We start from the raw sequence: 63950 nt of genomic DNA, 5'->3' as shown, positions 1-63950 counted from the left end.
CTAAAATGAACAAATATTAATACATAGTGTAATAAATGCATTGTTCATTGTTTGTTCATGTTAGTTAATACATTAACTCACGTTAACAAATGACACCTTATTGTAAAGTGTTACCGATATTTCATGATATAGTTAATGCGTTTGGGAATGTTTGAATATGTTTGAATAAAAGGAAAAAGAATATATATATATATATATATATATATATATATATATATACAGTGGGTACGGAAAGTATTCAGACCCCTTAAATTTTTCACTCTTTGTTATATTGCAGCCATTTGCTAAAATCATTTAAGTTCATTTTTTCCTCATTAATGTACACACAGCACCCCATATTGACAGAAAAACACAGAATTGTTGACATTTTGCAGATTTATTAAAAAGAAAAACTGAAATATCACATGGTCCTAAGTATTCAGACCCTTTGCTCAGTATTTAGTAGAAGCACCCTTTTGATCTAATACAGCCATGAGTCTTTTTGGGAAAGATGCAACAAGTTTTTCACACCTGGATTTGGGGATCCTCTGCCTCCTTGCAGATCCTCTCCAGTTCTGTCAGGTTGGATGGTAAACGTTGGTGGACAGCCATTTTAGGTCTCTCAGAGATGCTCAATTGGGTTTAAGTCAGGGCTCTGGCTGGGCCATTCAAGAACAGTCACGGAGTTGTTGTGAAGCCACTCCTTCATTATTTTAGCTGTGTGCTTAGGGTCATTGTCTTGTTGGAAGGTAAACCTTCGCCCAGTCTGAGGTCCTGAGCACTCTGGAGAAGGTTTTCGTCCAGGATATCCCTGTACTTGGCCGCATTCATCTTTCCCTCGATTGCAACCAGTCGTCCTGTCCCTGCAGCTGAAAAACACCCCACAGCATGATGCTGCCACCACCATGCTTCACTGTTGGGACTGTATTGGACAGGTGATGAGCAGTGCCTGGTTTCTCCACACATACCGCTTAGAATTAAGGCCAAAAGTTCTATCTTGGTTTCATTATTGTAAAGTGTTACCGATATTTCATGATATAGTTAATGCGTTTGGGAATGTTTGAATATGTTTGAATAAAAGGAAAAAGAATATATATATATATATATATATACAGTGGGTACGGAAAGTATTCAGACCCCTTAAATTTTTCACTCTTTGTTATATTGCAGACATTTGCTAAAATCATTTAAGTTCATTTTTTCCTCATTAATGTACACACAGCACCCCATATTGACAGAAAAACACAGAATTGTTGACATTTTGCAGATTTATTAAAAGGAAAAACTGAAATATCACATGGTCCTAAGTATTCAGACCCTTTGCTCAGTATTTAGTAGAAGCACCCTTTTGATCTAATACAGCCATGAGTCTTTTTGGGAAAGATGCAACAAGTTTTTCACACCTGGATTTGGGGATCCTCTGCCTCCTTGCAGATCCTCTCCAGTTCTGTCAGGTTGGATGGTAAACGTTGGTGGACAGCCATTTTAGGTCTCTCCAGAGATGCTCAATTGGGTTTAAGTCAGGGCTCTGGCTGGGCCATTCAAGAACAGTCACGGAGTTGTTGTGAAGCCACTCCTTCATTATTTTAGCTGTGTGCTTAGGGTCATTGTCTTGTTGGAAGGTAAACCTTCGCCCAGTCTGAGGTCCTGAGCACTCTGGAGAAGGTTTTCGTCCAGGATATCCCTGTACTTGGCCGCATTCATCTTTCCCTCGATTGCAACCAGTCGTCCTGTCCCTGCAGCTGAAAAACACCCCCACAGCGTGATGCTGCCACCACCATGCTTCACTGTTGGGACTGTATTGGACAGGTGATGAGCAGTGCCTGGTTTTCTCCACACATACCGCTTAGAATTAAGGCCAAAAAGTTCTATCTTGGTTTCATTATTGTAAAGTGTTACCGATATTTCATGATATAGTTAATGCGTTTGGGAATGTTTCGAATATGTTTTGAATAAAAAGGAAAAAGAATATATATATATATATATATATATACAGTGGGTACGGAAAGTATTCAGACCCCCTTAAATTTTTCACTCTTTGTTATATTGCAGACATTTGCTAAAATCATTTAAGTTCATTTTTTTCCTCATTAATGTACACACAGCACCCCATATTGACAGAAAAACACAGAATTGTTGACATTTTTGCAGATTTATTAAAAAGGAAAAACTGAAATATCACATGGTCCTAAGTATTCAGACCCTTTGCTCAGTATTTAGTAGAAGCACCCTTTTGATCTAATACAGCCATGAGTCTTTTTGGGAAAGATGCAACAAGTTTTTCACACCTGGATTTGGGGATCCTCTGCCTCCTTGCAGATCCTCTCCAGTTCTGTCAGGTGGGATGGTAAACGAGGGAATCGAGGGAAAGATGAATGCGGCCAAGTACAGGGATATCCTGGACGAAAACCTTCTCCAGAGTGCTCAGGACCTCAGACTGGGCCGAAGGTTTACCTTCCAACAAGACAATGACCCTAAGCACACAGCTAAAATAATGAAGGAGTGGCTTCACAACAACTTCGTGACTGTTCTTGAATGGCCCAGCCAGAGCCCTGACTTAAACCCAATTGAGCATCTCTGGAGAGACCTAAAAATGGCTGTCCACCAACGTTTACCATCCCACCTGACAGAACTGGAGAGGATCTGCAAGGAGGCAGAGGATCCCCAAATCCAGGTGTGAAAAACTTGTTGCATCTTTCCCAAAAAGACTCATGGCTGTATTAGATCAAAAGGGTGCTTCTACTAAATACTGAGCAAAGGGTCTGAATACTTAGGACCATGTGATATTTCAGTTTTTCCTTTTTAATAAATCTGCAAAAATGTCAACAATTCTGTGTTTTTCTGTCAATATGGGGTGCTGTGTGTACATTAATGAGGAAAAAAATGAACTTAAATGATTTTAGCAAATGGCTGCAATATAACAAAGAGTGAAAAATTTAAGGGGGTCTGAATACTTTCCGTACCCACTGTATATATATATATATATATATATATATATATATATATATATATAAGTGCTATTGTGGCTGCTGTGTGTCACATGCAATGTCGTGGTCAGTTAAGTCATGAAGTTACCAAAGAGGCGATTAAAGCTGCCTTAAAACTGTGCGTGCATGTAATATATTTTATATGAGTCACATGTCTCTGAAATGGTTTTCAAAACTGTCCTGGAGCAGCCCAGCACTGTCTCCCTCATCTAACACACCTGATTCAACTGGTCAGCTCATTAATAGACTTTAAGACCTGAAGTGTGTCAGAAATGGTAAAAATAGTTGAGAGAAAATACAATGCGTGCCAGATCCGCGTCACATTCAGCAGCGGCAGCTTTGTAAGAAATAACAGTCAAAATAACAATAACCAGCTGCTGTGACTTCTATTAATCAAATGACAAAAAGGCAAAAATAACTTTTATATCTTTAAGGATTCATCTATATTTAATTTAGTGTTTGATAACGTCAATTTTAATTTCTGTATATTTCTGCTGAAGGGCACAGGTAAATATGACCTTTATTATAATGGGTTTATGTGAAGATTGTTTTAAGTTCACTTAAATTAGAAGTTATTTTTCAAAAGTCTAATAAATGTTGAATGGCTATAGTCAATAGTTAAATATTGGGGGAATTTTTTTTTTTTTTTGCAATTTTATAGAGAAATCAGTAGTATTGGTATCAGTGATACTGGCGTTCAGTCATAAAAATGATGCAATTAAACAAATGTTAAAAAATATACTGTCTTTGTTGTTTGTACATTAATTTGAAGATTGAATGTGAAATTATTGCAATATAAAAGTATATTTAAAAACTTTAATGTTAGGTGGGATTAATCGCATTATTTTTTTTAATCGATTGACAGCACTAATATATATATGCACATACAGTTTTGCTCTTTTATTTATGTTTTAATAGCTTAGTGCAGTTTTTAAAGATGTGCCTGAAGGAAAGGTATTTGTTTATATGAGTTCATTCGCAAAAACAGATAACTCCATTTTTAACAATTCTCAAAAATCATGTTTTTTTGATTGTGCATTCCAATTAATCTCAATGAAACTGCAGTTGGTTTTTTGACTAGGTTAAAAAAACAAAACAAAAAAACAACAAACAACAGATAACAAACACAATAAAAACATGATTTTTGAAAATTCTAAAAAACGGAGGTATCCGTCTTTGCAAATAAACTCTTCATATATATATATATATATATATATATACACACAGTTTCACTCTTTTATTTGTGTTTAAATAGCTTAGTGCAGTCAGTCAGTGCTTCCCTATATTTTCGTTCTTAAAACTCAATTTTAAATGATTAAAAATAATTTCTGGTATAAATAAGCTTAAAGGGACAATCCTCTCAAATTAAAATCTTGTCATCCATAAAGTAATAAAATAAAATAAAAATGTTTAAATATGAAATATTTATTTTAATATTTAATATTAAATAAAAAAAACACTTAAAATGAGAAATATTGCTTTAAAAAAAACTTCATTTAACTAAAAAAGACGAAATCCACAAAATTACTAAAACTTAAAAAAAAAAAACCTAATTAAAATATTAATTAACAGTTATTGTACATAAATACCACCAAAATAATACTGTCCTGTGTAGTTTTTTGGGAAGAAAAAAAACATGGAAAGACATGGAAATTACCCATTACGCTAGCAGTGATTATTTATCAAAGTAGTTTCATTTTTGACTTAAAAATCAAATGTTAAATTCAATGTAAACAAAAATGAAATATTTAGCATGAAAAAAATAATAATAAAAAAAAACTTTAATATTTGTACTGTTATTGGTTAATGGAATAAACACTTAAAAAAAAAAAAAAAAAAAAAAACCTAAATAGGAATAAAAAAAAAAAAGACAAAAAGCACATAAAATTACTAAAACCTAAATAAAAAAAATGAAATTAATAAACACATTAACAGTATATAAATAATACAAAGAAATAATACTGCCTTAGGTATTTTGCAATTTTTGCAAATCAAAACAAACAAACAAAAAAAATGGAAATTACCCATTACTGCACCAGTGAATATTTCTCACAGTAGTTTCATTTTTTAAGTTAACGTTTGATTTTAAAGTCAGTGTAGACAAGATTAGAAACAAAAAAGGATTACATTAATCCTGTTATTGTCAATAGAAAAAAAAAATGATATATATATATATATATATATATATATATATATATATATATATATATATATATATATATATTTGAGGAACGCAAACATGCAAATAGAGATGCATTTTCATTACTGGTTGCTACGGTGGGAACAACAAGCCTGACCACAATCTGTCTGCCCATGTGAGTCTGCGTCACACTCCCAAATTAAACATCCCAGACGACAGGAAACCAGCTGTATTTACAAACATGAGAAACACAAAATTGCCATGTAAAGCAACCCAATTCTTTGAAAACAAGAAGCACTTTGACGTTGCTTAACAGACAGGAAGACGTTTTCCATGTGTTATTAGTGCAGATTTATGATACATCATAATTAAAAACCTTTCTCGATTTAACTGTTACTAACAAGAGACTTTTCACATTTGTGTAATTTAAATTCCATTTTACCATTCTGATTATTTTCATTGTTAATAGGTCATGAATAATAGATACATTAGTGCTTTAATGTACAATATTTTACAGCTATTTAAGACTCATTTATCGTCTTTTACCATGTGCTAATCAGAAAAAAAAAACATGAAACACTATTACTGAACAAATGAAATTTATATGAAAATAAGACATTATTTAAACATTTCTTCGCATGCATGCACAAACATGAAGGAAATGACAGCAAGACTTCACTTCCAGGTGCTCCTTTTATGGGATACAGAAGACAAATGCACATCAAGATATTCCGTGGCATGAAATTAAACCGGGTCTAACATTGTTGGGTTACTTGGCTTCTTGTATTTTTTTGGCACTTTGTTTTTCCTTTGCCTGAAGAAACAGAGGGGGAAAAAAACAATTTCATATTCATCCCTTTTGAAGTGAATTCAGATTTGGAATTCCTAGAATTTTACATTTAAATACTAGAATATTTCCAACACTGCACCCTGCATGAATAAACACAAATGTACTAGGATATAACATGGATGCTGTTACTGCATGACTATTTTATTTTATTTATTTATTTATTTTTTTGTCATTTTAGCATAATACCATTCAAAGTTCATTGCCTTATTATCTGTAAGGTTTCATGCAAATCTAATTACAAGAGAACAAAAGACTGCAAGCTCAACATCAAAATCAAGATTACGTAACAGCACTGCCCTCTAGTGGTGTGATGAGACTGGCTTTCAAACACACTGGTGACTGTGACTGGACTTACCTTTTCCACCAGTGGTATCAGCTGCTGATATTCGGCCAACGTCTTCAGTAACTCCATTATAAAGGGTAGGTAGTTGTGCTTCCTTCTAATGTTCTCAATCTAAAAAACAAAACAAAACAAAAAACAAAACAAAAACAATTGTCCCATATTCTATAAGAGGCATTGCGCCACCACCACCACCCACAATAATAAAAATTAATTAATTAATTAAATGTTATTGTAATATTATAATAATGTTATTGTTTTCCCTCACAGGTCCTTTAAGTTTTCTTTAACTTAAAAAAAAAATAATAATAATAATAATTATTATTATTATAATAATTATCATTACGTGATATTTTATAAAAACATTACTATTAATATTACATAAGTGACATTTACAACTATAGTTTTTGTATTTTTAATAATAATAAGTTATAATTATAATATAATAAAATTATTATTATTATTACACGAATGATTTTATAACTTAAAAATAAATAATTATTATTATTATAAAGTAAAGTTACATTTTAAAAACTTATAGTTTTAAAGGGTCAATGAAACAACAGTATTGGGATATTTGATATTTTATACTTTATACAATATTATATTACTTATTAATATAAAGAACTATTCAAAACCGATTAGGAAAATAATATTATAAAATCATTTATAACGTAGATAAGTATAACTTATCTTTTAAAAGATCAATGAGGAAAACAAATATTAATATTGATAATGTTATACTGTACTAATATTAATTAATACATAATTAATAATAATAATTTTCATGTTATATATTTTTAATAATAATAATTTATTAATATAATTTTTTTTATAATTCATTATATTAATTTGTAATATAACCTTTTAAAAGACAAATTAATAATGAAAATTAAATTAATATGAATGAATAAATACATACATATTTAATATAAATAATGATGTTATAATTCATTATACCAGTTTGTAATAACCTTTTAAAAGACATAATTCATATGAACAAATACATATTTAATATAATGTCATATTTTATATGCTTCATACTAATTTGTAATATATCCTTTTAAAATACATATTAATAGTAATATTTATTATTATTATTATAGGGATAGTACAGCCAAAAATGAGAATTCTGACATTAATTACTCACCCTCATGTCGTTCCAAACCTGTAAAAGAGAGTATCACATACGTAAACAATGTATGCTGTTATGTGTCAGCAGCACCGCGCGGATACGTTGTTTACGCTTTGATCTGAACAAACAACGTATACGTTGTTTAAGCATGTGATACTCTCCAAAATGGCGCTATAGGGTGACGCGGCGGAGACGAATTGTTGAATAAAGTCGTTATTTTTGTTTTCTTTGCACACAAAAAGTATTCTCGTAGCTTCATAAAATTACGGTTGAACCACTGATGTCACATGGATTATTTTAACGATGTCCTTGATACGTTTCTGAGCCTTGATCGCGTTAGGATGCTTGCTGTCTATGGGAGGGTCAGTGAGCTCTCGGAATTCATCAAAACTATCTTAATTTGTGTTCCGAAGATGATCGAAGATCATCGAACGACATGAGGGCGAGTAATTAATGACAGAATTTTCATTTTTGGGTGAACTATCCGTTTAAGTGGTATTTTATAACAGGCATAACTTAAAACATTATTATTTTTAAAGGTTCAACAAAGAACATATGGTCACACTTTATATTAAGTGGCCTTAACTACTATGTACTACTTACATCAAAAAAATAAGTACAATTATTTCATATTGTACTTATTGTGTTCATATTGTATTGCAAAACACTTTTGCGGCTATTGAGGTGGGATACGGGTAAGGTTTGGTGGTGTGGGTTGGTTAAGGTATAAGGGATTGGGTCAACAGTGTAATCATAAATTTAATTGCAGAAATTAATTACAGATGTAATTACATACATGTATTTTTAAAAATACAAGTACAATGTAAAACATGTGTTCTCACAATAAGTGCATTGTACCAAATGATTCATTTAAATGTAAGTACACAGTAGTTAAGGCCAACTAATATAAAGTGGGACCGAAAATATTAACATCAATAATAAAGATAAGTTGAGTTGTTAATATTACTAATATTCCTAATAATCCACTATTAATAAGTTACTTTTTAAATGATCACTGACGGAAAAGTACATACTTTGTATCTTTTAAGTTTTTGGTTCTCTTCTTCAATCAGGAGCTGATACTTGGCGATCTCTGACTGGATAGAGCTCAGATGATTTCCACTCTGGTCTGTGTCCATCGGCTCTTCCTGTGAACAGCAGAAACCTCTTTAAACAACCTTCATCATTCTGTCGTTCCAGCATTTGACACAGTCAGAAATCTCACCTCTGTGAGCTGCGCCTGCAGTTCAACAATCTTCTTTTCATAAATCATCTTGCGGTCTGAAACGATGGCCATCAAGTTAAATCGAATCTCACCCTCGCTGTATCTGGATGGGTTCAAAAGCAGAAACGCTTGAATAAAAACCAGTTCTGTAGAAATATCACCTCAAATCACATCAGCTTGACTTACTTCTGTATTCTTTTCTCAATGACGGGCCGTACAGCACTGATCCAATCATCCTGGTTACACGCACCTGAGAAGTGACAAAACTATTTAAAAACAAACAAACTGTTTTAAAAAAAAAACAAATAATTCAACATCGATTCCACCTACCCAGATCTATGGGTCCTTCGCGAAGTCCGTCCAACTCATAAAGTCGGCCGTTAACAGGAACGTAGCTCACAAAATGAAAAGCGTCCTCTTCTTTAGCCGACGACTTTGCGTCAAACTCAAACATCTGTTGTCTTTAGAAAAAAAAAAAAAAATACAATTTCTCAATGTTATATAACACTTATTATATATTGTAAAAGAGAATAAACCTTCATAAAAGCAAATAGAAATAACCTGGCGAAGCTGTTGTGAACTTGTCGAATCACTTCAGAGTTACTGAGAGCAAGACCTTTCATCTTTAAACATAAAGTCATATAAAGCTTAATAAACAATAATAATGAAAACTACTTTTTAAATTAAAATGCACGGTAACTTACCGCAGCATCAAAACTTTGCGAAAACTCTTTGAATTCTGTCAGCGTTTCCCCAAGGTGCATATCAGGATGAGTACAGTTTAACAACACGCTGACGATCGCTTGGGTCGCACAGGCATTATTGATGACCTGAAAAAGTATGTTTGCGAATATTACTTTCTAGATCTCCCTTTTGCACTTGGTAGCAGTTTTCTGGATGTGATGAAATGCGTAAATGTGCACCTGCTTGGCGAAGAAGATCTGATCCAGCCTTGAGTCTTGAACTATAGACCCCGCTGGCTCCTCACCGGGTTGCCACTTGAAGAGGAAAATCAGACCATGAACGGGCCTGAAATGATTTACATGCATATTCAATTGCAGTTTAAACACCTGGAGGAAGACTGGATATAATAACTGATTCAATGATGTTGCTTACTTGAGATTTTCAAAGTTTTCTGGCTCCATGCTCCATATCTCTTCTACCTGTGCACCTTTGCATCCTGATGACAACAACAGAGACTGAACTGAGGATTCAAAACTCACAAATAAAGCCTATTATATATATATATAATGTTTAAATGCACCAGTATGACGTAACTTAAAAAATCCTGAACCTAATGTTTGATTACACCAATGATGATCCAGAAACCTTTAAACATACTAATATTGCTTGGAATGTGCAAATAATGCACAAATATACTGAATCAATTGTTCAAACACTCTTTTTATGCACACAAAATGATCAACTACATATTTGAAACGTGCAAATAATTCCCAAATATACTAAATCAAATGTTTGAACGCACCCAAGTCCACAAAAATATCAGTCGAATGTTCGTAACGGGCAAATGATTCACAAATATATTGAATCTACAGCTGGGGAATTATTTGATCCCCTGTTGATTTTGTACGTTTGTCCACTGACAAATAAATGATCAGTCTATAATTTATGGTAGGTTTATTTGAACAGTGAGAAACAGAATAACAACAACAACAAAAAATCCAGTAAAACGCATTTCAAAAAAAGTTATAAATTGATTTGCATTTTAATGAGATGTTTGGAAACTCGAATCTTCAGCTCCCTCCACAGATTTTCTATGAGATTACGGTCTGGAGACTGGCGGCCACTCCAGGACCTTAATGTGCTTCTTGAGCCACTCCTTTGTTGCCTTGGCCGTGTGTTTTGGGTCATTGTCATGCTGGAATACCCATCCATGACCCATTTTCAATGCCCTGGCCCTGACGGTACATGGCCCCCTGTCCATCGTCCCTTTGATGCGGTGCAGTTGTCCTGTCCCCTTAGCAGAAAAACACCCCCAAAGCATAATGTTGCCACCTCCATGTTTGACGGTGGGGATGGTGTTCTTGGGGTCATAGGCAGCATTCCTCCTTCTCCAAACACGGCGAGTTGAGTTGATGCCAAAGAGCTGGATTTTGGTCTCATCTGACCACAACACTTTCACCCAGTTCTCCTCTGAATCATTGGCAAACTTCAGACGGCCCTGTACATGTGCTTTGAGCAGGGGGACCTTGCGGGCGCTGCAGGATTTCAGTCTTGACAGTTATTTTGTGTTTCTTCCATTTGCGAATAATCGCACCAACTGTTGCCACCTTCTCACCAAGCTGCTTGGCTGTGTAGGTCTACAATCTTGTTCCTGACATCCTTGGACAGCTCTTTGGTCTCGGCCATGGTGGAGAGTTTGGAATCTGATTGATCGATTTTTTCTGTGGACAGGTTGTCTTTTATACAGGTAACACTCCCTTTAAGAGAGTGCTCCTAATCTCAGCTCCTTACCTGTATTAAAGACACCTGGGAGCCAGAAATCTTGCTGATTGATAGGGGATCAAATACTTATTTGACTCATTAAAATGCAAATCAATTTATGCCTTTTTTAAAATGCGTTTTTCTGGATTTTTTTTGTTGTTAGTCTCTCACTGTTCAAATACACCTACTATTAAAATGATAGACTGATCATTTCTTTGTCAGTGTGCAAACATACAAAATCAGCAGGGGATCAAATAATTTTTTTCCCCCACTGTATGGTCGCATGCATATCCAGAGGAAGATGAATTAAACGTTTACAACATGCAAATGATGTCCACTTGTAATGAACCAAATGTTTGCGTGAATCTCAACGTAAAAGGATTCAACTCTCTGGAAACTGCAAATGATACTCAAACACACTGAATCAAATGTTTTAACGAATTCTGTCCGCATGAAAAACGAATTCAATGTTCAGAACACGCAAATATACAAATGTAAGCCTATTGAATCAAATGTTCCAATCAAACGTTTGAGGGATTCAAAAATGAATCGAATTCTCAGAACATTGAATCGAATGTTCAAACGCAATATGATCCCCACAAAAAATACGAAGTTCAGAACATGCAAATGACACAAAGCACCTCAAAAGACATTATACGAAAGTACCTATATAATGTCCACAAAAAAATAACAAATATATATAAATATGAATCAAATGTTCAGAACTTGTCCAAATATACTGAGGTCAACGCTTGTTTGTACGGAACCACCAATGTCGACAAAAATATATCCAATAAAAGCCTAAATATACTGAATAAAGTAAATATGAATAAACATAAATATACTGAATAAAATGCTTAGAAGATAAGTGATGCGACACGCATTGTATCTTATTTTCGTAATGCATCATAAATTATAATTAATCGAATCGATTAATCGTCGTTGTTGCTTCTGAATGTTTGATTCAGTATTTTTGGGGTTGTTACGATTCATAATAACCCCAAAAATACTTAATCAAACATTCAGAAGCAGCAATAATGAATCGAACTTTGTTCAAATGCACCATGAATACAAAACGATGCTTGTTCTGATGCCCAATTTTGATTCGGAAGACACCATGCCCCCAAAAAAATGCCGTCTAGGCAGGCTGCTCACTACTTTTTGCGACAGGTTCAATGACATTTATACACAGGTTCAGAACAGCAGAAATGTGAAGCAGCTGTCATTCTGCATTAATTAACAAGTGCAGCGCTGACTCACGCGCTGAGCCCATTCAATGAATTCACTGAATTATATGGATTTAAACCACATTGCAGGCTGGCGATCAAACCCTATATTAACTACAAATCATACTGAAATTCAAAATCACTGAAATGAAGCAAAACTAGCGCACTCGCACGCACCGCTAATGTATATAATATATAGTGCTCACCAAAGCCCTTTATCAGCTCTGTGAAAACTCCAGGGTCGCTTTCCATAAGACACCATTCCCCAGCGCTTCCCGCCATTGCTGTAATTACGCTTCTTATTGTAAACAGAAAATTGTGCTCGTGTAGCGGTTAGACGAAGCTAATGGGACTCATTCACACATACAGTAGTTTTCCCGGCATTCCTTTCGACATGCGTCATTCTTCTGCTTCACTTGGTGCCTTAGACATGTGAGGCGCGCTTCTGCCTCCACGCGTCCAGGAGCGCAGTCGAGGCGAGCTGTACCTTCTTATTTCAAAATTAACATGTTACAAAATGTTTAAATCTTGAAAACTCCGTATTACGTAAACACACGCTTAAATTAACATATATATTGAGATTTAGCAGGGCTTTCAAAATAGCAACAGGGTTGACAGTTTATATTAAAGCCCGTTTCACATAAATAAATAAAATGAACTTGCAAATCTGCGTTTATATTTGACAATTCAGACTTTTCTTGCAATTTCGAGATGTGAACTCAAAAATATGAGAAGTTCAGAATTCTGAGCTTATGGCAGTTCTTTTTTCTGAATTGCGAAAAAAGTCAGAACTCTGAGATTAAAAATTACAATTACCTTTTAATTTATTTATTTTTTAATTCTGAGGCGGAAACAGGCTTTCATACATTGCTGCTCAATGTCAGAAATAATCAGTTTACAGTGATGAAAAATAAGGTTTTATTTCAAACCAGTGGGTGTTTGTGTGTTTACACCAGAAAAATGAATACCAACATTTTTGTAAAAGACTTTAATACTTTATTTTAAACCTGTATGTACACAAATGAATACTGAGAATTCGTAACTCAGGTCAAAAATAAAATCATCTAAAATGCTTGGTGTAATGCCATTTAGTATTATTTTACAAGAAAACATACAGTGCATAACAACCCCAAGATAACAATAAACACAACAATGTCAATCAATTAGGAAAGTTAATTATTTTCCCGACAACAGCATACATATTAAAACACATCTACTTAACCCCTGTTTGGGCTGTTCAAGGGTGACCAACAAGTTTGAACACATAATACAAAACATTATGACTGATTATGTTGATATTGAGCGTTGCCTGAGCCCTCAGGGCTGGTACTCAAACAGCACGGCCTACACTGTTCAATAAGAGGCAGAAGTTTTCCTTGCTGGTGGAGCTGCTTTGTATCTGTGCCTCCTCCAATGCACTGCCCGTTAATAAAGACTCTTGGCACCTGAAGGAGTTAAAAGGTTTAAGGTCAACATTAAAACACTATTTTGGCAAAATCAATATATCTAATCATGTGCATAATTCTAATCAGCATCCAGGACTGTAAATGTTTTATAAACATAAATAAATTACAGGACTTACTGTTCTGGCACCTGTTATTTGCGCTAAGGTCTCCTGGAGACGTCCACCATCATTGTGCTGATCTAGCTCAACAACTTTATATGTTGCTCCAATCTCATTAAAGACATTCTTCGCCATCTTACAGTATGGGCACGTGGTTTTGGAGAATATCACAACACAGTTACTGGACACAACATCCTGTGTATAGATTATATATATATATATATATATATATATATATATATATATATATATATATATATATATATTATAAAAAGATCCAGGTTAATAAAGAAAAACAGGTATTGAAGGCATAATATTTTTAAGAAATCAGATTGTGATTTTCCTGATAAAAATTACTGATGTGATTGAAATGTGAAGAAAAGCTCCAGGTTTGTTTTGCTTGTTGTTTGTAGGGCAAAAATTATGTGACTATTTCAATATGGTTAAACAATTACTGTTGTTGCTATTGTTACCATTATTAACAACAATCATAATAATAGTAAAAATACATGTATTATTATTAGTTGTAGTATTAGTTCTATATAAAATATTTAAAAAAGAAATATTACTATTGTAATATTACAGTAAAATAAAAAAAAGTAGTATTTAAGAAAAATATGATCATTTTAAAATGTAAAAATAACTATAAAATGACAATACTAATATTTATGGCTTAAGCTATAGTTAAACTAATGATCTTTTATTTTGAAGGAAAACATTGGGTAGGCCTCAATGCTTCTCTTTTGTTAAAAATAGCTGGTTATAAACACTTCTCATTATAATTTCACTGCAAACCGAACTGCTGTGAGACACTAAAAACACTGGATTATGAGCTGCTCGTGTGTAAAAGAACACAGTGCCGTATTTTACTCTGACACATGCAGCGCATTTTTAGATTTAACTAAATTACAGCCTTTGCAATTTGATAATCGCATATAGTGCTTCTTTTATTTATAAGTTTTTTTTTTCTGATTAATCGTGCAGCCCTAATGTATGTAAACACTGAAGAATGTTGGTAACAAAACATTTTTGTTTCCCTTCGACTTCCATTGTATTTTTAGTCCATACAATTGAAGTCAGTGGGAACCGAGGCTGTTACCAAAATTCTTCAAAAAATGATGCAACATGAATAAATGACAAATTCTCATTCGTGAATTATTATTTTAAGTTAAACCTTTTCATTTGATCCAGTTGCTCTAAATGATTGATTCATCTTTTTGATCTGGGCTGTGTGGATTTTTTTAGTTTCACAGAAAAAAAAAAAAAAAAAAAGTCAGACTTTAATTTTCTTAATAGAACCAAAACAAACCAGTATAAGCTTACCTGGACGAACTGAGTACATGCTGAGCTTGACAACCCAGGCGTTGCCGACATGAAATTCCCCATCCTAGATAAACGACAGGAATTTAGGTTCAAACTGAGGGAAACAACACCACTATATAGACAACAACAGACTCAGATTAACACACAAGATGACCTTGTTATAATCACTGGTCTGTAAAAAAGACATGTTGAAGATACAAGGAAAGCAAACGCAGCTAGTGAATATGCAAGAGAATTAGACCGGCAATTTAAATCGGTCATGTTGTTTAGTTGTCTAGTCCCAAATGAATAACTAACTAACAAGGATCTCACAGCTAGACTGTAATCTGATCAGATCACACAGGGGGGATTTAAACATTTAATGACCCTAAAAACAGCCTATGGCTTTTGTCTCCTAAAGTAGGTTAACGTTGTACCGTCGGAACGTAACAAACACAACGGCGGTGTTGATTTCACCTACTGTTTATTTCAATGTAAACACGTTTATGTTAAATTATATAATCTAATATTAATTATCCTCATTATGACCTTAGAGTCTGAAAAGCCTGTTTGGATTTGTAGAAACATCCTCTCGTAAACATTGTTGGAGTGCAACGACAAGCGCCGCTTAATGAATAAAAAAGCCCTCCTTAGAAAGTAACCGGTTTTACATAAAACCCCTTTTCTTCTATTTTGCTAGTCCAAAACACACGCGTACCTCTAAACCGGAACCACATTGATATGACATAAGAAGCCCCGCCCTCCACGGGTCAGCTGAATACTTCGCTACCAGCCTGTCCTGATCATTGAACATTATGAGACACACACTTGTTTTCCTCTAGGGGGCCACAGTGGCTCAGAAACCCGAATTCCCATGATTTTGTAGCATTGCAGATATATGTGCACACTAAAGTAGCCTATCTATCTATCTATCTATCTATCTATCTATCTATCTATCTATCTATCTATCTATCTATCTATCTAATATAGCCTACATACAGGGCTCAAATTGAGGGGGGATGTGGGGGGATCCCCCTGGTCGAAAAAAATGACAAAAAGCATCCCCTCTGTAAAACCACCATCCCCCTTTACCACCCCCTTTGGATCATTAATTTTGTGTATTACCTGAAAATGATCATGCACATGAAATGTTAAAATTCTCTACTTATGACATAGGCGTAAATCCCGGGGGGGCGGGGGACATAGGTCTAATATTGTAGACCTATGTGTTGGGTTTCCTTCACTATGATGTTAAGTGGCAGATCAGTGGGTTTAATGCGGTTGAATTAATGCGAGAGACGTACTAGGTTTCAGACGAAACCTAAAATACTATGGATGATGCAAAATAATAATTATAATATGACCGCGTGGTGAACCATGAACTCATATTTAAACACGGTCTCCATGCTATGTACACATGCTGTGTACACATATCTATCCTTACAAGTACAATTTTGGCTGTATTATTTGTGTCCCCTTCAAAAATTGCTCTTGAGAAATTTTACGTTTATTGTCCCCCCCTACTGTCAGATGAAATTTATGCCCCTGATTTATGATAATTTACGAACTAAATAACGGCGATTGGCCAATCAGAGCTTGGTGCTGTAACAAGCTGCGCACAAGCGGAAGCAATTTCACAATTTTTCGCGCAAAATGGTTCAAGTGCAACTTTTGAAGTTCTTTAAAAAGAAGACAACCGAAGGTATGATTTTTTCCTTGATTAGAAATTAAAGACGTCCTCCTGACATAATGTATGTGTGACTGTAGGAGAGCTGACATTATCCAAAACCAAAAGCATTCACTGCGCGCTGAATCCCATTAGAATACTGTTAGAATGCCCTTATAATTCCAGCGATGAAACAAAAAATACCCATGTATGAGTTTTTATGTTTTTATATTCATTGCACAAGCAATGCACTTTTCTGTATATCAGCACATGTGCGCGAGGCCGCAAGCACAAATGTGCTATTAGTTTTATACAACAGTGCATAGCAACGTGGTGTTTCATTCCGTGAATGATTCAGTTTTTGGACAAATCGAATGAGCCAGTGATTCAACAGATGGTCAGATGGTCTCACTTCTTTCGTTTCTACTGAATCAGCCGTTTTGAACGAATCATTTGATATGAATGATTCAGTAAGCCATTTATTAAAACAGGGACTTGGTGCCACCTACTGGCGGTTTTATTGTCATATTTATTTATCCATGACAGACCTAAATGAGTCAAGGTGCCAGCACAAAAACACATTCAGCAAAATATTGTTTAATTATCAGTATTGACCAAAATTCCTCTATGTCAGGCCCCAGAAGGAAATAAAAACAACAATGTATAAATAACAGTTAATTTAATAAGGTTATTTTTTCATTAAATAGAAACCTTTTTAAAAATGAGACCAATTGTGTAATCATTGTGTAAAATTAGCCACAAGATATATATATATATATATATATATATATATAAAGACTGGCACCTGACATGCAAACAGAAATTCACAACAGGAATTTGAATGCATAAAAATGCCTCACCCGTAAATCACACACGATTGGTTCACCAGCGTTGAGAAAAGTAATCCATTTAATTGAAAACATAACAGTAAGAGTAAATTTCCTCACATTTCTAGGCCTATAGCCAGTGTTGGGCAAGCTACTTGGAAAATGTTGCAAGCTAAGCTACAGCAACATGGCAAAAGTAGTTTCTAAGCTATTTAAAAAAAAAAATTTTATATTGAACCAACATCGTACCAAGTCAATGCTCTCTCAGTGATCAATAAAACTGTCAGTCAAGCAGATAGACAGGCACAATAGTTCAGTTTAATTGTTTTTCAACAACTGTTCCAATCTGGCAACAAAAATCAGTATCATGTACAGGGCCGGATTTACCTCATATTGTGAAATACACAACATGAAATACTCCTATTGGTAGTTAGTTGGTATTGTGGCTTTATTGTATACAGATACATTTATATAAATGGTAACACTTCACAATAAGGTTCAATTAACATTAGTTGTAGTGTAGTTAACATGAACAAAGAATGAACAATGCTTATGCATCATTTATTAATCTTAATGTTAATTTCAACATTTACTAATGCATTATTCAAATTAAACATTGTGTTTGTTAACATTAGTTAATGCACTGTGAACTAACGTGAACTAATTATGAACGACTGTATTTTCATTAACTAACATTAATGAATAAATATTGTAATAAATGTATTGGTTGTTCACTCATGGAATCTTATTGTGTAGTGTTACCATGTTTAGGCCTACAGATAGGCTATATGTTTATTTGCATCGTTGCATGTGTCATTATATTATTAACATTTCACCAAAATCAAGTTCAAATACGAAGTTTTTGACCAGCGAATGTTTTTTTCCGCCACATCAGACGCAGTACGTGCATTGTTTACGTTTTTATGAACTTGCAGGTTATATACAGGTTTCTCTCGCTGTGTGGGTGCTCAGTGTTTTTTCTTCTTTTTTTCAGTTATTTGGCCAAAATATATCATATTATAAAAGATTCAGCGCTTCTCACAAGCTGGCTGTGACTCGACAACAAATTATAGACTAAGACACTCTTCTCTGCTCTTAAAAAAAAAAAAAAAATCATTAGCCTTTATAAATATAGTGTTTCTCGAGTGAAGAAAACGCTGTACTTATTCAGTCAACAGTTCTTTATTTACCTTCAGACTGCAAACAAGCTGAGAGATGCTCTAAACTGCTCTAAACATTTCGTTGACGAGAGAGGCGGGAGGAATAATGAGGTTTGACTGACAGCTTGAGGAGCCAATGGTGTTACGAGCTTTAGTGGCGGAGGCTGTTCCAGGATCAGTGATCCTGTTATATTTCTGATTTGAGCTCGAGCTTCAGAAATGCTTTGGATAATGTAACGTTAGCTTTTGTTGATGCTACCGCGCTACTTGATCAAAAATAGAGCTTCTCTCAGAAACCAGCGACGCTACCACCACGCTACTGAGAAATGTAGGCTAGTTAAACTACTAGCCAGTGCCCATCTTATTCTCAATAAGTTTGTGGTTTCTGTTTCACTTCTGAAAATGAGGGCGTATTTTAATCTTTTAAAACGGGCCAGAGGGGCATTATGACTCTTTAGTGTGTCCTATCCACATTAGCCTATATAAAGTTTTTTTTTTTTTTTTTCTGTCAAAGTCCGAGACTTCCAAACCATTAGCCGCTGGAAGTAAATAAATAGAAGAAGAAGAAGAAGAACATCGCAGTGAACGGTCACTGTTTGAGCGACAAACCAGTGGTTATAATTGCGACATTACATTAATATGACAAAAAATACCAGTTTGCGGTATCAAGCAGCATAATGAGCTGTTTTGTAGAGATAAATAAAAGCAAGTGACACCGGAAGCAACTCACATTCAAATGGAGGGCAGGCCTGTAGAGTTATTTGTCCAGTGTTTTGGAAATTTTTATGTGTACATCTTTGTCCTTCAAAGTTTTTTTTTTTTTTTTTAATCTGAGAGAACTGTCATTTTGCATCCATAGGGTGGCACTATGCTATTCTGTAAAAATGCATGACATAGAACCAACACAGGATTTTGCTTTTCTTGGGAATCTTGTCCCCCCTTTTTTTTGTTGTTGTTTGTTTGTTTCCCCATTTTATGACAAGTGATTTAATGCTGCTCACTAATCTCTGGTTTCCACAAAAGCTGCCATATTGCCGTCTGCAAGAAAAAAAAACAATCGATTTTTCTACCCCGCTAATCCTTTTGAATTAACCAAAAAGAATTAAGGCTGTTCTTGTCACTTTTTTAAACAACAACATGAGTTATCCATCTTATGGGTATTTTGTCAACAATAAATGTTCTGAAAACCCCAAGGATGAGGAATTTAATATGAAATATTACAGCACAAAACTGGCCCTAAAATTGTTCTGTAGCCCGAGGTTGCGCCTTTCTCTTTCAGCTGATTTTCTTTTCAGTTGATACAAAAAGAAACTTTGAATTATTTATTGCGTACATATTTTAAAGTTTAATGGCTTGAACTCCATACTCATTAATATCGTTAAAAGAAGATGATCAGTGTGTCTTCACCTTTCACTTTTTTTGTAATAATACTTAAGGACACACTAAAGGAAAAGTTTTGTTTGTTGTCTTACATTTTCAAAACCTGTCCTTGCTTACTTACTTGATCTCTGTTGTGATTCACTGCGATTTCCAACCAGGAAACCTGTGTGTGTATATAATGAGAGAATGAGAGTACAAACAGCTGATAAAATGATCATAATAACCCACATGACGCCAGTCCATCAATTAGCATCTTGTGAAGAGAAAAACTGGAATAAACAAATACATCAATAAGAGGTTTTAACTGTTGCTTCTGACCAAAATATGAGATCAAAATCCATAATTGCTCTTCCTCAAGTGAAAGGCTGTAAAACAAAGTGTTTTCCTCTCACATCAAAATCCACCAACATTTAGAATTGTTTTGGACTGTTTTCACTTGTTAACAGTGCTTGAACTGTGCATGTTTCCCTCCGGATTCATGACTATTTCACTGCACTGTAAAAAGTGATATGTTGACTTAACTTAAAAAAATTGAGTAAATAGTAACTTAAAAACAAAGGTTAAGTGAACTTGACAATTCACTTAACTTATTATTTTAAATTGATTATTTACTTCATAATTTTAAGGCAATGGGTTTCCTCAATTTTTTTTAAGTTAAGTCAACTTATCTTTTTTTATAGTGTGGAAGAAGTAATATTATGTAGAGGACTCGTTTGAAGTAAAAACGTCTTGATGAATTCGTTTCTTAAAAACACACAACTTTTCTCTTCATAAGATGATGGACTGGAGTCATGTGGATTATTGTGATGTATTTTTCAGCTGTATGAACTCTTATGCTGATGGCACCTATTCACTGCAGAGAATCCATTGGTGAGTAAGCGATTTAAAGGGATAGTTCACCCAAAAATGAAAATTATGTCATTAATTACTCACCCTCATGTCGTTCCAAACCTGTAAGACCTTTGTTCATCTTCAGAACACGGCTTAAGATATTTTTGATGATATCCGAGAGCTGCACAGCAAAGGTATAGACACCGGCTCCTATGTCAACAGCACCACACGCATGTGTGATCGAAGACTGACACAGAAGAGAAGAACAGTTGAATAACGTTGTTATTTTTGTTAGTTTTTTTGCACACAAAAAGTATTCTCGTAGCTTAATAAAATTAAGGTTGAACCACTGATGTCACATTAACCGTTTTAACAATAAAAACAATAAAACACTTTAGTTGCGTTTCTTTCTATGGAGTCTCAGAAAGCTTTCAGATGTAATCAAAAATATCGTAATTTGTGTTCTGAAGATGAACAAAGGTCTTTTGGATTTGGATGAGGGTGAGTAATTAATGACCAAATGTTAATTTGGGTGAACTATCCCTTTAATGCTAAATTTCCTCAAATTTGTACCAAATCAAGAAACAAGCTCACCTACATCTTGGATGGCCTGAGGGTGAGTAAACTGTTTTATTTTTTGGGTGAACTTTTCCATAATGATAGCCTAAATATTAACGATGACTAAATATTTAGCTGGTTTGCTGCACGTCTAAAATTACTAATAGACCAGTGGGACCACATAAGACAGAAAGCCCAGAAACCACTGTTGTAGACCATAATCGTTATTTATTAGTTATCTTCTCAATGAACACAAAACCTACAGGCTTTTATAGCACGAATGCACGCTCTCTTCTGCGCCACGCATTTGCCCTTTTCCCATCTAGCGATTATCAAGGGTCCGCGTGTAACCCACATGTCACAGTAATGGGAAAATCCTCCTTAGTATTTACAGTCTCATGACAAGTAATGACTGCCATACACCGAACTCCACACCGAGAGCAGACGCCCCTCACCCACACTCCCTTCAGCGCGGGTGTCATTGGAATATGCCCCGCTGATTTAATATCTGTTTGCTGCATGCATTTGCGGGCAGCCATGTAATCAAGCAAGAAGCCACTGCTGCGGCTGCCCTCATAAATCACTGTCCCTGGCGGACAATCATGCCTGGCTATATGGAGGCAGGCACTAGTGAAGCCACTGATTATACTCACTGCCTTATTAAAACCCTTCGCGCCGATGTCGCTCCGTCTTTCGCTCTTAAATGATTTGGCACGGTGATGGAATGACGCCTCAATTGAGTTCACAGGAGGAGAGGGTGCCGTTCCAATAATCTCTCGAGTATCGCCTCACTGAACTGGCCGTGATTCCTCCCACCTGTCAAAGCCAACTAACGTCTCCTCCCGACGAAGGTACAACAGACTCGTCTTGGCAATAAGCTGTGGCATTTTGTTAGAGAAGGTTACTGCACTTTGTCACATAAGGGCTTGTCTCAAAGGCCACATCTTGCACTTTCAGGTGGGCTTTAGACTTTTACACTTGACAGATGCCAGGGCAGTAGCTGATGGAGTGAAAGATGGGTGCAATTCTGGGCAGATAATGAACAATTGAATCCGTTAAGTTATTAGTCATTTAAATGTCTTTCCAGGTCTTCAAATCTAAGTTTTAATATTCAAAAAAGCTAAAATTTCAGTACAATCCAATATTAATTCGAGGGCCGTCCTTTGGGCGGTGCAACTGGTGCGGTCGCACCGGGCCCCGCGGCGAACGGACTGAGAACGTGATCGTGAACGGACCGAGGGGGGTCCCGCTCCCCACCGGGCCCCGCGTCAGCTAGGGACGGCCCTGATTAATTCAATGTATTTTGTGAAGTGTTATAAAGCATTCTTGTATAACTTTATAACATATTTTCTAGTCCTGTATACTGTTGTACTAGGATTATTATTAAATTATAGATTAGCTATGAATAGCTATAAACAATTTCACTTGAAATGTTTACTTGCAAAAAGTACTATAGCTTATAGCTAATGCAAAAAGTTTGCTCTGCTCTAAATGTCTTTTCCATGATTTTTTTTATTTTTTTTGAAGATATTAGCCTACTCATTTATATGAATTTTCCAGAACTTAAAAGCTTAAAAAAAAAGAACAAATTTCAGTGAGCATTAAAGATCCAGTATTAATTCAATGTATTTTGTGACAGAATTAAAAAATAAAATAAAATAAAAAAAATCCACAAAATGCACTTTTGTAAATTGATATGGATGTCAGCTATGAATCCTTGGAATTCAAACAATTACACTTTAAATTTTTGTATTTTAACCATAATAAGTATAATAATAATAATAATAATAATTAAAAATATGATTATTATTATTATTATTATGAACAGTGTTCACAGTTTTCCATGACTTTTCCATTTGTCAGCTATTAATCTTTGAAATTTTATTTTATTACGCTTTGACATTTTTAATTCACAAAAATAAAAAAAACTAATTTTACTATTTAGGTAAATGTTTCAGAGCAGAGTAAAAATGCTTCTTGTCCATGACTTTTTTAACAGTTTACTAATTTCCATGACTTTCTAGGCCTTCCCATGTTCAAGTTTGCAGTAATCTGTAATCTACTATTAAGAGAAATAGACCATAATAAAAATAATATCCAAATATCTTCAAATATCTCACACCTTAGTAAATCAAGCCATATTAACAATAACAAACAAGTAGAGTTATGCACAGGTCAGGAAAAAGACAGCAGGGTTCACCAATCCGCACTATTCTCATTACTTAAGTTTTTTAATGCACAAACACAAATTGTTTACAGACACAAACCCAAATTATTACAGTACATCGCATCAACAGCTCATCTGCAAATAAAACAGCTGAACCTTGCATTTGATTTATTTGCTGCTGCCATATGAAAACATCAGGAAATGTAATTCAGCTAAAATAAAGTTCAGAAATGATATGAGCCATAAATGAGATCAAATATAAGAGAACAGAAACGAAAGATAAAAGCACACTGAAGAACAGTAAAGGAACGTGAATTCGAGAAATAATTAAAAAAACAGACATAAAAATGAAGGCACAAAGGAGTGGAGATAACTTTGATAAAATAAACTGCTAAATATTACATTTTTAATTTTGCTGGTATCAGAAAATGACTCAAGCGGGATTTGAATTTAAAAAGATATAAAGATGATTTAAAATGATTTAAAAAGAAATATACAGTGAACGGCCCTCACAGTGTGTTTTAATAGTACTGTATAGTGGGGGCTTCTCGTCTGTATTCAGGAGGGATGGTTTGCCCTTGGTGGCATTTGTTGAAAGGGCACACACTAGTGATCCCGGTTGTTCAAGGTCTCAGAAGGGATTTCACAGCTTCTTGAGCGCAGTAATCCACTGGTGTCCATTCAAGACGGCAAATGAAATACACCCCAAAGAGGGGCTGGGGGAAATAGATACCTCCACCCGAGTGTGGCGCCACTATAATTGGACAGTTCCAGGTGTGAAAAAAGTGTGAATCATATTTTGATTGGGAGGAAAAAGCAATATGTCATGGAGGCTTCACTGCTTTTCAAAGGTACAAGGCTGGTTCTGCTGTGTATCAAGAGTTCCACATGGACAAATAATAAAAAAAAAAAAAAAAAAACCTGCAGTTGATAGAGTACAAAACATTCACGGGCTACTTCTTAAAGGAACAGTTCACCCAAAAATTAAAGTTTGCTGAAAATGTACTCACCCTCAGGCCATCCAAGATAGATTTGGAGAAATGTAGCATTACATCACCTGCTCAGCAATGGATCCTTTGCAATGAATGGGTGCCGTCAAAACAGCGGATAAAAACATCACAGTACATCCAAACAACTCCAGTCTAATAATTAACGTCTTTGGAAAGCTACTTGTTTTTAAGAAACAAATCCATCATTAAGGCATTTTAACTTTGAACCGTTGCTTCTGGGCAAAAATACGAATCCATAAACCATAATAACACTTCCTCCTATTTGTGAAAACTTAAGTATATTTTGGGTTTAGGTGTTTACGTGAACAATTGTCACAAACTGCCAATTTAGTTTTCATTATCATGGACTTTTAGTTGGTTTGTCTCATTTCCTGTTGTCTTTGTTCTAGTTTCCCGCTCTTTTTGTACAATGGCAATTCATTTGATTATCTGACCAAGTTTGTTATCTGCATATACTTAAGTCCCTTGGTTTAATTGTCGGTCGTTGTTTGTTTTTATGTGCACACTGTTACATTGCCTTGGATACCTTGTGTTTATTCTTTAATAAAGAACCTTTGAACATGTCTTCATGTTTGATTGTGACAACATTGCATTCATTATGGTTAATACTGTCTAAGGTCATGTAAACATATTGCAAAGGGTCATGTAAAGTGATTCTTTTATTGGATCAAAAACCCTGCAGATTTTTTGTTGTTAGCATTCAGCTAGCAAGTTAACAGTTGAACCTATCATCCTAGCCAAGAAAAGCTCTTTTAAGCTATGCAAGATATCTCAAAAAGATCAGAGTTCACAATCATAAATCAATCAATCTATCAAGGAATTAAATGAGGAAGGGGGATCAATTTCTAATTTGTGATAGTTAATAAACATTAATAAGCAGCAAATTAGGAGCTTATTGAGGCCAAAGTCATAGTTAATGATTTGTTAATTGTGAGAATTGGACCTTAAAATAAAGTGTGACCTAATATTCAAATAATCCAATAATTGAGAAAAATACAAATGCTAACTTTTAAAGCAAAGATTAGAATTTAGAACTCTAGAAGCTCTCGACTGAAAACAAAACCAAAAAGATATGGGAAATAAAATACAAAACTACAATGACATCAGTATATTAAAGTGCTGGATACACATATACTGTCTGTTCACTCTTAAAAGTACAGGTTACTTATTGCCATTTATGGTTCCAAGAAGAACATTTAACAGCACAAAAGCTTTTTCTGATTATTAAAAAAAAAATGAACTGCTCATTAAAAGGTTCTTTTGGGAAACATGCTCTTCTACTGCAAAAATCCCCCTTTTGAAACATTAAAGAGTGCATGACAGGCACATTAGGTATATTGAACAGATTTTCTGTAGTTCTACAAAAATAACTAATGAATAAGAAACCTAAATGGAGGAGGAAGCTGAGACCTGAAATATTCTAGATAAACCCTCTCGTCTCCATACTGAATGTACGCTTTGAAGGTAATCTCAATCGTATCAATCTGTCACTTGATTTGTCAGCCCTTCATTTCCCCTCCAAATAGATGGCCTGGATCTTAAGGCCCATCTATGTTATCGGTACCTTTCCACCCAAGACGTTCAGCATCCTCAGCATTGGAGCTTTTATCAGTTGGCTTCAGAGACTCCTGCTGCTCGCCAACAGCTTGACTACTTTATCTCAGGCAGGAATTGCGTTGACCTTGCAGCATCTCCTAATCGATGTTTCAATAATCTTTTTTTCACAGTAAAACACATCAGTGTTAAATGACAAGCATGTTCCCTCCTAGGGATGTGCTCGAAGCCGAATACCTTATTCGGAAAGGCACGGATAATGGCTTCAAAACGAATAACGAATTTATCCGAATAACAGAAAAAATATTCGGCAGACACAATCACATGTTGCTGAAACAGCACTACATTAGTGAGGTCTGCGGTTGTTAAGATTTGTGCAATAATAATGGCTAGTATTGCTTTCATAACGTTTGACACAGTTTCATACAGATAATATCATGGTGATCATTTCGTTTGTCTAACGAATGTGGTCTCTTCAGCAATAAACTATCTGCGCTCCGTTTTTGATTGCTGCCTGTCAGTGCCGGCGAAGCAGTGTTGCCAGATATTGCTACAAAAATCAAACACAACCAATCTCCTGAAAAATGCACCAAAATAAGTTTAAATCTTGTATTTTGTAAATAGGATATAGAATCTCTAACCTCAACATTCATCTTCCCACTTTATTAATGCCCTAATTACTTTATTAACGCTGTTACATTAAGTATTAAAACAAGTCCAGTGACGCTTATAATAACTAGATCTGGCAACACGGCGGAGCGGAGTGGAGGCTGCACTCCGAACTTCAAACTTCAAACCTTTTCGAAATCCATCTGTAAAAACGCATTACATTAACCCTTTTCATGAATGGCATTACATTTAATTATACAAGATGAAGAAAAGCGATGTTTGATCAAGGCTTTTGGAGGGTCCAAATGATTTGTTGCGCTCTGTTGATAAAAAAAAACCTTGTAAATGATCACAGACGCCCGCAACACATGATCTAAGTTACTTAAAGTTCAAGCGAGCTTTATTGTCATTCTGCTATGAGTAGGCTACTGAAAACTTTCTTTCCATTTCTATTTTTTTTTTTTTTCAGCTTCTTTTTTTCTACTAGTGCTCTTATTAAAGATTGTGGATGCATGTCTCTTGTCAAATTTGTACACAAAGTTTCACTGGAAAATAAGAATAAAGTTATTTTTCTTTTTTGATAAAGTTTAAATAAAAGATATTTACAAAGTTATAATTTTAATAAAGAATACTTTCTTTAGTTATACAAGGCATATTTGTTAAATGAAAACTACGAATCGAACAGATTTGCATTTAAAATGGTATTTTTATGTAATTTGACGAACTTCCGGTTTAAGCCACGCCCACTTCCGGATCTATCCGAATACAGATACAAATAATTTTGAGATTGTCACAGATACAGATACAGATACAAATAATGGCTCTGCTGCACACCCCTATTCCCTCCTCTATTTAGCATTGTGTGACTGCCACATCAGTCCTAAGATTTACCATTTTAGCACTTCCTTTATACTAAATATCATCTTTGAAATGACTCTTTGTTGGAAGAACAATTTTGGTGTTTGCTAAACCCTAATAGCTAATATAGACTGTCTTAAAGTAAAAAACTGAATGTAGTGCGCCAACTAATAGCACTGTTTATTAGCATGTGCTGTTAGCATTGTTTCAACACCCCATTCACTAAAGGTACAAGCGTATCAGTAAACTATGATTTTAATATAATCTCAATTAATTACACAAGCAATTATTTTTGCTGTTTAATAGAATTTTTAATAGAATGGAATTTCATCAGGAAACACATACTAAAAAAGGAAGTTGTTCCAGAAAAAGGGCCTTTTTTTAAGATGAACTTCCTCAAACAATTTCCTTCAGTATCTTTTAAGATGAAGTGAGTCATTTATTCAAAGTTAATAATTTATCTACACTGTTAGACATTTCAAAGGGTTTTTACAGTAACTTACTGGCAACACTGTTGCCAGTAAGTTACTGTAATTAAGATTTACAGTAGCAAACTGTATTTGATTTACACAGTAAATGTAAATGTTTTTTCACAGTAAATTACTGTAAATAAAATCCAATTCATCAGTATACTACTGTAATTCATTCATTTTAATATAGATTTCATTAGATTTGATTAGATTAGATTTTCATTAACATTTTTATATATAATTCATTTTATTTTTACTCTACATAGGTACTACTGGCATTCAATTAAAACAGACACAATAATTACAAAATATCAAATTCTTTATTTAAAACATTGCATGTATAACACTTAAAAATACAGACTTCCAATGCTGGAACAGTGCATCTTCACCATTTCTCCTGTCTTAGGACGTTTTGCAGTGCGTTATGTTGTGTCCTCTGGATTCATCCTCACAAAGAATCTTTAGGCAACAGAAACATAATGGGAAAAAAGACAAGCGGCCAAAGAATACATAGCTATCTACAAAACTCAGGTGCTGCTCCAAAACGTGGCCACCATCTTTGCTCACCATCCACTTTGTTAGTGACAGAAATGTCTTCTCTGAAAAACAAATAGTAGAAATAGCACACTTTTAAAAGGCAAACCTCGTATAGAATACACAAACCTCTCAAAACCATAGTTGTTCTCTTACCATGAATTATCAGTCTCAGGGTGGCTGGCCTGCTCATGTCTTTCTTGATGCTTCATTGCAGTTGCCTTTAAAAATGCAGTAAATTTTAAATTCCATTAAAAACTATAACAAACTAATTCTAAAACTAGAAAGGCAGCTAGCCATAAAACTAGTTTAACCTAGCTAACATACGATTTTATTTTCTCAATAGGCTACTGGCCAACATTATTATTAACACCTGAACTAAATTTCACATTAGTTAACCTAATGTTAATATAAGATAAGCGTTGCTCGTTAAAAATCATTTTAATTCGGTAACTTAATTCAAAAAGATGACAAAAGTCTTTTGAAACAGAGCAGTTTACCATGGTGAAGTTCTGTAACCGCCATGTTGACTAGTAAATGTCACTATGGGTTAAACTGGTGTGCAAAAATCTGACACAAACACACAGACAAATGTACATATATTTTACCTTGCTTGCTGGTCTTATTCTCTGGTAAGGTGCATCGACACACAGCATATATGTTCTCCAGAGCTCTTCCACTCTTGCGGGTTCATCCCCGGGAAAAACCCGTGGCGCTGCCCCGCTGCTTCCGTGTCTTCCTCGGACGCGAGTGGCGCGGCGCAACTCGACAACAGACAACAATATAGAACCCATTATTTATACTATCTACAATGGATGCGGACAGTAAACTGATGCCCCAGTATATTTCTGACGTGCAGATGTACTCCAAGCGCTCGCGCTGTTTCTAACACTAAGTACAAATGGATTTTTCCAATCATTATAATCGATGTAACACATCCAGTAGTGAGTCCCAAGCTGTTGAGGCATTATAGACACGGTCCAGGGCAAATTGTGTCAATCCAAATGTAAGAAATGAGGAAAATGAAACCACCTCAACAGAATGGCGCCAAAGAGACCGTTACAGCAAATACAGTAGTATACAGCAATTTTTAAAAAATACAGTAAGTCTGTATGTATTTTTCACCCACTCTGAGGGTGAAAAAAAATTGAGAAAATCGCCTTTAAAGTTGTCCAAATGAAGTTCTTAGCAATGCATATTACTAATCAAAAATTAAGTTTTGATATGTTTACGGTAGGAAATTTACAAAATATCTTCATGGAACATGATCTTTACTTAATGTCCTAATGATTTTTGGCATAAAAGAAAAATCAATAATTTTGATCCATACAATGTATTTTTGGCTATTGCTACAAATATACCCCAGCGACTTAAGACTGGTTTTGCGGTCCAGGGTCACATATGTGTTAATATCTATTTGTAGACTTCCATGAAATGTATTCACGCAAGGTATGCTACCAGTGTCATTCACTTTCAGATATTTAAGATGTATGCTGTAAACTGGTATTTGTTATCATATTATTTTAATATATTATGATCATACTAGTTTTGTAGCTCAAATAGTCAAATAGGGCTCGAGTCCCTGCCCCTTTAATTGCCAATGTAAAAGTGCCCTTTCGGTCCGGTTTAGAACCGCAATTTCTACTGAGAGCCCCCAGAATATTTTGTTGTATAAATATCTGAACATGCAATAAATCAAAACGAAGAACAAAGCCTCTGTGTTTAAACAAACAAAACAAAACAAAAATATTTTAGATGCAATCGTTTTATTAACACTTGAATGTGGGTAAGTTTCGTGAAAAAAGCAACAATTTGAACAAAAAGCTGAGAAAATAGTATTTTGTCAAAGACGTATTTTGTCTATACGTCTGGATCAGATTCAGATCAAGTAGATTGCTTCCATCAACACATCCAAAGCTCACACAGTCTTATACCACTTCTTGAATCGTCATTTCATTTGATGCCATTAGGAAGTTTTAATTTATATAATGATTAATATTTGATGATCGCATTATTTTACATATACAACTACTTAAATACGCGATCACTTGTTTGTACTTCTTTGCCATGTTTTGATCCGGATATTCAGCACTCTTTCAGAAGATGCATAATAGTGCCTCCTGCTGTACACCAGTGAAAACACGTAAAGCTGAAAAATTCCGTCAATGGAGTGGAGGTGTTGTCTCATAAATGACAGAAAATTCTGTCAATGACGGGAAAGCGCTGTCTCATTATAGATAGAACATTCCATCAATGGCAGGGAAGTGCTGTCTCATAAATGACGGAAAATTACGTCAATGGCAGAGAAGCGTCTCATAAATTACAGAAATTTCTGTCAATGGCTGGGAAGCATTGTCTCAGAAATGACAGAAAATTCCGTCAATTGTGGGGAAAGAGTTAAGAATAAACATCACTGCTTCAAAATTCACGTTTTCCGTCTGGGTGTATGCAGTTTACATTGTAGAAAGTATCGTCAAGTTATGTTTACCACAGGCTTTATTTTACTCAGAAATGTAAACACCACATTATAAAACCCCATAGGAAAATCTCAAAGGAACTAGTGGCGAATTAGACTTCCGGGTTCTGACGTCATACCTGCACCACCCTATTAACTCCATAAACTGGATCACTTTATGAGCCAAGACCAAAGAAACATAATAAGCATCACTTATAATCAGTGGACATGGCAACCCTTCAAGCGCGCGCTCTGCAAAGTAGTCATCCTACCACAAAATTGTCGAGTGTTTGGTTGCTGTAATTTTACTTTGGTTAGAGATAGTGGATACCAAACATGCAAGATGTCAGAATATTGCTGTGGTTACAATGGTGTCAACTGACACAATTTCGAGAGCAAATTCTGTTTCGTAGACACACACAGAATCATTATTTAGGGGATTCACTCACGTATTTAAGTGCGTTTGGCAGTCCTAAAATTTTAGTGTGAACATGGCTTTTAAAACTGCAGCATGCAAGCTTAGAATTAACAGGCCGTTATTGTTATCTGGTGTGGATACAAATATATTTATCTTTCTTGGTGTGAGCAGGCCTTTACTTGCCAAGTTAACGTATATGAATCACACACACATATAGTCTCCATTTTTTTCCCACTCAGTCCACCACAGGTGTCTTTCTCCATTTCATATATCATTCTCTCTATCCGTCTCTCTTATACTCTTCCTCTCCTCCTGTGCGCTGTGATGTGTCTGTCACTTTCTCTGTCACTGCCACTCCTCTCCACCACAACTTCGCAGATCAGTGGTTGGTTACCATGGCAATGCAACAGCCCAGTTACTCCAGAGCCTTCGGTGGATCAGAACACCAAGGTTACCTGCACCCAACCGTCTTCCCTCTGGCTCCGAGATTTGAAGCCGTCACCCACCCGTGAACACTGCTCTTCAGATAAACAGCCAAGAATAGCTGTTCACACGACAGACGCATTTCAAATGCTCATTCCATTATTGTGATCATCTCCTAATGCAGGGCAAGATGTTTTCAAAAACAGCCGCCTCTCACCGTTCGCGTTCGCCATATAACGTTCCATGTTCATGCTTGAAGAATCCGCGCCCGCAGAGCGGAGGAAGTCATTTGTTTTTCCTGTCATTCCTGGATGCGCCCTGCCCTGCTTCCCACCAGCGCTCGCTCCAAACACATTGAGCTGATCCGCTTTATTTATGGAATGACAGATGGGCCAATTATCATAAAACCAAGAACGGTGCCATTTCCTTTTCAAACAGTTGACTTCATTATCTGCAAGAGTGGAGGGAAGGATGGAGAGGAAAGATGGCGAGCTTCGCATCCTGCCTGCACCTCTGGAGCCTGACTTCGCAAAACAAAGGTTGCCGTGCGACAGGATGGAGCAATGGAGCGACGGGAAGGGGCCGGAATAAGCTCGTCATTGGTTGTTTAACTGTATGTGGAACTGTATCTGGAGGAGATTGAGGAAATTAATCAAGTGCTTCTGCAACAGCAGCACCTCACAAAAGGCGATTCTGAGGAAAAACAGGAGAAGGAAAGGAAGGTGTCTGCCATAGAGGAGGGAACATCTCAAGAAGATGGATGGATAGCATTTTTACAAAAAAATGTGCCATTTTACACAGAGAAGTGACTTATAGTCTATGAAAATAATTAAATAAATAAAGTTTGACATTTTCAAATATCCCACATTTTCAGTTTTGACTATGATAAAAAAAATGAATTATAAACAATATTAAATATTTATTTGTGTGAATATGATTAATATATTTGTGCATGTTTCTGTCCCTTAGTTGTTGTGTGATTTCCAGAACAACCATCTAACCCAGAATTATTGAACAATTATTATTATTAAATTTTTAACTTTTGGGAAAAAATGGCATAAAATACAGAATTCTCCAGTGATATATGTATATGTAGGACATTGTTAGTAGACAAAATTGTGGGAATGCAAAAAACAAAACAACAACAACAACAAAACAAACAAAAAACAAAGTGTGTTGCAAAAAAGTTGAGCCAACCACATAAACAAAACTGAAAATAATTCAAGAAGCACTTCCTTGTTTACTGTAGTTCAGCAGTTTTCAGTTCCATGTTCCAAAGTTAAAGGGGTCCTTTTTTAAAAAATCCCTTTTCAAGAACTACAACGAACGGCCCGTTTGGACTACAGCGTTGTTTTCCGGTGTTTGTGATGTCACAAAGCAGCCCATTAGAATATCAGTAAAATAAATCCCGCCTACAGAAATGCGAATGGTTGGCTTGTGGGGAGAACGCTTGGTTGAGCACTGCACGTTTCAAAATCGGGTGTTTTTATATCACTGTATTTCTGAAGGAAACTGAGTGTCTTCAGAAAATTGTGGGTGTCATTTTCATTTCATCTTGCATGTAATGTCTGATAAAGCAGCATTGGAGCGGAGCACTGCTTTGTGTACAGCGTTACCGTGAAAACCTCGATCTCTACCACTCCAACAGCGGCTCCTGCTGAAAGAGAATGAATTTGCATATATATGCTGCCACAAATAGAGTGTAAGTCTGGGACTATGGCATATATTAATTCAACTGTATAACAGTTTCACTGCAATTCATGTTATAATGTTAGAATTAAAGAACAATAAACATAATACATATTACCGTTGCACTTATCTGTACATAGTAAATGCAGTTATTTTTAAGCGGTTGTTGACATCCTATCTAAAACGTGATTTAGCCAAAAAACAACAACAATAACTTTACCACTGTAATATGTCTTGCAATATCCATGCATGCAAAGGTTCTGTGTGATCCTCTTGTTCAATATTCTCGGGGGTCTGAATCCGGCTCAAATTGATTCGCAATATTGATGGCATCCTTAACTATACCGGAGCAGACGGAACTTGCTGCTTTGGCAAGGGGCGTGGCAGTACTAAAACACTGTCTAAGCTGTTCGCCAATCACAATGCACTGGGACAGCTAACCAATCACAACACATTTAGTTTTTCGGAAGGCGGGCCTTCATCAAACCCGGAACTAATCAAGCTGTTTGTGCCAGGCTGGGGAGAAAGGTATTGTAATAATACACCACCAAGCATGAGAGCATGTTCTAGTACACCCACAAAACAAAATCAACGTAATGATTTAAAGTAAAATTCAATGGTTTTCCAATGCTCAGGGAGTAGGGAGCAATGAACACGTAGGGACCGTGACAATCGGAACACAGTTCATGCATGGACTTCTCTTCTAATGAGCTGGCTATCTTAATCAGATGTGTTAGTACTGTAGTTCCTTCTTTTAAAAAAAATCATACATTTGTATTAATTTATGACATTTAGTGCACTTGTGAAATATGATTTATATGTTTTTGCATGTTTTTGTGCCTCAATTTCCATCACAACCCTCTAACCCAGAATTATTTAAATAATATTATTATTATTCAATTTCAGATTTTTAATTTATATTAAAATGATATTACATAAGTGACAGGAGTTTCCCGTGATTTATGTGTACATTGTTATAGACTGACAAGTGGGAATGTAAAAGAAAAGCTGTTGTAAGAAGTGTTAAGTGTACAAAACTGCACACAGTTCAAGAAGTTTACATTAGTTCCTTATTATTTATTAATTTTTCCATTTTTTATTAATTTATGACATTTTGTACATGACTGAACTTGTTTAAACTAAAATTAATCAGTTTGAACTTAGTTCTCAAGTATTCCACTTAAATATAAAAATATTACTACATTTTCAAATTAATATCACCATATAAACAATATATCATTGTGGCGAGTGGGGCGGGGCGAGAGCCGTGGGAACGGAGCGAGGCCGGAGGAGCTCCGGAAGGATAAAAGGAGGAGCGAGGACAGTGCAAGACGAGAGAGGACCAGGCCTGGACATTTATTTGTGTTTTGTGTGCAGCAGTCGTCCGTGAGGGGCTGCCGCTTTACTTTAATGTTTGTTTATTTTATTAAAGTGTTTAAATGTTTGCCGGTTCCCGCCTTCTTCGCCTCCTTCTTCCCGATCTATGAACTGTGTTACAATCATAAACAATATTGCATATATATTTGTGTAAATAACGATTTATATAAATGTTTGCACAATGTTTCATGTACACATAAATTCCTTGACTGAACTGGCAGGGTGTTTTGGGTCATTGTCCTGATGCAATATGAAGCACTTCCCAATGAATCTGGTGGCATTTTCTTGAATATTGGTAGACAAGATGGTTTTGTACCCTTCCAAATTCATTCTGCTACTGTCATCATACATTAAGTCTTCAGTAAAGTTGAGATGGCCATGACACCACCTCCACCATGCTTTACAGATGAGGTTGTATGCTTGGGATCATTGCAGTTCCGTTTTTTTCTCCACATTTTTGCTTTCCCATCACTTCGATAAAGGTTCATCTTTGTCTCATCTCTAATCTTGCCTTTCTATTTTTGGAGCTGGTCAGAGGTTTGTATCTTGCTGTGTAGCATCTGTAATTCTGTGTCAAAGTCTCCTGAGGACAGAAGATTGTCAGAGCATCACCCCAGCTTTCTGGAAGTTGTTGGTGATTTTACAGACACGTCTTTTAGGATTCATTTTCACAGCTTTTATGATTTGTCTGTCATCAACTACTGTTGTTTTCTCAGCCGATCAGATCGTTGTTGGTCGCTGTTGGTTTCCAAACTCTTGATTTCTTCATGCCCTTTGTTTTTGCTGGAGCTCTAACTGACTTCCTCTTTTCTTTTAGCATCCAAATTGCTTGCTTTTCTCTCAAAGTCAGCTCCCTCATCTACATCCTGGTTTGTGTGTGTCATCATCGAATGCAAGATTCAGAATGCAGAAGTAATGGATATAACTGATACGACACATTCCCTGCTTTTAATATCTGAAGAATTAATGCAACAGGACACAGCTGATCACTTAGAAAGACCTGTGAGGCAACTGTTCCAATACTTATGCTCACATCAGATAGAGGGATGAAACTCTAAAAGTGCTGAACTTCTCAGCTGGTAAAACATCTATGTGTTGAATCACCCAATAATAAAATGTGACATTCTGTAGTTTTGTCTCATAGTCATCTTTTAATCATATTTTTAAATGTCTTGACTCCACAGCCAACAGAGCAATTTTGTCTTTACTGTTCCAATACTTTTGGAGGGCAATGTATATATATATATATATATATATATATATATATATATATATATAGTGTGTGTGTGTGTTGTAAGAAGGTTTATTTACAAAGGGTCCACATGATCAGATAAAGAAGCACTTCTTAGTGGTTTGCTTCAGTTACTTTTTCAGAAAATCATTAATTTTATTAATTTTTATGACATGTTGTGCATGACTGAACTTGTTTGAACAGTTCTGGATATGGTTCCTGAGTTTCACTTCTCAACAAGCTTAAGTGAAATCCCTCCAGAGCGCATAATGAAAGCTGTGGACATTAGAGGCCTTTTACAGACCTCAAGGGAACCCCTGATGCCTTCCTCAAGTTCTGCACGACATACCGGATTGACATACTGGCTGTCTATCTGGTTATATTACACATGCTAGGGAAGCAGTCAACCCTGGAGTCTTGCTCCAGTTGACAGTTTGCATTTGTTGAGGAGTCTGCTGTTACCATGTGCACTCATACAAACAGTGTTTCATGGGAAGTGAGATGTAAAGCTCTAAGACCCCCCAGCAATACGGCAGCATGCTTTTTTTTTTCTTTTTGATGATGAATATGCTTATCCAATATGATAAATGACAGGAAAGAATAGCAGGGTTCTTCCTTTTGGGTATTTTTAAAGGGGAGCGGTCGAGTGTATCAAAACGTGACAAAATAAAAACATTAACATTGTGGGGATTTTCATTTATGTGATTGTTCATGCCGTTCTCAGAGAGTTTGAGCTATTATGGTGATCTCAAGTTCACATTAATATAAGCATCATAAATTATGAATTCACTGTAAACAGAAATGGTCAGGGTTTGTCGCTTTGGCACAGACTGCTGACCACTAAATCAATCGAAAGCACGATAAAAAATTAATGCGAACTTGAAGTGTTTGAACCGCTGTGCCAACAAAATCTTTGAAATTTGAACCATTTTAAAGCATATTTCTTATCATGGACTCTTAAGATGTGATTTTAATGTTGCAAATGTGAGGAGATCTGTCAGGTTTTCATTAAACCGAGATTCATTTTCAAGATATTTGTTGTTGCATAACAGTAAAAATAAAAATGCATGTCATATTCAAGGTTTGAGTCAGGCTCAAATGAATATTTATTCAATATTTATGAATATTCAGTTTTTATGAATAATTAACAACTGACTGAGAAGTATACTTGTATGCCTTTTCATGTTGCAGTATGGATTTTTTTTCACACACAAAAATGAATACAAAGTTAAATGTCCATTTTCTAATGGATTTTCTGTTAAAACTTATGCTATATAATCTCATTTTACAGCTATTATCATCTAATATCCTGAGTAAAATTGCTTCGGAGTAGGTGGATATGAGAAATTACACAAAGATATGCACCCATTAATTGTGCTAATTGTAAATAATCTTCCGTTGATGAAGATCTCTTATGTGTTTGGTTTTGATAACACAACGTCCATGATAATCAGTTGTACTCCATCACCCTGTCTATCTGGTGCCAGAATCAGGACATTGTGGAAGAAAGCCAATGTTTGGAATATTTACAACAAATGTCAACCATCAGTCGTCGTTGACATTTGATGAAAAAAAAAAAAATGAAATCAATGTGAGCTTGTCATTGGGTTACAAAAGGTTCATATAGTGTGAATGATCCTCCGAGGCAACAAGTCATTTAGCCAGAAGTAACAAATGGCCACTGGAGGCCATTATGTTGGATCTAAAGCTTGTTTGCGGTGTGTTTTAACAGATAAAGGGGTATGAGGGTTATAAAGGATGGGCCTTTGTTGCTGCCTGTTATGTGGTCAAAAATAGCGTTGGGGTCTGTTCCTCGTCAGCTTTTTCAAGAGCCTTTTATAGCAGTGTTGCTATCATGAAAGCAAGTCCTTCTCAGCTTCTACACCTCAAAACAGATCAACACATTGATTTTTCCATTCGGACATCTCCCGGAAAACATAGCCATTACTGGTCTGAGAAATTGTGCAGTGTTGTGCTCCTTAAAGTAGATTGTCTTAAGTGCTGGTGTAGGACTATCTTTCCTCACTACAGTTCTACTTTGGCAAACATCCACGAGGAACATTTTTTTTTTCTATCGGGTTCAGGGTGGAGTAGAATTGGATTTGTTTTGCAAAAAAGTAATCCTGCATTGCTCAGTTCTATTGTAGGTTATTCATCACAACGAGGTAGTCAATGGGAAATAAGAGTGTCCATTATAAAGAAAAGGAAAAACGGAGAAAAGTTTAGTGTCTAGTCGTCATCAGTTTTTATTTTTGTGATTTTTATTTTTATTTTTTTGTTAATGACGCTTTTTTTCTCCATTATGGGTTCAGGACAGTATCACCCTTTTCAATTTATGGCCCCCAAAAATATAAAAATGAATATTCATTCAGAAATTAAAAACATGCTCATCATAGAAGAAGCTTATTCAAGTCACTGTATGCACCAATTGAATTTTAATGAATTTTTGAATAAACTATTATGGACAAAAGCACATCATGTAATTGACGCCGATGTAGTATTCACAGGTTTATATTCATATGCTGCTCCCATTTGTTGTCTGAATGAACGTGTCTGAGCTAATGAGGAAAGTGAGTTTAGCTAAATTGACTGAAATTCTTCACAACGTTCTTAAACGTTAAATATTCCATGGTCTGGTAGCCTTGCAAAGATAAAGCACTCTTGCTAATCCGTCTTGCCGGTTATTTCCATTAAAAAGGTACGTTTACTCGCACAACAGGTCTTGTTACCTTGATTATTGAAATACCAGGCTGTGGTTCAACAGTGGTTATTTAAAGGGATAGTGAACCCAGAAATGAAAATGATTTACCTCATGATTGACAAGCCATCCTAGATGTATATTTTAGTTATATTAAAAAATGTCCTGGCTCTTCCAAGATTTATAATTGCAGTGAATGGTGGTCGAGATTTTGAAGCCCAAAAAAGTGCATCCATCCTTCATAAAAAGCACTCAACACGGCTCCAGGGGTTAATAAGTGAAGCGATGTGTTTGTATAAGAAAAAAATATCCAAATATTCTCAAACGTAATCTCTAGCTTCCACTAACTGTTACATGCATGTTCACGAGAGTAGCATTCCAGCGGATGACGTAGGTGAACACCAGTCATGAATTACGAATTATTAACATCAGAGGATTTCGATATAAGCCAAGAAGAGACTGATTTTCCTTTGCTGTAATCAAAACTTGGTTTTGCATATTCTCACCGTACCTTATGCTACGCCTACGTCATCCCACGGAATGCCACTCTGTCATGAATGCGTGTACGACAGTTAGCAGTTAGAGGAAGCTACAGATTACAGTTTATAAAGTTTTAAATATGGATATTTTTCTAATACAAACGCTTTGCTTCAGAAGGCCTTTATTAACCCCCCCGGAGCTGTGTGGAATACTTTTATAATGGATGGATGCACTTTTTTGGGCTTCAAAATCTCAACATGCACTGCCATTATAAGAGCCAGGACATTTTTTAAAGTAACTCTTGATTGTTTTCTTTTGAAAGAGGAAAGTCATATTCACCTCGGATGGCCTGAGGTTAAATAAATCATTAGGTAAGTTTCATTTTTGGGTGAACTCTCCCTTTAATGAGTACAAAGGAGAGTTTAAGCACTGTGTTGTACATGTCCCAACAATGACCCTGAATTCCTCACCTGTTTCCACATGAAAGGTGCCAACATCTCAAAATCACTGGGATCAAAAATGAAGCACGTGGGCTCAGGAATTACCATACCTAAAAAACACTGATAAAACTGTTTCAGACCTTAAAATATTGACACCACTTGAATAATTTGACTGAATTCATTTTATATGTTTACTTATCAAAACATGAACAAGCAAAATTACACCCTATGATTCAGCGAGAATTTCTCTTCTTCAATCTCATTGCTGTGCTATAGGCTTTTGGCGCTATTGGGACATTCATCATACTCTGGTACTCGCTATATTTCTGGAAACACGTCTCTGGGTTCGGGCTTTTGGCGACCCACTCCATCATGGTGGACATCAGAGTTCTTTTCCCAGGTTCACTTTTCACACGTTTAGAGCAGCACAGGTTTTCAATACTGATCAGTCACAGCCTCTTTCCTGTTCATTCATCACTCGCCCCAAGTTATTTTTTTCCTGGTTTCTCTCTCTCTCTCTCTCTGGTAAATCAGTGGGACAAAGTGTTGTGGATGAAGTGTGCTAATCTTTCTCTGTGATTGCATGCAGCGTGGCAGAATGAAAGCTGCTTCTGTTTGTTATATTCTCTCGCCCTTGGCCACGACTTTGATTCCTATTAATTGAGGGAGATAAATGCTTAACAACAGATGAGGATTTAACGGATTGCAATGCACTGGAATTGCAAGTTGCTGTGTGAATTGACTTCTGTCTAGCAAGAACATAATTCTTAACAGATGGTTTTAGGGTCTAAAGCAATGAGGTCCTAGAAATCTCCTGATGCTTGGGACAGTTTGAACATTAAATATAGTGATTTATTTATAGTCCATATGCTGCATAAAATCGTGTTCACAAAATATTTTCTTAGATGCACGACTGCACCAAATTTCTCATGTTATTGCAGTTCATAAACAAGTTTGCTAGTCCTTAGCACTTCTTATTTTTGGTACTGTATTTATATTAGGCAGAAGTGATCTCAAGAGCTTGCAAGTAAAATGATTCCATTCCATTAAAGTTCCACATTTTATCTTCAAAACAGTTGCTGTTTCCACTGTCAAAGTCTGTTTTTAGTATTTCTGGGTGGAGGTGGAACCAAACTTTCTAAGGACAAGTATAGGCCTGGAAATGAACTGACTCACTGTGCCACAATATTGTGAACTCCATATTACTTATCAAATGATCTGCTTTAAATGGTAAAACAGTGACTGCATTGTGAGATAAACAACTGCAACATTCTCAAGTTATTCCAGTCCATGAACTTGTGAGTTTTTTTCAGACTTTACCACTTCCTGTTTTTTGCTGCTATATTTATACAACACAGAAGTGTCATGAAACGTTAAGAGTGTGCAAGAAAATTGTTCCATTCTTACTGCAAGATAAATTTCCATCTTTTATCTTTAAAGCAGATACTGTTTCCTCTGTCAAAGTCTGTTTTTAGTAATTACTAAAGTTTTCCAACAAGTAAAGGTCTGGAAATGAAGGGACTCGTTTATGTCACAATAATTGTTATATTGTGAAACTCAAGTGCTTATGATTTGTGAGAAGGGTACACTGAAATGTCTTCTGAGTCACCTGTAATTGATGCACAAATTCTGCATCTAGCACTTATCGTAGTCACTTGAATATGTGGTTAATTAAAATTAGACTGACAAATGAGTAATGAAAATGATAAATAAACCCTTCAAATGTTGCCAGCATCAATTTAATTGGATTACTCTCAGCTAATGTGTTGTGAAGCCCCCCCACTAATTATATATTTTGACCCAGAGCAACACTATCTACTTTATCATTAACGCATTAGTCTTCGGTTCCATCTGGGGACTGATTCTGGGATTTTTCAAGTCTCATTTTAATTTAATGAGTGCATAATGGTGATTCGAATGTTGATATTTCTCCATAATGTTTTGAAATTTGCATGAATTATGCAAATTTTGACAACTAAGACATTTTTACTTTCGCAAATGAAGGAGGCAACTGTCTGTAAAAGTCAATTAGAAGTGAATTATTTCCAATAATGTTTATTTGATCAGATCTACAGTCTCCCGTCAAGATTTATGCCGCTGACCAGAGATGGGCACAAATACATCAAAATGTATTTAAATACAAATACAGTATTTTGTATTTTGAAAATACACAAAATACATGTGAAATTGGCCATCCAGTGAAGTAACACTATTAAGGCCTGTTTACACCAAGAACGATAATTATAAAGATAACTATATTAGTGTATACAATGCAGTTGTGTCATCTAGTCAATTCAAGTCAAGTCACTATTATTTGTATAGCGCTTTTAACAATGCAAATTGATTAGTTGATATAAAGCTGGGTGGCTTTCACTCAGATTTAGGATGTACTCACACTAGGGGATCTGATCCATGCTTGAGCGCGATTGACCCCCAAAGTCCAGTTCATTTCACAAGTGTGACTGCTCTGTACCGTGTCCAGTGCGGTTCGTCTAACCATGCCCTGGGCCGCTTGAAGAGGTGGCTCAGGTGCGGTACACATGTAGTGTGATCGCTAACCGTGCCGGATAATGGAACAGTTATTTTATAGATTTTTTTTTGGGGGGGGGGGGGGGATCAAACTGTAGCAATGTGTGTCCCAACGAGACGTGACGCAACTCGACAAAAAGTGTCTTTTCCATGTAATTTTTGTCCTAGCCACCCGCGACAGCGACACGTGACAATAAGTGACACGGAATTCTATTTTAGAAATGTTCTTCTTTATTTTCTGCGACGTCGCGGCAGGAACAACATACAAAATATGACAGTGATAATCTCAGGTAATGATTATGTGCTTTATTCAACGTTAAAAGTGTCTAATGTGAGTTTGGATATTATTTTGCGTGAGGTTTATAGCCATAGTGAAAGCAACAATAGATATTTTACCTCAGATCTTGAAAAGAAATTTAAGCAAACTTACGTTAAAACTGTGAACTCACTGCGAACCAACATCCATAACAAAGATGATATCAGTCACTCACTCACTCACTCACTCAAAACACTTCAGTCCATTCACATTTGAATCATCTATTTTCCATGTCCACTTTTCTTTACTTCACACTTGCTATGTTTTTGCAGTCACGTAGTATCTCTACACTGGACGCGACAAAGTATTGCAAATCATTTGAACTGTGTCAGTATGTCATAAATAGAACGAGTCAGCAGTTTACTGTCGGGGATTTGTCGTGTCGCGCTACGCCACATCCAGTGTAGACAGCATCACTGATTATAAGAAGTTCTATTGTATTTTGTTGTGTCCTAACAAGACTAGCGCTAACGCTATGTTCCCCTTGCTAGTGCTCTTTTTTACCTGCTGGGACAGGTATGCTTTTTTTCCCCACAAAAGCAAGATCACCTTGTTTTAAAGTCATAGTCATGCACATAGTAGTGCAATAACCATTTCAAGCATTTTGTATGGTTTATACACAGCAAAACAGCATGTATTTGACTGAAAATCCAGAATCATCAACAAGCTAACTATAAATATGGCACTGTGAATGATGATATAGTTGTCAACAAATGGAATGCTACATTTTATTCAAAATTAAATATCTTAAATATCTAAGATTTTGGCTTTTTTTCCCCAGAAAACCTGGCGCCCTCCACGATTCCGATTTTTTCCAAAGCACTTGAATGCGACATGCTTGTATTCAGGACTTCTGAAATTGGAAATAGGAAATTTTGATAGCACACGAAGGCAGTATTATTCCTTATTTCCTTACAGGAATCCAGAAAATGTCATTACCCAATTCCAGATGGTGTTATACAGCTGCATTTCACATGCATGAAAGTGTCATGTTTGAACTAGTTGATACAGGAAATCAGCAGTCTAATAAAGAGGGCGATTGGCAAAAAGTATTTTATGTATTTTGAAAATACAAAAATACTAAGATTAAATGTATTTAAATACAAAATACATTTGATTTTTTAAAAGGTATTTAAATACAAAATAGTATTTTGTATTTCAAATATGTATTTTAAATACATGTACTTGAAATACTGCCCATCCCTGCCACTGACAATTTTCTGGGGGTCACTTAGGTAACCAAAAAAATGCTTTCAACTCAAGTTTTTCATTGTCTGTTTGTGGGTTATCACATTTTTATTGTATTTGTTTAGTAAAATGTGTTCGGATCTAAATAAATGCATTGTAAAATGGGGTTTCTGTTCAGGCTGAGTAACATAGTATTTGGATAATGTCACATAATTTGAATAACACTGGAAGAGACCACACCTCTGAGACAATGTGCTTAAGAAATACATTTAATAAATAGTTTTAACTTGCCCTAATCAAGGGCAGACCTGTATATTTAGTCATTGTAAAGCTTTGAAAAATATTATTTTAATAGTATCTGACATCTATGATGCAATTAAATTCCATATATTTTATTTTACACATACTGTTTTTAATTTGGTTTGGTTACTGTAAACCATTTGCAGGTTGTAGGTAGATAGAAAAATCAACATCTCATAATGTCAGGGGTGGACATCATTGAGAATCAAATGTGTCACAGTACAGATACACCACCATATGGTATTCCCGATTTTTTTTCTTCTTTTGTATACAGAAACAGTGAGAATCTCAATGAAATTGGCCCTTAGTAATACCACTCGAACATTAGCTTGAAGAGGAAGTTCGGCAACCTCTTAATATGTCTTGGTTAATTGGCACCTGAAAATGGCGGTATCGCCATTGGATGGTTTTTGTTGTGCATGCTAGATATTGCACACGTAGATGTCTCTCACTTCCCTTTAAAAAAACAGGATTACAATACATAACATCTCTCTGAAATTAAAAAAATAGTTTTGATTCACAATACCAAAAACACTGTGCTGTTCCCTACCTCATAAACTGCTGAATTTTGCACATGCTGTGGTAACTCTACTGCACCCTGAGCCCTGGCTAATCACCGAAGACCTTCCCACTGCAACTTCCTATGGCGCGGTCGCCCACTCTTATCCTTCGCCATGTTAAGGCAAGGATTGTGCTTGTTGCTTTGCAAGTGACTCCAGTATTTAATGAGTTCGTTGGGCTGGAACTGGTGAGAGGTGATCAGGTGACTGTATTTGCAGCTGGAGTACGACACTCTCCAGTGGTTGAAGAGAAACTCATTTGGTGGTGGCACTGGGTCGATCCGCAGCTTGGCCAGGCAGATTCCTACATACACATCCTCGAGGTGAAGGCGACGAATGCTCAACGAGGCATTGTAGATTTTCGCCGCCATGTCCCCCGAGAACACATAGCCCGTCCCGGAACAAAAGATAGGATATCTCTCGCTGGAATACAGCTCTGGTGGCATGTACCACTTACTGTCCTTGTTGCGGTTGGGAGCGTAGCCTCTCATTAGGTAGCCTGTGAAGTAATTCTGTCGAGGTGCCATGTTTGGCTTTAGCAGCTTTTGGATGAGATATTCTGTGTTGACAAACATGTCACTGTCCGTCTTCATGACATAGCGGGCGTGCGGGCAATAGCGAGCAACCCAGCTCATGCCCATTAGCGTCTTGATGGTAAGGTTGTAATAGGTGTCCAAAAAGTCCTGCTGGATGATGTCATGGTACTGCAAGCTCTCCTCCTCAATGGAGCTCTGGGGATACGCATTCGGTATCCTTCCCAACAGAAAGAGCCGCACGAACCCGTAACCCAAGGCCACGGTCTCGTTGCCCCAGGTCTGTCTGATGGCGTTCCTTGCCTCCAACTGCCTTGGCTCGGCAGCAATTAGCAAAACCAGGAAGGGACTGCTTTCGTTGCACTTGTAGGGCTCATTAAGCAGCCAGTGATAAGGCTGGGCTGCCAGACGCCCTCCCACGCCCATTTCCCTGTGCAAGCTCTTGGTGTTGCCGTTAGTGCTCGAGTTGTTCCCGCTCGGCGAGATCTCCAATCCCACAATACCCCGGGCAGTGATCTCTGCCTGGTGAGAACTGAAATTGAAGTTAACAGACGGTTTGGGGAGCACATAACCATTGTCTTTCCAGAGGCTTCTCAGAGAGCTTTGGTTTCCCTTCGCACGCTCCTTGTGGGGGCGCAAACCCCGCATGGTGTAAACCAAGGGGTTGTCTCGCAACCAACTCCGGCCCTGCAGCAAATCCTGGTGGCAGTAGATGAGAAAGAGGGCGAAGAGTGAGGCCAGCGAGAGAAGGCCTGCTACATGTGTGCGGAAGAGTGACCGCTTGACATTCCAGGTCATCTTGATGGGGCAGCAGTGTCGCCGACGCCACTGCATGATGTAGAGCGGGGCTGCTTAGCAAAGCGCGGCGGTCACAACCAATCACATCAAACATGTGTTGCAAACAGCCTGAGGGTTATCTGAGCTGGCAGATGGGTGTGTTCTGGGCCGCAGGTGGACCTACGAGGGGGATGACAAACTGTTCATGAGAGTTGCAGGAATGCGTTTCTCTGACCCTCCCCAGTGACAGACGGTCATGCTTTGGGGCAGTTCCCTTCTGAAGGACGACTGCTTCCTCAGACTGATGTCTCTGTGCTCTAAGAATGAGGAGAGAAAAACAGTGAGTAATACTGAGGAGTGTCGCAGTTCAATGGATAGCAGAAGATCTTAAATTACATTCATGAGCCGTGTATTGCTACAGTAGAAGTCATGTTGGCAATGGCATCACCTGCAAATTCATTGGTGATTTTCGAAACAACCAAGGTTTATGACAGCATAAATCTTCTCTCTACACCACCAACGTTATGATTTTTCAGTCTCCTGCATTTGCGGTACATGGCAACACTGTGGGGGAGATTGCTAACGGGGGTCTCTGCATATCATGAGCTAACCTTTACTGCCCTGCGTGAGAGTTTAAATTGCAGGTTTGCACAACATGGCATTCAGTGAGAACACTGCTGCCTCAGAGGCCCTCTAAGCCACCTCCCCACCCAGATGCACTCTAACAGCCAGAGAGGGGAAGCATCCGTCAAAATGAATTTTCAGGCTCCAGCAAGCAAGTGTTGCAGGATCCGCAGCCAGAAGCAGCGAGTGATAACAGCCCTCACCCCTTATTCACCCTCCACCTTAAACTTATCAACACTGCACCAGAGGGAAAGGCCTCCCTGCCAGCAATTTCCTCTCTTAACCGCTGCTTTCTCACACTGGGGGTTATTAGATTCTAGAACCTCCTCCCAGTAATGGTGATCTAAAAATAGAAGAGAAATTATTACAAAGGTAAAGCAGGGGTCTTGTTTTTGAAAGTCATGTTTTGTTCGGGTTCGTTTTGAGAGCATCAGAAGAGGGAGTGCTTATAAATGTTCTATGACAATACGGCACAAATTGGTGTCCTATTTTTTAAAAGCTTTTGTTTGTTGTTGTTCTCAGAATGATACATTTCATAAACTATTAGCCAACATAGAGCATTAACATACTATGACAAATGGGTAATTTTAAATAAAATATCTATTCATTATTTTTCTAATTATTATCATTGTCTTATTCCATTTTCTTATACAAATGCAGCGTCGATTGCATTCATCAAGATCAACCATTCAACCCTGTTAACTTATTTTAAGAACACCAATATTTTTACACTATAATATTTTGATAATATTATAAATATATAAAAAATATATACTTTTTTAACATTTATGGAACATATACTCATATATAGGTATGGTTAAAAAATTTGGGATTAAGTTTCATAAGACTTTAATGCACACAAAGGCTGCATTTATTTGATGAAAAATATAGTAAAAAAAAATATAAGCATCATTACAATTTAAAACAACTTTTTTTCTATTTTAATATAGTTTAAAATGTAATTTATTCATGTGATATTTATATTTTGTTAGCTGTGCTGCTTAATATTTTAGAGTAAAAATTATCCAGGATTGTTTGATGAATATAAGAATCCAATTTTGAAATATAAATATTTTGTAATATTACATGTAAATGTCTTAACTATTACTGTTGGCAAATATAATGCATCCTTGCTGAATAAAAGTATTAATTTTTTTTTTTTCTGTAATTCTTACTGACTTTTTAATGGTAAGTCAGTTAACTTTTTAAACATTTTAATGGTACCGTATAATTTGTGTAATGTAATGTTTACTGGTTAAAAACAAAACCACGAAAATTAGGGTTTAAAACTGTAACAGGGTTGCAAAATGTGCAAACTTCATACAACCTAACATATAAATCACTGCTCTATTAACATTTCGTGTGACCTTCTGACTCCTTTCATTGACATTGTTGTAAAATAATTATACGCCCTATTTCGTAAGTTCCATGTGCTATCCTTCAACCTACCTACTAAATGTTTGTCTCTGTGGATTGTTTTGTTTCGTTGCAACAGCTGGATCAGAGGATGATAACCTTTTCAACCAAATGTGCTCACCCAGCATGGGCAATTACAGTAAGATGGAAAGAGGCTAAGCCTGGCTTTACTTTAAAGGTTAACACACTTCAGAACAGAGCGAATGAAATGCTCCAAAGGTTTCCTTTGTCATCCATTTGATATCCTGTAATAAGAGCCTCACTAGAGAATGCTACGTACTGCACTCACTCGGGTGCTAGGTGTTTTTGTTTTTGCCAAAGTCACACACTTTGTTTGAGGAAGAAGAGAATAAATAAATATTTCTGTATTTGTTAACGACAGAGAGGAATTCATAAAACCAGCTGCTTTTTCATTTTAGTTTCCAGCTACACCAGTTTTCGTTTCATACAGTTACAGAAATTAGGAGCGTGATGTGGCCACAGCGGTCAGCAATTAGAAGAGCAACATGAGGCTATTAGACTTCTGATAGGAAGCACCTGCAAACAAAGTTAATATAATGGATATTAGCATAACTCAGCAATCAGTCTACCGTACAATAATAAAAGCAGGAGCTTTTTAACGCACTTGCTCCCACAGGTTTTTTGCTAAATATATTTTCCATAACCAATGCATTGTTGAGATGTTTCTACTGACTATCCATGTAAATGGCGGTTTCAATTTAATAAGTGAAAGGTATCATGTCTCTCTAAAAAGGACATGCATTTGCAATGACACCCATTTGTTAGCCTAACATTATGAATAATTTGCATGCATAATAATGTTTTTGTAGGAGATGTTTAGTTTAAAGCATTTTGCCATAATCTGAACATACACCTTTTAACAATAACAAAAATGGCCAAGCCAATAAATAACTGATTAAAAAAAACATTCTGAAAGACATTTAAAAAATAAATATACAGAGGGCAATAAATGCAATGTACAATCAAAACAAATGCGCACCAGATTCAATAAATCTCCATATGCGCTAGTAATTCTCCCAGAAGGAATGATTAATTTGACATTGAGTGTCCCATGTGAAAACACTCATCATGGGTTCTGCATTTGCACGGTCACTGTTCATATCTTGATGGTTGTGTTTATATATATGTACTAGATATGACACCACATTTTAATGTTTGCTTGAACCTGGAAATATGACCCTTACTGGGACACATTCGGGCCGTGCTTGACATATAATTGCATCCATTACTCAAATGCCAGGGTCTTTAAAAACCTCATTCAGAAGTTTGTGAATGTTCCTTTGAAAGGTGAGTTTAATGAATCACATATCGTGAGGATGCAGCTCAAAGCATTTTATTCTCAGAGCATCTGTCATCCATAACTTGGACAGAGATGAATACCATCCCCCCAATTCTGCTAAAAGAGAACTGTGGCCAAATTAAAAAACACACACACACCTGGTGGAATAATTTGTACGAGATACTTGAAGCATGCCAGCATACATCTTGGCCCCTGCATACTTCAGCAGGATGTTTCAATTGTTTTTTTTATGTCAATATGGCTTATGTGACTAATGTGACGTCTCATCTCCCATGAGAGCAAATAGGTTTGTTGATTCATGCACATTACTGTCACAATCTGCCGGCATCTGTGCTGAACAACGTTACAGTCCTTTTAACGAACTGCAACATATTTGATGCATTAATATTACTAAAAATGCCCTACATTAAGTCTTTCTGCTAGTATTTGCATTTTACTCCCAATGTTTTTATTACCTGGGTAACTGGAAGAAAGACTTGGCAGTAAATGCTTTGAGAACATTTGGGCAAAGTCTGACCTGTTCTTTTATACTATCACCATGGCTTAAAAGTGTTTTCGAGCAGAGTAGTGAGCCGTGGGTGGTGGTCAGCTTGCAAAAGTCCCTCTCACTGGGCAGCGGTGGTACTTTCTTACCGCCTCGCTCACAGATTAGCTAAATCTGGAGCACTTCACCACATTTTCACAACCTGGGTGTTTTTCCTGGGTGGAAATTTGTATCTATTTTTAAGACTTCTGGTGTGAATAGTGTTCAATAATTAGAAGCAAGACTTCTGCATTGCCCTTTAAACATGTCCATGCTGTTTACACACAACTTAGGTTCGAACTACTTACTGATCTTCCTCAGTAATCATTATGGGGTTTATAAATGAGATCGTTTCCCTTAAAGGACGGCAAAGAGTAATTAGAAGAAGCAAAAACAATATTATATTGAGATATCTATTTATTATGAGACCTACCTCACTCTGTGACAGAGTAGAAAGATGCGCGCGCCGTCTGTCGACCCGCACCGCGCGCCATCATTCCCTCCAGCACTACCAAAAAACCGTCGGTAAACCACCTCTTCACTTCCCCTCGCGCTACTCGCAAGAACTTGGGCGCATTTCTTCGTTTTCCATCTTGAATTCGTGGAGCAAAACCCCTCCTTCCATCCGTCAGGAGCTATTGTTGTCTGGCACTGTACACATAAGGCTTTATCTCCCGTGAATTGTCTGTGGTACTAGCACTGAGACCGCTACTTTCGCACCTTCTTCCGTTATATAGCGAATGCCTGTAATTTCTCCTCAAATATAAACAGTAGCGGTTAGAGGCGGGAACAGAGAATTTAAAAAAAAAAAAAAAAAAAGAACTTCAATGGTCACATTCTACGTCGCGCGTCTGCAGTCATTGTGAGGTACGTCCAGTGAAGCAACGAGGGAAAAAACATCGGCGGGAAGCGAGTAGGGTGGCTGCCGCGGGTTCTTCCTGCCAGAGTAACGGCAGCAAAAGGCCTCTCCGTGCCTGGTCTAACGGAACACGACCCTGAAGTGCAGTAGAAGGCAGCGAAGCCTCTCCTTTTCCCCAAATGATGTGTGGGGTGGGCTAGTGGGAGGGAAAGCAGCTGTTGAGATGACGCCGCTCCACTGACTGACTGCCCCTGCGACGTCACCGCCTACTTAGGGAAGAATCCCACGTGATCCATTTAGAATCACTCCCACTCCTCACAAACACACCCAGACCCTCTCCCCTGTGTCCGAGCGCACTGAATGAACCAATTTAACTCGCCAAGGAGCCAAGGTTTGGCTGGTTAGCTTCAACAGTTAGCCCCTGCTGGCAGATGTCGTAACTACACCATTATGGGGCAATAAGAGTGTGTCTCCATTGATGCCATTCAGAACTAGCCGTTTATTCTGACGAAACGGGTTTTTTTTTTAAAGGAAAATTGATAGTATGTAAATATATTATAGTAAATGTTTTAACAGTGACAGAGTGTTTTTAGCTTGAGTCGTGAAATGACCCCCCTTGTCAGCTGCCTTTAGCATTGCAATTCTGCAGGATTCCCACATCTTTTGATCAATGAATTAGAATGAATTTTCTAGCCGTCCGTGATTACTATATCTCATATAAATCTTATCAATGCATTTTAGAGCCAGTGATTATGACGATCATATTATATTTTTCCTAATTGTCATTTGGTAAATTAATTTACATGTTTAGTTTTTGGCACAAGAATCCTTGGAGGTATTTTTAAAGCTAACATTCCCTCTGTTATTGTTCAGGACAAAGGTTCAGATCATTGAACACACACTGACCAAAGCAGCAGTAGAGCATGTTGGCATATGGGGTAAGTTAATGGGATAATAATATTGAACAGCATATACACTAGTAAACCTGAATCAACAAATCAATCATTAAGTATGCAAATGGTTCAAAAATATTATATAATATATATATATTTTTTCAGAACAAAGAAATAGTAATTGAATGATTTAAAATCATTACAACTTGTCCCAATAACAATGTGACAACTGACAACTGCCTTGTGTGACAACTAGTCCCAGTGCCACTGACCCGAAATGAGATGAGTTCTCTCATCCATTGTCTATCAGCCTACAACACATTTCACATTTTCTAAGGTGTCTAATTTCACCTTTTTCTAATTATCCAATCCAGCGGGGAAATACACTAAAAGCTGACTTGTCCTGTGTCAGCACTGGCTGCAGACTGTTGTGAATACCACATAAGGTATCGCTGTGGTTTCAGAGCCATAGTGAGACTGAATAATTAATAGATGTCTTCTCGTTGACAGAAGTACTTTGGGAGCCATTAGCATATTAGTGAGAAAGAGGTGATTCTGGAGAGATTGATTTCCCCACAAACTGATTGATCAGAACCCTGCGCATTAAAGGAACATTTTACCCAAAATGGCATTTTTTTTTTTTTTTAAATCCTCAGGCTATCCAAAATTTAGATGTGATTGTTTCTTCATCGGTGCAGATTTGGAGAAATTTATCGTTACATCACTTGCTCACCACTCTATCCTATTCAGTGAATGGGTGCCGTCAGAATGAAAGTCCAAACATTGTCTGAATCAGGAGAGAAATATGCATGAACACCATTTACAAATCAGTTCTAAAACAAATATGTCAGTGTATTTTGATGTGAGAGGAGAACAGGGATGGGTTTTTTTCACTGGAGGAAGCATTATTATGGATTATGGATTCCTATTTTAGCCAGAAGCAATGGTTGAAATTAAAACTTCTTAATTATGGATTTGTTTCTTCAGCTTTTTGCTTAACAAGGCACTCAGTCACAAGTAGGCTTTTATGTTAAAAGCTGCTTTCTAAGACATTCTACAAAAAACTTACTGAACTTTGAGTTATTGAAATCTTTATTTTGAGTAACATGGTATGCCTTGGCACAAAGTGTTCTAGTTCACATGGGTTGTTGAGAGACAATAGCTCTGCTCCAAACCTAATGAGCTGCCTCACTGCCTACATAAACAGCTACTTTTTAAGGCAGCATCCTAACTGAAAGGAGAATTGACTTTCTCAATGGATGTTCTTAGCATAATTGTGAACGATTAACTGTTGTATGCGTTTGCAATGTGTAATCAAAATATAATAACCTGCTCGTCCTCTGAAACTCTACACGAATAGCGATCTGCATGGGAGACCTGACTTATTTATTGTCACTAAACTGCATCTATATTTACACATTGTACTTGTTCAATGCCAAGTGCTTGGCATTCAAGGTTATTTTCAAGTGTGTTCCCTGGAATTGAACCCATGACCTTGGTATATCTGGCGCCATGCTAAGTTAATCTACTGTTTTAAAATAAACCTACTTCAAAAGGCCTTTAGAAATAAAAGCTTTCATAGGGTTCAACGGATGGGCACATCAATTCCAAGCATTTAAAACTGAATAGGGCAGTTCTGAATTAAATGCACCAATTGTTGATTCCAACAGAGTTTGATGTTAGCATGTTGCTAAGCTAACAAACTATTTGTTAGTATTTGCATGTCAGTGGGGTACGGTTGAGACACAGTGTATCAACTGCACCCGGATTGGTGTCCTATTGCTTCACATGCTGTTTAGTTGTATAGTGTTATGATAATAGGATAAAAGTCACATTTACTCATATGCTACGCAAATTCTGTTAAAAAAAAAATTTGTGATATTTCAACGTGATCTCATGATAATTCATATGTATTTTACGTAAAATGTGGTTCTATAAAACGTAGATTTACTTACGTTTTTACAGGCACTAAAACGCACAATACTGACGTATTTTCAGCATCTAAACATACAAAACTGACGTATAACGACATCTAAAAATTCATCCATATCAATATTGAAATCGCGGCATTAATTTTATTAGTTGGTAGTGCTTTTGACATTTTTGCAATAAATAAATGATTGTAATTGCATTTATCTGTCTGTCATACTTTTCTTATAGAGAATGAGTAGTTATGTCACAATCTTTTCACTCCGCGTTGCATTTCGGGAAGGCGCCGCCATATTAGCAGGATAAGCTATCCGTTCCCATGGTTACTTCTCATTCTTTATATGGATAACTGCTTATCTTTTGTTTTGTTTTGGCCTTTAAGTTAAACAATCATTCATTCTTCATTGTATCGTTTGCAGGGAGGAGAAGCTAATTTATCGCATTGCATGATAATTCAATTTTTTTTATCTTAGGTTTTGTAGAATTTCATTTACAATGTTGATCTTATTACCGTGAAAACAGTGTCACCCGCTGAACTGCTTCAGCCGTCATATTAAATTATCCAAATAAAAGTGTGTTCAACAAGCTGACAGAAGTCGATCCATTTCTTTGTTGGAAACTTTTAAATGACAAAGTATAATTGTTGTCATTATAAATATTCATTTTTTCCATGGCCACGGAGGAGAATCAGAGATTGTGGATCACATTCAGTGAACAGTCACAAACTCAATGTACTTTTTATATTTATTTCAACAAATGACAAGCAAAATCAAATCCCATAGGAGCTTGTGAACAGCTTTGTAGCATTTAAAAATGCTGGTTTAATGTACTAAGACAGTGATGCTAAAAGACATGCAGGTGAGCAAGAATATTAACGCAATACGTTTAAACGTTAAACGTTTTCCTCCCTTTAAAAAAACCGTAATGTAGAAAGCGCTTATGGATTTAGACAGTGATATTTAATGTTCATATTTTGGGCTCATCTGTTTTTCTGCACATATTATGATTTATTAGTAAGGTGTGTAGTACAGAATGTGGTCTTTTATTATCACTGTCTCGGTGCATTAAGTGTGTTCTTATGAGAGGAAAAAGCTTAACATAAATAAAAGCGTTGCGTTCACATTTTGAGCTTATATGCGTATCTGCACATAGTATATGCTTTACAATTTTGTCTTTATCACTGTCTTGGTACATTAAGCCACTTTAAGCATTTTATTAGAAAGTCCCCTGTTCAAGTTGTAATTCACAAGCCTAAGTGAGAATCATACTCGCAAAGAAGGTAACGTTAATTATTAAACCAACAAAATCAAATCTTTCAAAAACACACAGAAATGTGATTCTTTTATTGAGTGAGAGGCAGTGGGTTTAATCAGTGACTAACAGATTTACTATTCGGCATCTTATCTGCGACCTGCATTACTGCATTATTCAGTTTTTTCCCAGAACGGTGATCTGAGTTACTATTGCAATTCTCGATGCAGCATGAATGACATACAATTGTGACATTTTTCACAATCACGACAAAAAAAACAAACACTGCCCTAAACTCAATAGCGGAAAGGCAGCGCTATCCTGCAAATATGGCGGATAAACAAAGCAGTTTCCCAGAACTCTACGCGGCATTACATCACATTATCATTCTCTATAGACCTTTTTCCTGAATAACCGATGAGCGGCGCCATGATGGATTCTAACTTCCGTTTGGGTGCTCTCATGTTCCGGTCTCCATAGAAATCCGTTAAAACGGGGTAAAAAAAAGATCGACTGAATTGAAACTTTTTCAGTATAACTACATATAAAAATGTGCAGAGGATTGCTGTGCTGTTGTTGGCTGCCACAGTAATGGCAGTAAGCTAAGGAATTCCTTTAAAGTACTTGTTTTGCGTATCAGGAAATCTGTCTTGTCAGGCACTGTATATATGGCTTGCAGCGCTTAAGTTAAAATACTGAGTGTGAAATAATAATATATGTTAAAATAATGTTTGCTCTTATCATTCTGTGTACAAAATCCCATGAACTTCACCCCGATCGGGAGCTGTGTGTGCACTCATCTGTTTTCAATGTCATCTTCCCACTCATTGAACTATGACTGGTCCTTTACTGCAAAAAGACGGTCATTGCGACACTGTAAAGTGATGAAACAATGGTGCCACATGATTTTTTAAAACGACTTTCATAGGTTTCACATTATATTATCATCTCTGAAAATATGTAAATGTGACTAGAAACCGGAAATGTAAAGCACCGTTCTAATCGGGGGAGACTTTCGCGTTCAGAAAAAGATCTATACTGTACAGAAATTTTTAGGTTTATAGGTAGGAGTGGGATTAGCGACTATAAAAATATTTTAATTTATTTTAATCCCTGCAAGTATAGTAATACAAGTAAATTCTAACCTTATGGGAATATTTTTAGGTCCGCATGATGAAACGAGCTTATAAATCATACAGAATGATTAAAAATGTTAAAAATGCGGAAAGTTTCACATAGGTTTAGGGGTAGGGTTATAGAATATACAGGTATGTACTGTATATTGTTATTTTTACTGTTATGTTTGCCATATATTTTCTAGTGTTAAATATTTGTTCCTATTTTGTTTAACTGAATCTGAATTAAATAAAGCAAATAAATAAATCAATTTTTAAACTGTAATTATTTAAAACTGTAATTTTTTAATTTATTACATTTGCAATAAATGGTTAGCCAGCTTTAGAGCGTTAAGAATGGGTGTCTCAACTGTACCATACTACTATTTCAACTGTACACCATATGGGTACAGTTGAGACAAAAATGCACCTCATGTTTATGAGCTAATTGTGGAAAATATAAACTACTTATGGCTATTATCAATTTATGATACTTTAGTACACAATCAAAAAATCACTTTCAGCATCTAGTTTTTGTGTAGTGATGAAAAAAGCAGAAAGTGTCTCTACTGTACTCAGTCTACCCTACAGAATCATTAAAAACACTCATGATAGACTCCTAATAGACTGCTGAATGTCAGCAAAGGTTTACAAAAGTGTCAGGAAACTGATATTCCTGATAATGGTTAACTTTAGCAGGAAACGGAATGTTTGCGGTCACTGCAGTCATGGCCAAATTAGTCTCAACAGCATGAAAAACAGATTTCAATGGGATTTCATGCTTACACATGTTATTAATTTGACTTCAAGTCAGATAGTTTTTAAATAAGCCCCTAATGTCCAAATGAGCCCCTAATAGCCTATCAAGTTTGATACAACATTCCAGTATTTATCTGCTACATAGCTTAGAAAACCTAGATATAGAGATACACAAAAAATAGAAATCTATATATTTAACCTGTGTAAATTAGTACCAATAAAAAGAGTACTGTAAAGGTGGATAATTTTTAATGCACTGTGGAAAAAAAAAGATAGAATATATAGGGGCTGCTCATGCGTTTTTAAATTCCACTGCGCTGTTTTTCTTTTGTTTTCCTATGGAAACATGAGCTAGATGGATGTGTTTGACCATTGCTCTCACATTGCAGTATCTCACATAACACAGTGTAACAAAAATGTGACATCACATTAAAATACGTTTTATAAACTTTTATTATCTCTAGACCTTGCGTTCTGCCCTGCATTTCGCACTTTTAGATGCAAAAATGCGTTCTGTGTGACCCGTTAAAGGTGTCATAAACTGCCTTTGTTTTTATTTTGTACTGTTCTCTGAGGTCCACTTATAGTGTTATCAACATTTTTACATTAAAAAAACAAAACATAATTTAGAAGTAATAAGCTATTTCCTGTCCTGTTTTTAACCCACCTCATCTGAACGCTCAGTTTGAATAGTCGTGGCAGACTCAGAAGTAAACGCCTACTGCTATGATTAGTTGCGTATGTTTGACAGCGTACATTCCTCATAGATGGTGATTTAGGTGAAAAATGCATAAATAAATATGCATAAATAACTCAATACATATCAAGTGATCTAAGAGACAAAGCAATAGTGACTATGTAATGAAAAGAGTTACTCACACTTGGTGTTATGACATTACTGTCGGATCCAATATGGCACAGCATCGTCTTTTAGTTTCAATCTTTTTGAAAATTGAATTGTACCTTGTTCGTAAACAAATCCACGGTAAAATGAAGTGCACAAAGGACCAAGTTCTTACTGACACGGTCTGGATCTTCATTAAAAAAAGTTAATTCACTCTTTTCTAAAACTGGGTTTAGAAGGAAGGCAACGCAAACACTGTTTTTTCCACAACTTGGCACTACACGGTGTCTTGTTGTCTTCAGAGCCATCTTTATCGTTTGGTTCCTGCATGTTCACCTCTCTCGTAAACACTACATGCACGAATCGATGGGCGGGGCTAAACAGGCAGCGCTGTAGAAGCAGGCGCTGATCTTCTTCTGCGGAGGTGGTGCTTATCCACACTATTACATCATAGAGTAGAACATTCCAAAAGCTGTTGTTTTGGCAGACTGGCTTCAATATAAGCTGTTTTTAAACTAACAACAAAGTTTTGAGTTCTGAAATGTACAGGATGTTTTTAGAGTACAATGACCAAAAGATCAAGGGAATTTTGGTTTCTTAGTTCATGATCCCTTTAAAGGAAGTTTGCACAAAAATGATAATTTAATGAAAATGTACACACCCTCATGCCATCCAAGAGGAACAGATTTGGATAAATATAGCATTATATCACTTGCGCACCAATGGGTCCTCTGCAGTGAATAGGTTCTGTCAGAATGAGAGACAAAACAGCTGATAAAAATATCACAACAATCCACAAGGCTCCAGTCCATCAATTAACATACTGTAACATAATAACATAAAGAAGCGAAAACCTGTGTATTAGTAAGAAACAATCCCATCATTAAGATGTTTTTCAACTTCAAACCTTTGTTTCCAGCTAAAACCTAATTCCTCTATTCATAACATTGTTTTCTCTATCTATATCTTGGATGGCCTGAGGGTGAGTACATTTTCAGCACATTTTTATTTTTGGGTGAACTATCATATCAGGTTGAAAAAGTTTCCTGAGGTACTGCACATACTCAATTTTTGAAAGACAAAGAAGAAGAAAAATGCAATTGAATTTGATTTTATCGGTCATAAATTGTGCTAATTCTAAAATCATCCTTACAAACTATTGTGACTCTGCTTTACAAACGGCCATGAAGTATAATCCTTAAATAAAATGTTAAGCTAATGTATATGTCTACTTCACACTGACCTCATATTTTTCTAGTGCATAATACAAATGGTGATCTACTCATATGCATTTGTGGGCGTACGTGTATATGCAAACATCCCCAGCGCCCACAAAACATCATGACATCTGACACACACTTGCCATCAGCAGAGACCTCCAACACGTTGAGTGCTTCATGTTCCACTCGGGCTGAGCTGTTGTGACCGGACCTCACTCGTCCTTTGTTTACTCTTTTCCAGCATTTGCACTTTCAACATCAAGAGCAGAGATGAAAGACGACGTTCAGACTTTAGCATGCAAATTGGAACACGGACAGCATGGGAAGTGTCGCATCGCATATAGTTGTTGGTTTGATGTGGTAACAAGCACAAGAAAGAGCTGATACCACAAAACCTACGGCAAACTTAATGCAAGGCCTCAATACAGTATCACTCGGTTAGACCCGTTTTGGCATTGTATCAGAAATGATTCCACAATGGTTTGTGCAATATATCTATATGTTTTATATATATATATATATATATATATATATATAGCATATGGTGGTAGAGTGTAAAGTACTGGAGTAATTACGTCAATGAGTTTTATGTTGGGGAAGTTGTATGTGAACACTATTGAAATCATGACCTATAATCATGACGTCCATCCTAAAAAAAATTGTCATTAAAATTAAACCACATTCCTTTAAACCTTTAAAATATCCAATAAAATCCATTTGCTACTATTTTTGACCAGCGAACGTGTGGCTCATGATTTCTACAATATTTTAAAAAAAAACAACCTGATCTCATGGCAGTTCGTACATATTTTACGAGGTGGCTAATTCTTACGAATTCGTATGACCTCACTTGTACAAATTTGAATGATCTTTGCTAAATCGTACATATTTTACGAGTTCCACAATTCATATGAATTCGTACGAATGACCAACCCCAAACCTCACCCCTAAACCGACTCTAGACAAATCGTACAAAATCGTAAGAGTGAGTTCGTACAAATTCATATGAATTAGCCACCTCATAAAATACGTACAAATTGGTTGTGAGACAGCATTGAACAAAATAATATTTTTATCGACATTACTGAGGAGATTTCCATTTACCAAGCTTTGAAATTTGGAATGGATACAAACACTTATTTTTACGCTAATTTGTTAACAAAAAGTGGCTCAATGGATTATTACTTTTTTTGAGCATTCATACAAACCATTTATTTTCACATTACATATGGGTTTCAATGAATCTTTAGTCACCACAGTATATTTGAGGCAAAGCAATGCATTCTAACCATTGCTGAGGAGAAATATGATCTGAACATATTTAAAACTCCAGAAGTATTTAGCTTAAAGTACATTCACTCTTGTGAATTTTTCTTTACTAATTGGCATTGATGGTTCTATGTAGAACTTTTAACATCCATTGGAACTTTCCATTGCACAAAAAGGTGTTTTATAGTGGAAAAAAGGTTCTTTAGACCACTAAAATGTTCTTCAGACTAAAGGTGAGATTCCAACTTGTAAAAAGTGTTCATGTCCTCGTAAAACTTGTAATTACACCTGATAAACTGGGTATTCTCTGAGAGCTATATGAGAGCTATCAGCTGACCACCACAGATTCAGCCTATTTATGAAATTCCAAAGTTTACGTGATTTGGCTGAGACAGAGTAAAAGAAATGTTGATCTTACATTAATTATTTCCAAATATTTGAGTTGCAAATTTTTTAAGTGATTTGGCTCAAACAAGTGTTGTGCAGATCTTACGTGTACAAGTTTGTACAAGTTTAAATAACCATGATAATTATTTTAGGGAAGTACACAGTCAAGAAAGTTACATTGTAATGGCATAATATAAACACATATTGGTTAACTGTAATTTATATATACAGTAAAATATTACAGCATGTTTTACATATATTATATGCAAATATAATAACATAATTTAATAAAATATATATTGCATAATAACAAATTACACACATATATATATATATAAAAAGAGGAATATTATTTGAACAAATAATGCATTTTTTCAACATATTTTTGACTAGATATCGTTGACCTTTAATTGAATAAATGTTATCAAAGCAAAGGTCGAATTATTACTGTACTTGCACTCCACCATTTTATTCAATAAGCACATAATTCTGACAGGCCTGCACACTACTGCGGCTTAAATCTAAAAGTCGATCTCGACGCAGATTAGTAGCACCCTCAAAGTGAAAAATTAATCAAATTCCAATGGCTTTGAAGTTCAGGATCACTGTGGAATTCTCTAGAAGTGAAATTAGGAGCCTGAAGGGGAAAAAAAATCCATGTGATTTTCCGTCACTGTTTGCTGGGAGGAGGGTTTTCACACTCCTGTTTTGACTGAACCCCGAGCAGTTGGGTCTTTAATAACTTAATAGGGAAAAATACCACCTACGCAGCGCATTGTCACATATTTCTCAAGATAGATAAGCTAGATCGTCAGGGATCGAAGTGAGAAAAAGGAGCAGCTGCATTTTGTGGAATGAACCCCAAACCACGCATCCACAACCATAAGAGAGATTAGCTGTTATTTCCATTAGGTTTTCCTCGTCTAGCTTAATGAGCTTCCTCGTAGAATACCAGCTTCCAGGGAGCTGTTGTATTGTGTGACAGTGTGTACAGTTTATACTAAGCACTAATGGAGCATTGCAAAGCACCGCTGTATAAGGAGCTCATAAAGCATCTCATGAGGCAGGTTCATTTGGGGCCTGAATGTTATTAGGACTACATAGTCGCTCATCTACAGTCACAAACACCCAAAGCGATGTGAGAGCTATTAGAAGCAGATCCAGAAGTATTTAGCCTGTGGTACATACTGTACGTTTTAAGTCTCTTTATAGGTTCTTTAATGCCTTCCAAAGTTGAAATAAGTGATTTGGCTCAGATAAAGGAAAACATGTAGTAATCTTACAATGTGTACAAATTTAAATGGCCTCGATAATTATTTTAGAAAACAACACATTAAAAAAACAACAAAAAAAAAACAGACAATGTAATGGCAAAAGAATATAAAATCGCAAATATACATTAATAGGTTAAATTTACTGAACCATATACAGAAAAATTATCTATCTATCTATCTATCTATCTATCTATCTATCTATCTATCTGGTAACACTTTATTTTAAGGTGTCCTTGTTACACGTTACATGTACTTACTATTATAATAACAATACATTATGCATAATTACATGCAAGTAACCCTAAACCAAACCCTAACCTTATAAGTACATGTAGGTAATTAATATTACTCACTTAAATTTATAATTACAATATATATATATATAATAAATAAAAATATATTGACATTGTCTATTTACTATTACTACAGTTACAATTTATCTTGTATAATGTAAAATAGCAAGACAAGATTATCATGTATTGCTGAATCTTGTCATTGTCTCTTTTTAATTTTTTTTAATTTAACAGTCAATTTATGAAAACAACAGATGCCAGTTGAAACCAAGAACGTTTTTTCATTTTATTTATCAGATTCATTTTTTGCTTTATTTTGTTTTGTTTTGCGTCATGTGAGTTGGAAAAAAGTCTGTTTGGCATGCTGATGTATTGGCCTCCTCTGGAAACAGACACATGAAATCCTGTTTCACGCAGTCCTTCAGAACTCCGTCAGTGAAATTGCTTTGCATTTGAAATATACAATTAGTTATTCCTGTTTTGCGCGATCGGGAAACGCTTAAACAGCCACACTCAGCCTTTGGCAGGAGCATGCAGCGGGTGGGATCCTTTCTCTCCACGCGTTCCAATGCAAGTCCCTAGGGAACACCTATAGTCCTTTTTTTTCTAGCCCATATCATTTTGGTTATTGCTGTGTAAATTGTGCATATATGCCACATAAACATTGGCTTTAAGCCCTGTTCTAGCATGAGGTAGTCAAAGGGCGCTTTGTTAAATCGCTAAGGCCAGTGGTGCGCTATAAACCCAGCTGTTGGGCACGATGAGGTCCAGTTAAAATCACGTTGTACTACCTGCTTGCGGCATTGACCCCATTGCACCCTTACTACGTGCAATCTACAAAGACATAACAGGCCAAGCATGCAGGCAACACGGCTATTAGCTGCTCCTTTTTCATCTCGGTAAGTGTTTTGCTGGCAAACTGAGAAGTTTTTTTTTCATTATTTTGCCGCAAAAGGATTAAATTTAGCTTGCCACGTTAAATAGGCTAAAACAAAATAAACTCCATGGCCTAAATTTGGGTTTATTGACTTAGCAATTACCTTATTTACATCTTCTCAAATCCACAAGGATTAGCAAAAAGACGGAAACTACAGCTTCACATGCTTCATTACTTCCCATCATCATGTTATCATTACTTTATAAACATGGGCAATTAATCGACTGAGAACCAGTAACGATAAACATCATCTGCTTTTGTATTATTATTTAATTATCTTTACATTTTAATTGTATTCACATTTATTTATGTATATTATTTACATCTCATAACACATAATATGTCAATTAAACTTCAAACTATGCAAGCTATTGTGAGTAGCCATCATAGTATTTTTTATGCTATATATGCCGTTTTAACAATCTGATAAAAGTCTGTGTCTCTGCCTCTTCCCTTAGTGCAGTTTCATATCCATGGCAATAAAACTCCGTTTGCCATCGCCATTTGCCTGGTAATCTGGGACAATGACCAAGCAACATTTACCAACTGTGCGCTGCGTGGAAACTGCTAAAACAATACCGCTACAATCCACATAATGCTTGGTTTGGTCATCGCCTATGTGCAAGAAACGCAGCTTGCCTCTCAAAGTATTTTGTAATCGCTTCATTTCAGCTCCACGGCGTTTTTTCAATTCCCCGCTCTCTGGTGAGTGAAATCCCGCTCTGACTGCATTCCATTTGTATCCCTCTGTAAAGTTCTCTGTAAAGGGGTCATGACATGAATTTATTTATTTTTTTTATTATTA

General features: G+C 36.1%; 3 protein-coding genes across 10 annotated transcripts; all 3 read right to left on the bottom strand.

The window, feature by feature from the left end:
* Nucleotides 1–5320: 5320 nt before the first annotated feature.
* uchl5 (ubiquitin carboxyl-terminal hydrolase L5) lies at nt 5321–12776 on the bottom strand. Its single transcript, XM_058759371.1, has 11 exons — nt 12534–12776; nt 9773–9836; nt 9580–9685; nt 9361–9486; nt 9218–9279; nt 8987–9117; nt 8843–8906; nt 8657–8759; nt 8466–8579; nt 6312–6410; nt 5321–5920 (listed from the first exon to the last, which is right to left on the bottom strand). Exons 1-11 carry the CDS (start codon nt 12607–12609, stop codon nt 5876–5878), a joined length of 990 nt encoding a protein of 329 aa, XP_058615354.1. The 5' UTR covers nt 12610–12776; the 3' UTR covers nt 5321–5875.
* Nucleotides 12777–13231: 455 nt separating this feature from the next.
* glrx2 (glutaredoxin 2) lies at nt 13232–45037 on the bottom strand. Of its 7 annotated transcripts, none has more exons than XM_058759875.1 (4): nt 44912–45037; nt 15215–15278; nt 13910–14086; nt 13232–13772 (listed from the first exon to the last, which is right to left on the bottom strand). In XM_058759875.1, the coding sequence occupies exons 1-4, from the start codon at nt 44935–44937 to the stop codon at nt 13605–13607; spliced, it is 435 nt and encodes a 144-aa protein (XP_058615858.1). In that variant the 5' UTR covers nt 44938–45037; the 3' UTR covers nt 13232–13604. The 7 variants fall into 7 exon arrangements, with proteins under 7 accessions (XP_058615858.1, XP_058615859.1, XP_058615861.1 ...); XM_058759876.1 differs by lacking the exon at nt 44912–45037 and adding an exon at nt 15912–16000; XM_058759878.1 differs by lacking the exon at nt 44912–45037 and adding an exon at nt 15912–15955 and having other exon boundaries at nt 13910–14026.
* Nucleotides 28585–51229, bottom strand: b3galt2 (UDP-Gal:betaGlcNAc beta 1,3-galactosyltransferase, polypeptide 2). Of its 2 annotated transcripts, none has more exons than XM_058759870.1 (4): nt 50549–51229; nt 29426–46548; nt 28974–29038; nt 28585–28882 (listed from the first exon to the last, which is right to left on the bottom strand). In XM_058759870.1, exon 2 carries the CDS (start codon nt 46286–46288, stop codon nt 44975–44977), a length of 1314 nt encoding a protein of 437 aa, XP_058615853.1. In that variant the 5' UTR covers nt 46289–46548; nt 50549–51229; the 3' UTR covers nt 28585–28882; nt 28974–29038; nt 29426–44974. The 2 variants fall into 2 exon arrangements, with proteins under 2 accessions (XP_058615853.1, XP_058615854.1); XM_058759871.1 differs by having other exon boundaries at nt 44912–46548.
* Between the last annotated feature and the right edge of the window lie 12721 nt (nt 51230–63950).

This window comes from Onychostoma macrolepis, chromosome 22 (genome assembly GCF_012432095.1).
Source record: "Onychostoma macrolepis isolate SWU-2019 chromosome 22, ASM1243209v1, whole genome shotgun sequence".
In the NCBI taxonomy this organism is placed as follows: domain Eukaryota; kingdom Metazoa; phylum Chordata; class Actinopteri; order Cypriniformes; family Cyprinidae; genus Onychostoma; species Onychostoma macrolepis.
Note: the sequence above shows the minus strand (reverse complement) of the source record. Positions and strands in the feature narration are given on the sequence as shown.

What these genes read in the sequence shown, in the direction of transcription:
- uchl5 (XM_058759371.1), bottom strand. Translation starts at nt 12,609, where the DNA reads ATGGCGGGAAGCGCTGGGGAATGGTGTCTTATGGAAAGCGACCCTGGA. An exon ending in ATTGAGAAAAGAATACAGAA is followed by an intron (nt 8,760 to 8,842) that starts GTAAGTCAAGCT and finishes GAACCCATCCAG; the next exon opens with ATACAGCGAGGGTGAGATTC. An exon ending in TGCAGGCGCAGCTCACAGAG is followed by an intron (nt 8,580 to 8,656) that starts GTGAGATTTCTG and finishes TGCTGTTCACAG; the next exon opens with GAAGAGCCGATGGACACAGA.
- glrx2 (XM_058759872.1), bottom strand. Translation starts at nt 15,475, where the DNA reads ATGACCGATTTAAATTGCCGGTCTAATTCTCTTGCATATTCACTAGCT. An exon ending in AGACCAGTGATTATAACAAG is followed by an intron (nt 15,279 to 15,368) that starts GTCATCTTGTGT and finishes TCGTTTATCTAG; the next exon opens with GATGGGGAATTTCATGTCGG. An exon ending in CATGTACTCAGTTCGTCCAG is followed by an intron (nt 14,087 to 15,214) that starts GTAAGCTTATAC and finishes ATCTATACACAG; the next exon opens with GATGTTGTGTCCAGTAACTG.
- b3galt2 (XM_058759870.1), bottom strand. Translation starts at nt 46,288, where the DNA reads ATGCAGTGGCGTCGGCGACACTGCTGCCCCATCAAGATGACCTGGAAT.